The sequence below is a fragment of the Scleropages formosus genome, chromosome 25 (genome assembly GCF_900964775.1).
Source record: "Scleropages formosus chromosome 25, fSclFor1.1, whole genome shotgun sequence".
NCBI classification, from domain to species: domain Eukaryota; kingdom Metazoa; phylum Chordata; class Actinopteri; order Osteoglossiformes; family Osteoglossidae; genus Scleropages; species Scleropages formosus.
In genome coordinates this window covers 4,495,235-4,556,182 of record NC_041830.1, presented here as the reverse complement: position 1 = coordinate 4,556,182, position 60,948 = coordinate 4,495,235, and the positions used below count along the sequence as shown (strand labels likewise).

The 60,948-nt window shown below is 41.7% G+C and overlaps 2 protein-coding genes across 3 annotated transcripts; both read right to left on the bottom strand.

Annotated features, from left to right (window-relative positions):
• Positions 1–325: 325 nt before the first annotated feature.
• LOC108928038 (solute carrier family 25 member 33) lies at positions 326–10,178 on the bottom strand. Its single transcript, XM_018741790.2, has 7 exons — positions 10,050–10,178; positions 8,333–8,506; positions 4,784–4,861; positions 3,907–4,007; positions 3,320–3,386; positions 1,960–2,237; positions 326–1,146 (listed from the first exon to the last, which is right to left on the bottom strand). The coding sequence occupies exons 1-7, from the start codon at positions 10,088–10,090 to the stop codon at positions 947–949; spliced, it is 939 nt and encodes a 312-aa protein (XP_018597306.1). The 5' UTR covers positions 10,091–10,178; the 3' UTR covers positions 326–946.
• A 6,946-nt stretch (positions 10,179–17,124) lies between these two features.
• spsb1 (splA/ryanodine receptor domain and SOCS box containing 1) lies at positions 17,125–39,376 on the bottom strand. Of its 2 annotated transcripts, none has more exons than XM_018741868.1 (3): positions 39,229–39,376; positions 21,034–21,882; positions 17,125–18,510 (listed from the first exon to the last, which is right to left on the bottom strand). In XM_018741868.1, exons 2-3 carry the CDS (start codon positions 21,725–21,727, stop codon positions 18,383–18,385), a joined length of 822 nt encoding a protein of 273 aa, XP_018597384.1. In that variant the 5' UTR covers positions 21,728–21,882; positions 39,229–39,376; the 3' UTR covers positions 17,125–18,382. The 2 variants fall into 2 exon arrangements, with proteins under 2 accessions (XP_018597384.1, XP_018597385.1); XM_018741869.1 differs by having other exon boundaries at positions 17,125–18,507.
• Between the last annotated feature and the right edge of the window lie 21,572 nt (positions 39,377–60,948).

Genomic DNA, 60,948 nt, shown 5'->3' with positions numbered 1-60,948 from the left:
CCCACATACAATTCTGCTGTGTACTCTTGCCACCTATGAAAACCAAATTAAACACTTTGTAGAACTTTGCCCTTCTGGTCTTTGATGGTCGCTCTTTGGCGACGTTTGGTTGCGATCCATGAAGTATTTCGGCAAAGATAGTGGAGTAGTTTGCCATTGCTTTCTCACCCCTCCCCATTTATTCAGGCTTGGAACCATCGTGTCGCTGTTGCCAAATACACGGCTGGGTTGCGTGTGTTAATATGTGCATTAAATTCCTGTTAAAGTTTCCCCAGCTTATGTACAAGTACAGAAACTAATTTGGCCAAAATAAAAATCAAGAAAGTTCACAAGAATAAAGTTTATTAATGCATTGCATTACTTAAATATGTGGTATATGTAAAATACACATTTCTATCACTAACAAGAAAAGCACCAACAAAAATCATTTACCAATAAAAATGTGATGTGCACAAAAACAAATACCAGTAGACCTCCAAAATCCTGAGGTGAATGAACTGAAATTAACCTGTAAGCACTCTAGGCTATCAGAGAAATTCACACCAGTGCACGTTACCTGGTTCTAAAGCAGCCATCTCACAAGTTACACGTTCTTGCTACTTTTTTTTTTTTTTTTTTTTTTTTAAGAACTCCAAAGTGCTATATACAATCATCTTTGGACATGAAACCAATTCAGGAGAAATAAATTCTATATAACCTTAAATTACTGCTTGGCAGTTTACTTCTACTGCACAGTCCTTTTCCCAATTCTTTACAAAAAGTACCATGTTTAGAGACATGTTTGATGCTACACGTTTGTCTATGTCTCCACCCTGAACCCAGTAAAAACCGCTATCTTTGATAGGTATAACTGCAGCCTTCATGTCTCTGGATTAATTTAAAATCTGAGCCCTTTCCCCCCCCCCCCTCTAGGGGGAACAACAGGCAGGGCCAAGCACCTCACTTACTAGGAGGGATCACGAAGCAGGTAGACAATGAGCTCATAAGTAGACAGCACGATGGCTGTGTTGGGGATCTGCCGGATTAACTGTGGGACAAGTCCTCTGTAAAATGCAGTGTAGCCCTCCTCCACAGCTACCAGCCGTGCTGTTTGGAAGAAATACTTGTACTTGCTACCTTCTTCTCGAAGCCTGGTTCGGATCACCTCTGCCAAAAGAGACAGAACGACTGGGTTAAATGACATTCAAAACAGATTTTCACCTCTTCAGATTCCTCCTTATCTCAGGGAGCTTACAGTGCTCCAGGCATTAAACCTGTAAGGTACAACAGCAAGGAGTAATTAAAACTGAGTTTAAACAAAGTGTGTTGATAAAAATACTGAAAAAGCTTTATCTCACATTGACAAAGTTTGTTGCAACGGAAGCATGACTATTGTTCTTAGATGCATTATACATCATACTTTATATATTACTGTAAACTGAGAAACCACCATTCAATAAATTCACAGTGAATAATCTGAAGTTAAATAGAAAAGTGAATTGTGCACAAACAGCTAAGCCTAATTAAGGATGTGTGTCTGTCACCGTTTAATTTCTTGTGAAATATGATGTTGCAAGTGAAGAATAAACCATTCATTTCCTAACAAGTCCCTTGAACCAATGAGTAAGGGTGAGTTTTGGCAAACTAAAATTACCTGTATCAGTCTCAGAAAACAAATGCAGGGACATAACATATGTGACAAAGTATTAATATGTTACTGGGAATGTGTTCACTGCCAGTAACACCTATGTGAAGGGTTGTGTTTGTAATAGGTGGTTTAGTTGTCCAAGTTCAGTATTTTCTGAATTAGAAAGGTTGCGTTTGCACATACTGTATGCTTTCAGTAATGTCTAACCTTATGAATGCCTTTCCTTTTACAGCTGGATTTTATTAGGACAGAGTTTTAAGGTAGATTTAGGAATCATTTACTGCACTAATGTGAGTTATAGTGGCATCTGGACAGAAACTTATGTGGCTCACCGTGTGGGTAGGCTATGCAAGAGGCACAACCCTTGGCAAAAGCTGCTGCCGCCATAAGTTCTAGGAAGCCAGAAGCACCCCTGTTACTGCCGTTGTTGGGAGATGTGAAGTGACTGCTTGGCAGGTGTTTCTTCAATGTCTCATAGATGAGGAAGCAGATCATAGTCTCAGAGATGCCCGCATACGATGCTGTCAGGCCCCGGTAGAAGCCACGGATGCCCTCTGTCCTGTACACGTACCGTGTACACTGCAGTGCATTCATCTTCTCCTCTCGTGCTCTGAGTGGGGTGAGGGGCAGACAGACCTTACATTTTTTGTCAATTGCCATGTGACCACCAAAAGCTTTCTTCAGCTCTTGTACGTACTATGCCAAGCATACCTCAGGCCACAAATGAAGTCTGCAGTGAGGAACAAACTTAGTAGGAGGGAAGAAACTCATAAGGATCGTTACTGACCTACTTCTCTGGTAACCTATGGGGACAAATCGCCTGTAGTCTTAAGTCTAAATATAGTCAGGTCCTTCTCCTCCAATGTGCACAGTTACGTCAAGACATATTTATAAATCAGCTCTGGTCACACGCTAATGGTCAGGCAAGCCGTGTAACAAGAACAGGTGTCACTGTCTGGGATGTACCTTCTGGCAGCAGGTAGAGTTACACAGATATGAAGAGAACTGCACGTAGTCCCATTTCATGAGCTCAACATTACATAAGTAGTATGTGCCAAACTGTTAACTAGTGTACAAACTTCACTTCAGATCACTTTCATTTCTAATGAAATAGTTGGTCCCTCACAACAGCTGGTTCTGCATTATACACATTAATCTCTTTAAGACTTCATTTACCTTATGCAATTAATTTGATTCAACTTGTTTTAAATGAAAAGCAGGAAAATAAAGTTGCACAGAAGTTCAAGAACCCTAAGTCAAATTGCTTTTTCAATGCATCCTCATAAAAAAATTGACAACCGTAGCACAATACAAAGTTAATTCAAGCATTTTATGCACGTTTTAAACAAACAAAAGAAAACCTAGATTCCTGGGTTCTCCAGACCTTGCCTTAACAGTTCACTCTTCCTTCCATTTCCTAGTAATATTTCAGCATTAAAATTACAAGCTAGAAGAGCTGACATTTTTCCTAGCATTCTCCTGCTTTATGAGTTGTCTAAATACTCAGTGAATGAATGGTTTTTAACCTTAATCACAAGACATTCAGATTTGTATTATTCTCAAACTATCAGCAAATTAGTCTGTACCAACTTAGAGATTTACAGAAACATACAACTTGACTAAATAAACTGCATAATTATATGTACGTAGAAGTCTTCAGATATTTAAATTTAAAAAAAAAAGTCAGCGTACTTGTTTTCCAGCTGCATCCGGGTCTTGACCATCCAAATGGGGTTCATCAGGGAATTAGTAACAAAGGCTAGACAAAGAAAATTTGTTAAATAATGATAATGCCATTAATCATACTTTCATTAACTGCTTGTCCAGGTCAGGGTTGCCAGCAGTCCACATCCTATCCCAGAATGATTGGGTGCAAGGCTCAGGGTATACCCTGGATGGGACCCCAGTTCATTGCAGATATTGCCAATATCTTACTATAAAAGACCAACTACGAACAAATTACATTGGTTTTCCTACTACCAATATAGACATGATTATAGTTCTCTCACCACTACATACAGTGTGACACCGACTGCTGCAATACTGCAGACAGCTGCACGTTAGGTTTCCATTGCAGCTGTTCTTACAATAAGGATATACTCTTGCTATGACAAGAGCAAAACTGCAAAATTTCAAGATACAAAACCAAGCACTATTTCCCAGTTTAGCTGTCTTTTGATAGATGGCTACACAGACAAAATTTAGGGCTTTCCAGATAGCCACTGTGCTGCTCTGGTCTTTAAGAAGCCTGCATTTGATTACCTGCCCAGTCACCTCACCTGCAAAGCCAGCTGATGACATGTGCACTATCCAGCTGTTGGGCATGAAGATGCTATTAAACTGCTCCCTGGACTTAGAGTAGGCAGCAAAATATATGGCTCTGTACAAAGAAAAGAAAATCATTAAAACAAGTTTATATATAATCTGCAGTTGTCACTTTGATATCACCTATAATCCTTTCCCATAGTTGGAGGTTAATCACAGTGTGGTCCCCTGAGACTGGTTTGTTCCAGATGGGTCTTTCCTTTGACACATGTCTGGAATAGCTTGTATCGGCCCGAATGAAAGTGCTGAATAAGCAGCAGAGTTAGGATAACTGCTTTCCTGAATGAAGACTTTAAAACAGAACATCAATGCTTTAGGCAACACTTTTGGATGCTGGGTACATATGACTTTGATATCCACCAGGCCTGCTTGTCCATCTGAAAATCCCTCAGAGAGCCTACCAAAAGATCCCTGGCAGCTCAACACACTCCAAATCCACCTTAATGATAACAGCAATTAAATGACAAGAGGGCCTCGAACCTCCATATTCACTAGAGATTACCAAACCTATCCTCTGGCATTGCAGCCATTCAGTATACCTTTTCGGTTTCATCACAAGAACACACAAGTCAGCTAATCCAGTATGTCCCATCACTTCATTATTGAGCTAGTAATGAAATATACAATTCACCCAACACTTTAACCATATCAAACATTTTAAAATTCAAGATGTATATCAACACCATATTCCATTATGATCATCTTAATGGAAAGAAAAATACAACCTTTGAAAGACAGTGTATGCCTTTTTTTTTTTTAAAAAAAAAAAAACATCTCAGCAAAACAAAAAAAAAAATAAAAAAATAAAAAAAATATGCATAGAGATGTTACCTTGACGGCGCTACACCAACCAGGTTTGGCCCCAATCCTCGGAAAAGTGTCCTTGGTCCTTCTTTCTCAAGAATTGATCTAATGTTTTTGAGAAAGAAACAAGGCAGTCAGAATGATTCATACTTGACAGGCTCCAGTCTGGCCATACCTGTGCAACAACATTGGCAGCTACACCTGGAAGCAGCTTGTCATCTAATAAAGGACTATGAGATGCTTCAGTTGCTGAGACCAAAGTGGTTTTGATGATTACGGTACTAGCGTAGACTGGTATGGTCTAAGTTAGTGTAGACTTTGTTGAATTCTTAGTTTTATTTGGTTTATAAAATTGGATTTGTTGTGAACCAATTGGAAGGAAGGACAAAATCCCATTAATGCACCCACTTGTTCCCTGTCTGGTCACTTTCCTCCATGCCACAACATTAATTCCATTTCATTTGACACTATTTCAGATAGATGGTGATTCAGCTTCCAGTATTCCTTCTGATAATCTGTAAAGCAAGAGGACTCATTGTATGTACACCCATCCCTCACACAATGGGGTCCTGCATATGAAAAGTTGCAATAGCAGCTTGTGATAAACGCTTCTTATGATGTTACTTCACGACAATGGCATTTATATTGTCATGTGGTCATTTAACATTTATTTAGCAGATGCTTTTCTCCAAAGCTACTTCCAGTGAACTCCATGTAGTGTTATCAGTCCACAAACCTTATTCACCAAGGTGACTTACACTGCTAGATACACTACTTACAATGTATGGATGAGTGACACATTAGTGGAACACAATCCAATTATCAAATTAGTTAAATATTTGCCAACTCTCTAGAATTTTGTTCTAGTTAGATTTTCACTTGGATAAGTAAACATGGGATAAATTCACTTCACACTCACACACAAACTAAATGAAACTGGCATTACTGATGCAGACTATTAATTGTTAATGGTAAAATTAATAGATGAGTTTTTAAATCTTTTTTTCTTTTCAAACATTTCACTTAGGGTTGATGTTAGCAGTGTTAGTGCAAATACATTTATTCCATACACAAAGTAATAAATATGAGAAATTCACCAAACACATTTAACAATTATGAATTAAATTCTCACAATACAGAAAAAAGCATAATCCTAATCAAGCATATTTAAACAACCATATACATGAACTAGGTTATCAGTTGAGGTGGGATGAAATTCAACTCCAGTCTAATTGCTCAACAATAAACTGATTGTTCCAACCACTGGTAAACTTGAATGGTGAAATCAAGAAAAATCAGCTGACAGTATCAGACTTTTCCTTTTTCCTATTGTTTCATCTCAAGTGTCTGTGACTGACATCTGACAATAGCTAGCAAAATCTGCAGAACTTTGTAATTTGCAATGATACTGACCGATTGGTTTTAAGGAGAGAAGGTTAAATATTAAATGTGGAAAAAATAAAACTATTAAAGGGGGATGACAGATGGGATGGAATTAAAGTATTTCCTGAACATACGTACACAAAAAGTATCAAAGTGAAATACTACTAAGAAAAGCAAACTTTTGATGAAAGCATACTCAAGTACAAGTATCTGTAAGTCATTAACATAACCTTCCCCAGAAGTACTTGTAAAGACCCCATGGCTGTTCACCCTTCCTGGGCATTCAACTCAGTTTACAGCTACTTATAACATTGTAGCTAAGTGTTAATAATTTGATGTCCCGGATCACATAGGCACGTCTTGTCTACTATGACGTGCAGTAATTGACTTCCGTCAGCATGGAGTGTTGGTATTACAATCAGCCTCCTCAGGTCTCACTATGGGGGGGCATGGTGGCACAGCAGGTTTGACCTGTGCCCGCTCTCTGGTGGGTCTGGGGTTCGAGTCCAGCTTGGGGTGCCTTGCGACAGACTGGTGTCCCATCCTGTGTGTATCCCCTCCCCCGCCAGCCTTGCGCCCTGTGTTGCTGGGTTAGGCTCTGGCTTGCCGCAACCACACTCAGGACAAGCAGTTTCTGTCTGTGTGAATTTGATAATTGCATGTGCCTTGTAAACTACAGAATGTGAAGGTCAGCAGATGCAATGCACTAATATTTTTCACAGGCCAATTTTATTTAATTTAGGATAGTGTTACCAGAAATAATTCAGTTGTGATAATGTTAAAACAAGTATTTGAATGCTAATTTAACATTTATTGTAAGGTAGTTTTTAATGTTTTCAATAGCATGAACACACTTTCCTTATTTTGCAGTGAAGTTGGACTGTATTTCACCAAAAAATTATATAGACTACACATTTGCCAACACATCAGAGGTTATTTTTGTATACCCAACTGATGTCAACGTCAGTATATATGAACTTCACACTCTTTCAGTACCTCATTTTTATGAAAAATGAGCAATATAAATTCATTTTGGGTAGCAAGTAGTATAGTAGAGCTGTCACCTTGCAATCAAAGGACATGAGTTTGAATCCCTGCTCCTGTTGTAATACACTGGATTGAGGCATTTACCTAGAGTTGCTACATTAAATACCTTATGTATAAATAGGTAAATCAGTAGTTTAGTATACAAACTTAAAATTGTATATTACCTTGGACAAAAAGGAGACCTGAGGAGGCTGATCGTGATATCAACACTCCATGTTGACGGAAGCTGATTACTGCACGCCATAGTGGACGAGACGTGTCTATGATTTGGGATCAAATTATTAACGCTTAGCCACAATGTTATAAGTAGCTGTAAACTGAGTTGTCTTCTTTAACGTAGAATGCCCAGGAAGGGTGAGCAACCACTAGAACTTGGAGCCCATAAATTTATTTTTCTCCTTTGCCCATTGGTTGGAGGGGAGAGAAAAAAAAAAAAAGTGGCCAGTAGACTTTCTTACAGCTTTAATAGTCACACAATTATTGTAGTAATTTAATGTATAGCCAACAATTTGTATTATGCCCTAATCCTTTGTTCAGTGTAACTATGAGAAGAGTGCTCTGTAAAAATATTGAATTGAATATGGTTCATATAAAAAAAAGAGGATTTGAGACCTACAAAGTTAACTTGTGACAAGGTCATCAGAATGAAACGCTGTCGTTAGTTTATAATTACCTGTACTGCGTTTGGCTACTCTACCCACCTCCGACCCCTCCCCTCACAAAATGATAGAACTGTCATACTCCTTTAAAAAAGTTGTTATAGACAACATATATTTAAGCAATGTCATATCACCTATACCTAGACTGGGCTCACTTTGAATAATGTTAGACATTTTGCTCTGGATTTACATTATGCATAGCATGGTGGACAGTGCCAGTAGCCCAACAGGTATCACTACTGCCTCAGAGTGCTGGAGCTGCTCACTTAAGACTAGGCTTGAACCCAGCTTCCAAGTCTGCATATTCTCTTCATGTTCACAATTAAGACATGGACAGAAGAAAGCAACCACATGAATCAGATTCAACTCAATGATGCTCATCACTGCCATAAGATTAGATCAGAAGCCTGAAGGCTGTGTTAAGTAGCTGAAGTCAACTGTTTCAGAAGAAACTATTTCACATCAGATAAAATGGGAATGACCTTACCGCAACACCTGGAGCAGACCTGGTGTTACCTGTCCAGGTCGAAGGACTCCAGCACCAGTCGTTGTGCTCAAATGGACCTGAAACACCGGCCGAAGAGTAAGCCCAGATGACTGCAGTCTGGTCTTGAGCACCTCCAAGGGGCAGGTTATGATGGCTCCAACTGTACCTCCACATCTGCACCCAGAATAACAAATAGTTTACACTTTGTGTATAAAGATACATCAAAAAAAACAAACAAAAAAAAAAACTTGAAATATTTTGAAATTTAAGATGGTAGCGCAAAAAAAAAAAAGTCTTAGCATTTTGAACTATTGATAGATGGACATTTAAACAGGCATGCACAGAGTGTGTTCTGAGCTTTAGAACATCCAGCAGTCTTGCAACAAGGAAGCAGATGCTCTAATCCTAAACACAAGGCCTTACCAGAAGGCACAGTGCCTAAAAACCCAGCTGTATAAATGGGTAAATAATTATAGGTAGAGTAACGTTGTAAGTCGCTTTGGAGAAAGGCATCAGCTAAATGAATAAAATGTAAAAAGAAGTCCTCTTTGGCCCTCCCAGTTCATATTAGCCCTACCATGACAGTGTTCATGTGTGTTTTTCCACTGCAGACATCCACAGAATACCCCAGCAGGAAGTGTTGTTACATAATCCACACATGCCTAACAAGGACTTGAACAGTGCATAACTCCAAAGATATCCTGCTGCAGAGAGGCTGCTACAATTTAATCATTAAAAAAAAGAAACAAGACCACTAACATAACATACTTTGACACAATGCAAGAGAACATATGTATTGTGTAGTATACAATTAGCATCCAATAGGCTACAGAGACTGTACTCAGACTAAGGCAATAAATGAATTAACGAAAAAAAAAAAAAAGGAGACTTGACATATTACCCCTGGCTTCCAGCAATTCTACATTTTTGAAAACATTAGTATTTAATAATATTATTGTTTTTAAAAAAAAAAAACGTGATAATATCATGAAACTGATGAAAAATGCAAGCCTTACAGGCTTACTTAAAAGGTGAAACTTTTCCAAGATCAATATAGAGCATTAGCCAGTAGGCTTCATGTGTGTTCGGTTAACGTTTAGGCTAGTAGAAGTAAAATAATTTTGTATCAATTTTTATTGTGCTAGCACTAACACATAATTAGGATTTATGTGAATTATGATAATTCAGATGAACGTTCCAACCGGCAGTTTTAACTGAAAGTTTTATTACACAACTATAATATAATAATTAATAACTCAAGAGAGTGACCTGTAAGTGCATTAAGACAATATCTCTTAGTTACATTTAAATTAGTAACCGTGACATATTCTCCCACTACTTGTCAGTCAGTGTCATGTGTTACGTAACGATAGTTCATCAGAGTGTCTTCTCTCACAAATTAATAATTTAATTTTCGGTTCACGTTTTTTTCTTCCTGACAAGATGGCCGATAACGGAGCATACTAAAAACATTTCCAATGAAGGAAAAACAGGTTCCCCACCTGCAAGGTTGCTCATAAACACCTTTTACTCAGCTATATAGCCAATGGACCCAAGAAGTCACTTCTCACTTCGCAACGATCCGGTCTCCGGTTCGTAACCTCCCCGTCTATCCTTAAATAACCCCAACGTTTTAAACTCTGGAATTTCATATTAAGCCATCATTTCATCAACCGTACTCAGACACAGACAAACGCGTTTTGAGAGAAAAACTCACCCCCCAGCGATGAGGTGTAAGAGCGTATCTCTCTCTGTCATCTTCAGCAATTCGCTATACTACCGCAGGAAAACTGCTCACCAGCTGACCGCCTGACGACTGGCGCTTAAGAGCCGGTTTATTCGGGAACTCGCGTGACCTTCAGTCTGAGTGACGTCACGGGGGCCGGTTGGGGGTGTTGTCTGTGACGCAGCCACAAGTCACGGAAGCGGATGCTTGTGTTTAAAGAGACAGGCTTCTAATTTGTTGAGGTACTCTGCATGCTGGTATTAAAAAAACATTGACGAAGGAGAATCCAGAAGAAGAATATTTATTGAATTTGAGCATATATTTTGACTGCTTCTTTGTATTCAAAGTTTCACCAATTTAATGTAGCTATAAAAATACTGTTAGGTCCTGTGCAATTCAGGCATAATTAAACTAGTACTACACATTATCATCGGTTATGTAGGTAGTAGTCTGTGAAGATTTGGAACATTTTCATTAAAAAATGAATTGATGGAATGTGAACTATAAATTGGACTGTCAAATTTAATCTATTACATAACACACAAAAAGCACTGTTACTTATTTAGCAGGGCGTGTGGTGGCGTGACAGGTATGACAGGTGCTCGCTGTGTGGCCGGTCTAGGGTTTGACTGAGCCCTGCTTGGGTTGCCTTGTGACAGACTGGTATCCCGCCCTCGGTGTGTCTCCTCAGCCCTGCGTTGCCAGGTAGGGCCCAGGACAAGCAGTTCTTGATGATGGGTGGATTTTTACTTGTTTATGACTGCTAGCTCACAAAGGTCATAAAAGCATCATTGAAGAAGTTAGTTTTGAGGTTATGACTGACCTATTCATGGCAAACAAAACTGAAGTTCAACCATTTGTGCCAACAGGGCAGAGACTGTAATCTGCAATATCAGTCACAGTTTTGTTTTAAAGTTAATCTGCATCCTGAACAATGTGTGGCAGCACATACATATTCATATTTGTACAATTGATGGCAGTGCAAATTATTACCCACAATCCTCTGTACTTCATGCATTGGTTATGGTCATTGATGTGTGAAAGTTTTGCCCAAATTTTTCATCCAGTGACCTCAGCTGCATGTTAATTCACACACTTGCTGAAGCTGCTTGTCCCAAGTGAGGTAGTAGCAAGCTGGAGCCAAACCCAGCAACACAGGGTGTAGGGCTGGAGGGGGAGAGGACACACCCAGGACAGGACACCATCGCAAGGCACCCCACTGGGACTTGAACCCCAGACCTGCCAGAGAGAAGGACCTAGCCAAGCCTGCTGCACCACCACACGCCCCCATGTTAACTCATCAGGTAAGAAATATAACACTAAAAAGTTTCTTGTGAATTTTAGAAATATTAAAGAGAAATAGAATAAAAACTGTCAAAGCAGACAGATTCACATATAAATTCTAAGACAAAAAGTAGATGAATACATAATTGTAAAAAGTTAGTTAACTGTACTGTAGGTAAAAATGCCCAAGACTGCTCTTTAATGTCAGACTCATTTGGACAATTCAATTTATACATCAGGGAGGGGTGCGATGGTGCTGCGGGTTTGGCTGGGTCATTCTTTCTGGTGGGTCTGAGGTTCGAGTCCCACTTGGGGTGCCTTGCGACAGACTGGCGTCCCGTCCTGGGTGTGTCCTCTCCCCCTCCAGCCTTGCCCCCTGTGCTGCCGGGTTGGGCTCCAGCTCACCGCAACCCCGCTTGGGACAAGCAGTTTCAGTCAGTGTGTGTGTGTGTGTGTGTGTGTGAGTGTGTGAATTTATACGTCATGATTTCACTTGGAGTATTGACAACACAAACGCAGAGCTGAGTTAATATTAGCGCTACCTGCCAAGGTGGATAGGTAAAGAGGCACAGCAGGAATTGAGAGCATCTGCCACGGAGGAGAACACAATCCTGGTGGGGGTTGCTGGTGTGGGCTCAAATCGTGATCCAGGTCGTAATCCAAATTGCAAGGCTCCAGTTCCGAAGATCCAGTCAAAGTCCAGTAATCATGATCTGTAAGGGCATACTCATGGTTCGGGAAGTGAGGGTCGAGATCCACAAGGTCTTTGTCCGAAACAAGAAGGGCTTGATTCAGAAGGTTGTGGTCCGAGGAACCAAGTTCAAAATCTGAAGGGTATTTATTGAAGCAGCAAGAAGCTTGATGTGAATGTCATGGTCGGAAAAGCAAGGGCCTTAATCCAAAAAGCAATGAGCAACAAGCGAACTGCAAGGAAGGACATGTGGTCTCAAAGAGATTCCGCAAGTGGTTGTGTCGGAGCCCCTGTTTTTATATTGTTCTTTTTGAGGTGTAATGAGCTTACGTGTGGTCAGTGCTACGTACACAGACCTAGCTTACTGATTGCTTATTATAACTGGACACATTGTCACATGATCCATCCATCCATCATCAACAACCGCTTGTCCCGAGCGGGGTTGGGCAATCCAGAGCCTACCTGGCAACACAGGGTGCAAGGACAATGGGAGAGGGGACACACCAAGGACGGGATGCCAGGCCGTCACGAGGCACACCAAACAGCTCTCAAACCCCAGACTCACCACAGAGCAGGCCCCTTTTTAAATGTGGACAGAGATTCGGCAGTTCTAAGTGAGAGGGGGAGGTCATTCCACCACAGCGGAGCCAGAACTGAGACCCTCCGTGCTTTACCTTTTGTTTGTGGGACCACCAAGCGGGCAAATGTGGAAGAGTGAAGCAGTCTGGTTGGGGTGTAGCAACACAAATTGGCCAGCACCGTTCTGCATCAGCTGTAGAGGTCTGATGGTAGTAGCAGGAACACCAGACAGGAGAGAATTTCCGTAGTCCAGATGGTATGTTACCATGGCCTGGACAAATAGTTGGGCACAGTCAGTTGTGAGCTAAGGATGGATCCTGCAGATGTTATGCAGGATGTATCTGCAGGTCCAGGTTGTGGCTTCAGTGTGTTGACAGAAAAATAGACTTGAGTCAGTCATCAGTCCCAGACTCTTAGCCAAGAGTTAAACATTTTTGGATAAAGATAGACTTTATGAAATTTCTGAGTGAAAGGCAGAGATCTTAACAGTCTTAAGTAATATGATGTAGACACTATACCAGCCTACAGAGTTCCCAATCTAGCCTGGAAACAGTTATGTAATTTCTGCAGCCCAATAGTAAAATTTCATATCTGGTACAGAAGCTCAACCCTTGTCTTTCGGTTGACTACGATTGGATAACCTCATCCTGGGTCTTTTATTGCTCCAGCTAAATCATGTCTTTCTTTAAAAAATTTCTTTGACAAATAACAGTAGATTTTGGAATAACCAATAACCAAGGTAAAACAATCTGGGCAACATTAATTCTATCACACACATTATCCAAACCACTTGTCCCAGATGGGGTCGCGGGGAACCAGAGACTACCCGGCAACACAGGGCATAAGGCTGGAGGGGGAGGGGACACACCCAGGACAGGACGCCAGTCCGTCGCAAGGCACCCCAAGTGGGACTCGAGCCCTAGACCCACTGGAGAGCAGGACCCGGTCCAACCCACTGTGCCACCGCATCCCCTACTAATTCTATCAAATATTGAAATAGATAAAAAGGTCCACAAAGCCAGGTTGTTTTTTTTCTTCTTAATTAAAGGAAATTAACTGATATCTAGAAAGGTATTAATACTGAGAGTAACAAAAATACCTAGAAATGTAAAACCAGGGTTTGCCAGTTTAAACGGGAAACACCAAGTGAAATTTAGAGTCGTATTCAGCTGCATGGCCACAGATTAATTAATACAGATCTTTTTTTTTGCTCCATACATTGAAAACTGGGTGTAAAAGCCCAAGACCTGTTACACCGATTAGCCACAACAGTAAAAGCGCTGACAGGTGAAGTGAGTAACATTGATTATCTTATTACCGTGACACCTGTCACGGGGTAGAATATATTAGGCAGCAAGTGAAGAATCAGTTCCTGAATTTGATGTTAGAAGCAGAAAAAATAGGTGAGCGTGAGGATCTGAGCAACTTTGACAAGGGCCCAATTGAGATACCTAGACAACTAGGTCAGAGCATCTCCAAAATGGCAGCTTTTGTGGGGTGTTCCCAGTATGCAGTGTTTAGTACTTACCAAACATGGTCCAAGGAAGGACAACTGGTGAACTGGCAACAGGGTCATGGGCGCCCAAGGCTCATTGATGTGCGTGGGGAGCGAAGGCTAGCCTGTCTGGTCCGATCCCCCAGAACAGCTATTGTAGCGCAAATTGCTGAAAATGCTGGCCATGATCAAAAGGTGTCAGAACACAGTACATCGCAACTTGCTGTGTAGCTGCAGACTGGTCAGAGTGCCCATGCTGACCCCGTCCACTGCCGAAAGCAGCTACAATGGGCACGTGAGTGTCAGAACTGGACCACTGAGCAATGGAAGAAGGTGGCCTAGTCTATTGACTCACGTTTTCTTTTAGATCATGTGGAGGGCTGGGTGTGTGTTTGTTCTCTACCTGGGGAAAAGATACCGTGTATTATTATTATTATTATTATTATTATTATTATTATTATTATCATATTTTTTTTAAAAAAGTCAGTTCTGAGGTTTGCGCACCTACTTGTGCGACGAACATCAGTGCATAAAATGGAAAGAAACAAACTAGGTTTACTTAAGAATCACGTCTGCAACTGTCTCCCTTTTTCCTAATGTAAGGCACTGAGATGTATGTCACTTTAGAGAAAAGCATCTGCTAAATGAATAAGTGTAATGTAAGATGGTAGCAGGAAGCACTATCGGAAGACCGTAAGCCGGTGGAGGCAGTGCAATGTTCTGCTAGGAAATCGTGGGTCCAGGTATTTATGTGGATGTTATTTTGACACATACCACCTACCTAAAGATCGTTGCAGATCACGTATACCCCTTCATGGTGACGGTATTCCCTGATGGCAGTGACCTCTTTCAGCAGGATGATGTGCCCTGCCACACTGCTAAAATTCTTTAGGAATGTTCTGAGGAACATGACAGCCCATGATATTCTTGGTTCTGGCTCTGTTGTGGTGGAAAGATCTGCTCCTCTCACTCAGAACTGCTGATTCTCTGCCCACATTTAAAAGGGTTTTAAAACTCACCTTTTCCAGATTCGCTTCACCCGTGATATCTTAAGTTCAAATAAGGTGTAAATGTTCCCACATGATAACTTTAAGATCATGCCCGAATAAACATTTATGCAGCTACTCCTATAATGTAATGTAAATGTTTATATGTATTTCCAAATAAAGTACCAGGAAAATAATCAGGAATTGTGGATATTCTGAAAGTTTTATGCACCTATTCCTGTGATGAATATTGGTTCATATGGTGGAAAGAAACATGCTGCACTTAAGAATCATGCATCTGCAACCATGTCTCTCTTCCTCCTGATGTAATAATGCAGACATTACATCTGTGAGATGTCTATATGAGATATCTAGACATCTAGGAGATGTATGTCACTTGGGAGAAAAGCAACTGCTAAATGAATAAATAGAAATTAAATGACAAAGAGTTTAAGGTGTTGACTTGGCCTCCAAATTCCCCAGATCTCAATCTGATCGCGCATCTGTGGAATGTGCTGGAAAAACAGGTCTGATCCACGGAGGCCGCACCTTGGAACTTGCAGGACTTAAAGGATCTGCTGTTAATGTCTTGGTGCCAGATACCACAGGACACCTTCAGAGGTTTTGTGGACTCCATGCCTCTACAGGTTAGCTCTTTTGGCAGCACGAGGTCTTGTGGGAACCTACACAATATCAGACAGGTGGTTTTAATATTGTGGCTGATTTGTGTATAACAATTTTGCATAAAGAGTTCATATATCAAGGGATGCCTGTACAGGTTTTATTAAAAATGGTTCCAGCATTATTTTTGTAATTACTAAGGAAATGTCAAGTTCTTAATACGCTTCCTCAACCGTGGACAGAAATTCAAATGGGTAAGGCCAATATCCAAATAGATTAATAGATTGCTGTATGAAGTTATCAAGCATTTTAGCACTGAGGCTAAACATATGTATTTTAATTATGTACCTATGCACTCAAAATACAGCTGTGGGGCAACTTTGTTACTACAAAAATTTTTCAATAATATGAATGTAATTTGCAAGCAATTGAGCAAGTGTCAGGAGCCTGATGACTCACCACTCCCCAACCAGACTGCCACAGTATGTTCCTCCACCTCTGCCTGCTGGCTGGTCCCTCAATGTGGTGAAACACTTCCCTCTCTCACTCAGAACTTCTGAATCTCTCTACCTTTAAGAATGGTTTCAAAAATTACCTGTTTTGGGCTCACTTCTCTGATCTCTTATGTGCATGATAAACTTGTACATGTTGCAATTTTTTCTATAATAAATCACTGAATGGCTAAACTTTCATACAGCTGCTTGTAACATACACTGCATGATATGTGGAATGTGACAAACTGACAACTTAAGAATCACATGTCTGCATCCAAGTCTCTTATTCTGTTGATGTAATTAATGCACTCATTTTTCTCTGAGATGTAGGTTGCTTTGGAGAAAAGCATCTGCTAAATGAATAAATGTAAATGTTATATAATACAAGGGAAAGGAATGTCCCTACTCTTTATGACATGATCTGTTGGCCCTCAATTCTTCACACTGCTCAATATCCTTTTTGGTGGTTGTAAAGTCCTGATGGAGTTAGTCTGAGGAAAGAAAATACCTGCATCCTATACCTGGTGCTACTGGGTGCAGCAACACCCTTAAGGTTGAAATAGGAAGCGCTGCTATTTCTGTTATCGGTACATAAGCTCCACCACAGTGTCAATAGACTGGTCAACTGTATGAGGGCTGAAACATGCAAAGCAGAAGTGCTTTATCAACAGTGTATTTTGCTTTCCAACTAAAACTTCTGAAACTCACAGGATGTTTGCCTACACTATCAGCTCAATTCTACAGAGAATGACAGTTTATAATAAGGGCTGCAGAGATCTCATTGTATATGAAAAGGGGAAGAAGGTACATGACAAAAATAGTAATACAAAATAAAGTTTTTTTTTTTTTTTTTTTTTTGGTAGTTACCGACATTACTGAGTACAAAACATAAGGAATAACCTTAAAAGGAGGACAGAGAAAACACCCACAACCAGGTGAAGTCAACTAATGTAAGACAAAATTGGCTCGTAGGTTTTGCAATGACCTCATACTTATAAAAAGTTCACTTAAAAGGCAACCTAAAGCAGCAATATCACAAACTATTTACACACTCTGCCCAAGGCCTTCCTGGCTCTTCAAACCATCTGAGCAAACCCTTAGATCCTTACAGGCATAAAAAAGGACCAAATATTTAAAGACTGACATGTGATCCATTAAATGTTCAGTACTTTTTAAGAAAGAGTTCTTGATACTGGAGGGCTACAGAATCATAGTGATTTTATTGTTTTATCAGTTTAACCCCCCCAATAATCAATACTACTCATTTATAATTTTTCAGTATGACACAAACAGGCACTTCAGCCTTTTCTGCACTATAACGTTAGTGTTTTGTAGTGTGACAGTGTCTGTTGAGAGAATTATTCCTCAAATCTGCCAGAAAATTTTCTCATCTGCTATTGCTGTGTTTCCAGGATGTAATGTTTAAAAAGGAGGAAAATTTACACCTTGAGAATTTTATTTGTAAATTTAAGAAACACTTCATGACTGAACTGAAAAGCATAATAATAAAACCCAGAATAATGAACAGATTTGAGCACATACTTGCCAACAGATGGATCACTGAAAGGCAGCATCTGTTTTGCAAGTGCTGCCTACAAACAGAATCCTAATTGCCAATATCAATGTGAAAAGTGCAAAAATAGAAAATGAATCAAGCTAAAGTCTATGCTTAAATCAGAACCCATACGAGTGCTTGGGAACAAAATTGTTACCAGCAACAATGACACTGTTTGACCAGAAGGAGATAAGTGGTGACCACACGGTAACTATCTAATTTGCGACCCTTGAGTATACAAAGCAAACCACCAGTGCCCTTTGCTTGGTGCAGATGGCCAGCTATGTTTTACCTCTAAGAGTACTTCCAGCCCTATTAGGATGAGGAAAAAAGTTAAAAGGTGATGATAACCAGATAGTAAACAGGATGGGCATTTCAAAATATGCAACAAGTACTGTCTAAACCATTTGCTAAAACAGCCAAATGTAAAAGGAGGAGTTAGATGCACACTGGATAGCAGATCAAAGGTCTTTGTGACGATCATCTGGGTCATCTCTGAGGAAAATGGCAACTCCACCTCCTCTGCAAGTGAGAGGTCTAAGGGTGTCCCTCCTTCGTCAAGCAAGAAGTCCTTGAAAGGGGGATTCTTCTCAAGAAGTCCTTGAAAGGGGGATTCTTCTCACTGGTAGAGCAAGTAGTCTTTAAGGGAGGCAGGCACAGGCAAGCAAGGGATCTCACCAAGTCGTTCCTTTCCCAGTGCTAGACGCACTGATCGTCGACACAGATCCATAAGGGGTAAAGGCTCTGCTGCCAGGGGGAGAGACAAAACAGTAGTGAGAAACACCTGCTACAACTAACCTCTAAAGGGCTCTCTCTAGAAACATTCAATCTGTGTTTTATAACTGAATTTATTGACATTCACACCAATTAATGCACTAAACTTAGAACATTATCAGTACACAATAGACAAGCCAGTATTCCATTCATCCTGCACTTATGGAATTCAAAGCTCCTGTGGTCTTGCTGCAAAACTAGTGTAGCCATAGACAAATGTGAGGAAACAAAAAAGTGACACCTGGTCAGCCATTTAGGAACAAAAAAACATAACACAAAATGTCTCAATTTTTAATTCTTTATGGAGAAGTCAGATCTTAAGTAGAAACTTGATAAATAAAAATGTTTATAACTCCACTATGAACAGTACTCTGCATCTCTTGCCAAAAAACCAAGAAAAACACAAGTTTTCAGACGGGTGTTTTTAGCTTTGATCTTAAATTTTCCTTTGTCCCTAGCAATGAGAAGCCTGACACTTTGGACAACCAGTAGATCCTGCGTAGGCGTGAAGACATAGTGGTCAATTAGCACATGGACAAAGCCCAAATAGCACTATACTTGAATTTAAGTCTGGCTTAAAGCTCCTAGTAAAATGTGCAACTAGGAAGAAGGGGGGGGGACTTTCAATCTGGAGTCTGCTGTCCTACATAGAAGTTGTATAGTATGCAACTCAGGGCAGATGCATCTCTAACATCATCCTCATACCACTGTTCCAAATCCTGCACAGATGCTTCCACAGTCTTAACAAGATGTTGTGTGTCCAGAAATGTTGTATTGCATTTATACTTACATGAGTTTTCTTCAAAGTGGTTAATTTCAACTTTCAATTATTCACCCATTTTTACAGCTGAGCAATTTACACATTCTGAAGCTGAGAGATGGATAAATTTAGAGACCGCTGGAGAGCTTGAACTTGCTGTTGAGTATGGTTAAGCCCCCCCAGTATACAAAAAGAGGTGAGGCTGTGGAGGTGGGGAGGTTTGCCAAAAATGATATGCAAGACTGACTGTAAATGAGATTACCATATATGCATTGTGCAAGACTGACAGCTGGGCACAGCTGAGGATTCCATCTAATATTTCTCTCCTAAAATTTTGTTTTAAACTCCAAATTATCACACACACTGCATTTTATCCCTTCCACATTATCTGTGCAAAACTATAAAACATTCAAGAGCTCTGCTATCTAAGAAACCTGCAGAATGTTTGTAGAGCAGAACGGTACAGGTCTCATATGCACTAATATCTGGTTCTCTACAGCATAGAATTCTTTAAACCCACATTTAAGCCACATGAGGTCACACTAAATAATGCAGTAAACTCATAGCTCCAACTTAAAGCATGTGCAAATACCATAGCAAAAGCCAGGCCTCAACATTATTATTTTTTTTTTTTTTTTTTTGTTTGCAATCACTACAGGTAAATTTCACATTTTCCTCAAAATCAATTTTTTTTTTTTACCAATCCAATTTTAAAACGTATTGGAAAGACAAAAATAAGTACATGTCCAGGTTTAAAACATCCTTTAATTGGTAGGAGCTCAACACAAAATGTACTATCCACAACTTCACTGATTGCATTTTCAGTTCAATATGAGGTAAAGCCTGCTAATTCCAAAAAAAAAAAAAAAAAACACTCCATCAGCCAAGTCAAGTGCACTTCTGCTTAGAGATAAAGTGCTTATACATTTTGCCATTGTATTCTATAATTTTTTTCATTTTATGTTCAAAAACTGATTATATATTCTTCCCTTGCTTAGCCATTATTTTTGATTTTGTGGTACTAATAGTGCAATAATGGTGCTTCCTTGGAAGAAATTGCTCAAAACGGCAAGATTTAATGGCTATTTCGCAAATTTGAGTGCTCTCTAGTGAGGAAAAGATTTTTAAACAAAAATGCAGAAAGTGCAATTAGTAATGTCACATGGCTGCTTTATTATGGTGGCATTCATCACTTCACGTCGTATTTCACCTGAATTTATTGTACATCTGTCTATCAGATATATCAGAATGATTCTACTAGTTCAACTACAAAAATGTAAGCAAATTTCCTGTCCCTAACAATCAGACAACCATTAATGTTGAGCCCTAAAAGCTATTCCCTTGCTATGGGTTTCTGATGGCTGACCAGCAGTACATGGGTAGAGATAGGATCACATTCTTCGTGCAGGTAGGGAGGGTACACGGTGATATGCAATACTGGTTGCTAAGTGATCAGAAACTTCCCATCCTTGGAAAGAGGGAAAGTTTGTGTTCTTAATGTAATCGCTGAAACACTATGAGCTGCAAATATACTTTCAGTTGCTGGCATTTCAAGTCTTGTTTGTACTACAAAGATCACAAGACATAGGCATAGTATTAATGATAGAAAGAGATCCCTTTCTTTGTGAAATACTATCACCAAATTCAGCCCTGTTGAATTTCACAGAACACTGTCAATCAGGGGAGAGGGGGGGAAAAAAAAAAAAAGAGATAAATGGGATAAAAACCATACTTACGGTCAAGTCCGTTTATGTACCGGATCCGAATTTCACAGTGTCCCCACACCGCACTCACTACAGGATACAATTTCTTCCCCTTGAGTCCTCTGAAAGCAACACCTAGATACTGTCCATCCACCATGAAGCTTAGTGTCCCCTCATCCATATCTAAAATCACCAGAAATGAGTCAGGTACAATAAATGTTTCATCTGGCTCCAAAAAGGCAGGGTAGGTCTTATTGGGCTGGTTCTTGCAGTCATGATACAGTTTGTTCCGGCCCAGGTCCCAGCCCCAGGACTCATGATTGTTGCCTATCAGCGCTGTATACCCTACCGAATGTAGGGGAGCCTCGCCTGTGGCCACACCCACCACCGCATGCGTGCCCCGCTGGCGCATGGCCCAGCTAATCTCCCACACATGCAGCCCTCGTGTGTAACCCACCCGGCCTCGGATGCCATCCGTGCTCTGGGCCACAGGATGCCGATGGAAGACTAGCTTGTTGTCCTCTTTGACAAAGATGTTGAGTGAGCGGTCATCATTGTTCCAGGAGTGCTGCACCTGCACGTCCGGACCAGCAGAGGGCATGTCGAGCAGCATGTCTAGCCGTGCTGGCTTCATATAGTCCAGGTTCTGCAATTCTAACTTGAAGGGCCGGTATGCAGGGTCCCGCATATCCACAGTCCTGATGCCTCCAGGAACCTTCTGCCCCATGCTCTGGGTGGCCTTATCAGTACACACCACCCCTCGAAGGGAAAATAACAAAAATGTGGAATTGTGACTCCTCCTTCTCTTTACTGGACCACTTTGGGACACCTTACCAAGTGCAATTTGGTGGAGGAAAACTGCCAGAACAAAAGATCAGTCACCTGTAAAGAAAAGGGAGGAAATTTTTTACAAGTACAAACAGAGAAGTCTTTCATATCCAGAATGAGTTTTCTAGCTAATCTTACAGTACCTTTCATTTTCATGTCTAATATTACATGATGTGTCACTTTCCCACACTGCTTTGTGACATCATACAAACTAGAGAAATTCCATACAGACTTGAAAACATCTTGCACCATGATCGTGGAAGCAATGTCAAAAACCAAAGAGGTTTCATATTCCACCTCTTGCAACTTAAATTTAACCATAATTTCATGTACTCACTTGCTACGCCCCAACCACTACACTCCTCCTTCCCTGGCCATTTGGTGGTCCACGAGTGCCCAATCATTCTTGTGAATTTCTGAATCCCTCTCAACATTCAAGAAGAAACTGAAAACACATCTCTTTCTGACCTCTTTCAGTCCTGATATCCTACCTGCATCATTAATTCCCACTACATTTTACATTAAAAAAATTCTAAATACAACAGTTTATGTAATATATGCTGGGTAAATTGGCAGTATTCTATTCATTGACTGTACTCTGAATTATATATATCTGCATCTCATCTTTTGGTGCAATGTACCTTTTCACTCTGAATTGTACGTGGCTTTGGAGAATAGTGTCTGCCAAATCAATAATTTGAAATGTGACTTTAAATTTACATTTATTCATTTAGCAGAAGCTTTTCTCCGGAAGCGACGTACATCTCATAGAAAATACAATTTTAACATTAAATATTTAACTAACTCCATCAAGGATACAGTGAAGCTCAACAATTACTTCGACATTAAAGCACAGTAAGCATCAAAGTCAAATACGAGACAGGGCAAAATACTGTTCAAACAAAGAGTGGTACAATAGAAAACAGATCTTGTTTATTGGAGTTCAACAGAGAAGCCTGTTCAACAAACAAAATGTACTTCTACTTCAAATCTCCACCTACCCAAATTGGTTTTATGTAAATTGTTAAAGATTCTGTTTAAAAATAATCCAAGATTCAACATGCTGATACTGACAGGACCTGATCATTAAATCCAAGAGCTCTGCCCTCTGTCACATTTGGTTGCTTGATGGTCCCACTCAAGAAGCCCCAAAAACTCTTTTCCTCAAGAGTTTATACTTGGATTTTAGCTCTGATGTGCTGGACTGAGTGCCTTTTCTTTCAGAACTGTTGAACCCCTTCCACAATCCAAGAAAAGTTCACAACACATCTTTTGGACCCACCTCTACTGATCTGCTAACAGCTACCTAAATTAGCAAATACATCATTTGTCACAATCTTATTTGTGTACCCTTCCTATTCTAAATTCTAGGCATTTGCTCAAGTAATATGCATCAGCAAAATAAAGTGGCATCAGACAAATAAACTACTTCAAATATTTGTGTTTCTAAAGCTCTTTGTCCATTATGAAATGCATTTTTTTGGTTACCCTTCTGTATGTTGTACAGTACAATGAAGAAAAGTGTGCTAATAGCACCAACATAAAATCCAAGTACCACCAAGAGTAATCCATGAGTTTCTCAAGACTCTTGGCCAGTTGTTCATTCTTTTTCACACCTCAAATATATCTCATGGGGGGGGGGGGGGGGGAGGAAAAACATGACATGTTGAGCCCTTTCCTTTTACAGCTCGAAGTCAGAAAACAGCAGGAAAGTCAATACTGTAAATGCATGGTTTTAAAAATATATATCTATACAGCTGTGTCTTTTAAAAATAAAACTGGATAAAGTAGACTGACCTTGAGGATGGCAGACAGGAAGGGCTTGTGCTATATTACATTGTCAGAAATCTTGTTCACGTTTCAACAGTCATCTGAAAGCAGCCATATTCAGATAACTATCCACATTTCAGTACCAGAGAAGCCAAGTAACCTTGAAACAGAGACACTAGCAGAAGGCAATGTCTTTTCTTAACCTATTTGCTATTTATATACCATTTGTATCAATGTCAATATTTTAATTTACACTGGTGACATGTTTGAATGCCAAATCCCTATTTGGCTCTCCCATGCAATTCTTAAGATCAAACGTGCAGAAATAAGCTTTAAAATGGAATGGGGTAAACGAATATGCAAGGTGAGAAACAAAGGGCTTTTGGGCTATAATTACCTTGAAATATGAAACGTGCTGACAGAATGAGTTTGCATCAAAGCTCTCTCTCTGTACACAAAGCAGTGGGAACAGACTAGGAATAATGGGCCAGCTCACAAGCCCTTTTAATTGAATTGTAGACAAGAGGTCATTGAGAAGGGTTTTGGCCCCATCTCTATTGCCAGTAAACATCCATTTAAATGGGTCATGTCATTCCACTGAAGACCAAATAGTGGGAGAGGTAAAGCATGCAGAGGGTGGCAAGCCTGTGAATGTAAACAGTGTCTTTATCAATGGCTGTCCGGCTTTTAGAGGAAACGAGACATGTTAATCTGAACACTTTCAATGTCATTTAAACTGGGCCCTCCTCTGCAGCATTCCCACAGCCAGAGAACTATTTACATTAAAGCTCACTGCTAACAGCTTGAGTTTAACACTAACATGTTTAAAAAGTAAGTAAGAATGGAGAGCAGAATCTATAAACTGTGAAATCAGGCCAGTCTGTTGCTTTAAAAAAAAACTATCCAGTAGGATAAGCTGGACTGAGTTCATAAGTTATGAGCTCAAGCCACCGCAACACATGCACTTTTCTGGCAATCCTACCAATCCAACCAGACAGACACACTGGTGACAGTCAGAAATTCAACATGGCATACTTCCAAAGCAGTTTTCTTGTGCGTATCACGGATTATGGTGTACATACTTTACTTCTACTAAGTCTGCCATTTACAGACACAAAACATCATGGAAAACTGCCTCCAAAGCTTATCTCTGGACTGAGAAGCTTTTGTTTTTGGCAGCATGGGGCTACAAGGTTGCAGTTTGAGACACTAGTTGATCCCCTGCACTGGGCTCTGGTACTGATTGAAATGCGAGTGGGACTCTGGACTCAAGCAACACTGAGGTCTCTTGTCCTAACCATCAAGTCTCCTCTTAATCCTCATGCAAATTGGGGCCCTCCATACACTTTGTACTCTTGCCTGTTCTGCAAATCTGTAAACTGAAGCCTCGCTCCGTTCTGTCATCTTACCCTTTCTCTGTGCTCATCAGCTCCTAGTCAACATCTGCATGACTAAAGTGACAGAGTAATCAAATACAAAGTATTCCAGACTCAAGCATCAAATCCCACTTAAGGCAGAAAACAAATGAACCCTGAGAACATATTAATTGTAATTCTGTTGGGTGCTGTGGAGACCAAAGAAAGCAATAGTACTCACAGTAGTTATACAAAATACTGGAGGAGGTTAGTCTTGTTTGAATATTGGGGGGACATATCAATCCAGTTACAGGTTTTATACTCAGTGCTTACTGTGACGATGACAATCACATAAGCAGGGCATGGCAGAGATGCATGACTTAGGGAACTGACCTAACAAAGAGACAGGTTCAAAGCTAGTTGGAGACTTTTGTCACACTCCCAAGCAAGGCATTTACTCTGAATTGACTGACATTAAGCCACCCAAACATAAGTAGTGCAACAGCTGATGTCCTATTATAGTAAACTGCAATTCAAAGAGATAACCCCAAAGAAATAAATCCCATAGTGGCCCTGAATAAACTTAAGCTTTCTGTCTCAGTTAGAGACAGATATTGCCAATACCACGATAACAACCACACCATTATTTTGGGTAGACTATCCTCATACTGTACGTAGCTTAGTTGCACAGGAAGAAAGACAGGTTTAAAATAAACATGCATCGGCCATCATGAGCTTCATTCATTGGTTTTCTGCAGCTATCAAAATCAAATTCGAATTTCTTCATCCCTCAAACATCTAAAACCAAACACCTGAAACCCGATACTTTCAGGGCCTAATTGCTCCCTATGCCTCCAAGAGGCCACTGTGCTCTGCCACCTCTATCTGCTCAGTGGTCCCACATTTGAGAGATCCACCATTAAAAATCTGTAGATTCTATTTTGCCTCCAATCCAAGTTCCCTTTATCCCTCAGCAGAGCACTGCCGACAACCTTTCAGCACTGAAGAAAGGTCTCAATATTCCATATCTCCACATTGCCTAACTTCTTAGAGAAAACCTCATGTCACAATCAACTGTGTGTTTCCTATGGATTCTAGAGGCAGTCACTTGTATAATGTGCACTTTCAAAAACAATGGTATTGAACAAATTGAGTGCTTTCCCAGAAATGCACCTACAACATTTGCCTGTTGTGACATATATTTGTTTATGTACATAATATTGAAGAAAAGCATATGCTAATGAGAAATGTAAACATTACACAGCCTCTCACCTTTTCAATACAGAGGGGTTCTGAGAACCAATATGCTCCAACAAGAAGACACATGAGATCCAGTTGAACCAGAAAAACCAAGCATTTGGCCTGTAGTAAAACAGTCACTGCTATTAAAAAAGTCAACACTTTCAGACTCCATTTTTCATTCTGGGGCATACAGACTTTAGCTAGGAGGGAGGCCTGTGAGCAGCTATACAGCCACTGCACAAAAATTGCACTACATGATGAAAACCACACTTGCGATTGGGGAGAGGGGATATAAGCTTGCATTCAATGAATATTCCTGGAATAAAATAACTGTGCTTACCCTATCCTAATGAAGAGTACCGGCTCTCCCAGAACTTAGTACAATAATATTCATGTGACATTCTAGAACAGTATTGACAGACTGTATAGAGTTTCTATACTTTTAGACCATGTATGCCCATATCTCATATAATGTGCTCAATTCTTTATGAAATTGTGCCCTTAACATCTAATGACGACAAATCTATCTGCTGTACGACATTAGCTAACATTATTTTATACAATGTTATTTTTAATGTGTCTATCAACAATTGTTTCATTTACAAAAACTATTTACATTTGTGATTCCTAAAAGCTAAAGAAAACATTAAGAAATGAAGGTGAAAACAATGCAGCATGACTATAATTTTACTGTTACAATATACATTTATTTAAATGCTTTTCTCCAAAGCAACTTCTAATGGATACTATGTTGTGTCATCAGCCCACACACCTTATTCACCATGGTGACTTACACTGCTGGAGACACTACTCACAATGGGTCACTCATCCATACCTCAGTGGAACACACACACACACACACACACACACACACACACACACACACACACTATGAGGGGACCTGAACATCATGTCTTTGGATTGTGGGAGGAAACCACAACACCTGCAGGAAACTAATGCAGACACGGGGAGAACATGCAAACTCCACACAGACTGAGTGGGGATCAAACCCATGTCTTCTCGCAGCACCCAGAAGCTATGAGACAGCAGTGGTACTTGCTCTGCCACTGTGCCGCCATACAAAGTACCATGGGAAAAATTCTAAGGTCTTCAGGATTTTTCCAGAAAAAAAAGAAAAACAAATCACAACAACTGACATAAATAGGAAAGCATCACCACTGTGCTAATGCCCGGGGGGGGGGGCCATGTTGACAGGGTGGGTGGGAGAGAAAGAAGCACCAGATTTCATAGAAGTTCTCAACAGGAGGGCTAATACAGACATGTACATGCAACACCATTAGATGAAGGGAGCTAAAGTACATCTAAATTCCTTTTCATGTATATATGGCTCTGGTGCACAAGGAAGTGCTACAGTTGTGAAGTAGGCAAACCCAGTGTCTTCCAGCTGCCAATCTGTCGAACCTGCCACTTTCAAATGTTTCAGTCAAGAAAGGAGCTTAAGTTGGTGTTTGAGGTAGAAAAGCAATGACTGGATGTAGTTGGTCTCACCTCTACCATAACATGGACTTTGGAATCAAACTTCTTGATCAGAGGTAATCCCCCTCTTACTGTTGTGCTTGTTCTCATGAAAAGCCCAAGGCAGTGTGGAGATACTCACAGACCTCTGGCTGAGGTCTGTACATCTGAACTTCTTCTTGACGGACAAGAGGGTTGCCTCAATGTAGCTATGAGTTGAAGAGAGGACAACTGTTTGTGCTCATGCACCAAACAGCTGTTCAGAGTATTTAGCCATTTTAGAGAAAGCTGGTGATGCGCTCGAGAGGTTGCTGCCTACAGACTCTGCAGCCCTGCTGGGTGATTTCAATGCTCACGTTAGATAGAAAAATGCACTGTGAGGAACAGATGGCCACATCTGAACTGAAGCTGTGAACTGCTACCATACTATTGTGCCATTCAAGGACTGTCCATAACAAACAAGTGTTTCAACACAAGCATAAGTGTCCCTGGTATCAGAGCATCTTAGCTCAAAAGGAAATGACTGACTTTGTAGTTATGTCACCTGACTTGACATCATCTATTCCAGATTAATATACAGGAGCAGAAAAGGGGAAAGCGGTCAAGTCACCACTTGGTGGCAAGTTGGATCTGATGTACAGAGAGCCACCAGGATAGACTTGGAAAACAAACATTTCATGAGGGTTTTCTGTACACAGTTAATAGATAGCTCAATGCAAGATCAATTCATTTTCCACCTCTGAGATAACTGCCACCTTGTCCTGAGAGATGGAAACATTGAGTAAGAATGGACAGGTTGAAGCCTCAATCTTCAATATGCCTGCTATGGTTGGAAAAAAGCTAGTACATGTCATTGTAACAACCCTAGAAGCTGCTGGTGGATGGCAATGATCAGGAGATCTCTGTTTTGGATGATAGGTACTGGCAAACGAGTTTCAAATGGAAAAAGGAACAGCGGGGGAAAAAAATGCCATTAATTAGTAAATAAACAGGAAAATGTCCACAACCCATCCTACATACGGACTGGGCAGAACAACTGTCCACTTTTCAAGCAACAATTTTCCAATCTGTAAACTCTGCAAAATTCTACAGAACTTAACCCAAAGTAAATTGAGGGTCATCAGCTTTAAGAGGTTGCAAAACTGATTTTGGAGTTACAAACAAAAGAACAGTCTTAGTTATGTCCCTAAATCAAAGATACTTCGCGTAGCTATTTCTGCATGCACTGGGCTGCATAAATTGGAACAGCTGCCGAATTACTTCACACACTAATACAGCTGGTATAATTAACAAGAACATAACCATGGCCTGCTTACTGAAACAAGCACACACACACACACATTTCCTGAACCGCTTGTCCCATATGGGGTCACGGAGCCTACCCGGTAACACAGGGCGTAAGGTCGGAGGGGGAGGGGACACACCCAGGACGGGACGCCAGTCCGTCGCAAGGCACCCCAAGCGGGACTCGAACCCCAGACCCACCAGAGAGGAGGACTGTGGCCCAACCCACTGCGCCACCGCACCCCCCTTGAAACAAGCACATGTATCCAATAAATTGCTTTAAATGTGACAGTGTAGAGACCAAGGCCAAAATAAAATCTACATTTTAGTACCAGGAGGTCTCAAGACCAGAACAGGAAGACTTCAGCTCTACCTAAAATCTAGCAGGGATAATTTTAGAATTACAATACACATAATGCTATACACTAAAAGCTACACTAAAACTCCATCGTAACTGTTGTATTTGTTAATCTTTAAGTTCATTACTTATGAAAACGTTGTTAGGGTTGTTGTTGTTCAAGCGGCTCAAAACTGCCTGCTGCACTAGTCAGTATATTTTTTGGGAGAAATCATGTATTAATTTGATAATACTGACTATAAATTAATGAATCTCAAAGTATGGTTGTCAAGCAAATCACTGCAAGTGGGACATAAATAAAAATTCCCATACAGTACATTATTCTCATATAATAGTACAGTGTGTCAGTGCTTTGTTTTGTCATGACTGTAAATATATTTGTTTTGCACCACTAAGCTTGAACTTTTATGGTGGACTGGGAAGTACTGTAAACAAAACAACCACCACATTTGTGTTGTAAGGGGGGAAAAAAAAACCTCACTCCAAAGACAACATACAGTATTAACACTTCACCCCTTTTTGCAATTCAATTGGTGTTGTTCTACTATTGACCCAAATGTCAGATTCTTAACAGTCAACAGGAGCACCAGCATCCGAGTCACAACAATGTCATTCCTCATTAGATTCTAGCCCATTTTTTAAACTATGACAGTTCAAAAATGAGAAAAATACAGGGTAAATTATCTTTTTCCAACAGACAACATAACTTCCAGAACTGTAATATATTTTCTGGTTCCCCGGGAACTCTAGCTGCATTACAAACACTGACAACTCATCCATCTCCACAGTTAGCCCATTTCAGTGGCACAAACTTTTTTTGAGAAGTATTCAAACTGGCATACCAATTCAAATCACATGCCAAAGCCTCACTTGACATGTCAGCACATATTCATAGTGAATAGTAGCTGATGGTTTGTTTTTTTTTTTTTTTTTAAAGAGTGAAGTTCTCTTTGGGCTTTCTTCCTTACACCATGCCATAAATACGCATGCTAGTGGATTCAGAACGCTCAAGCATTTGCATTGTATTTACATTTATTAATTTAGCAGACACTTTTTCCCAGACCAACACACAACTAGAAGTAAACAAGTAAATTTCACCAACAGAGAGATACTGATGTAGACACATTATTCTCAAAGTACAGTCAGTCAACACTATTTTTGAGAGTACTCATTACACTAGCACCTGCATGGTGAATTAATGACACGCCCCTACCCCCTCTGTGTCACAATCAACTAATGAACTTTGAGTACCAATTAACTTTTGATCCCAGTTATAGTTTGTAAATCAGGAACCAACTGTGTTCAAAACAACCACAATTCTGCCAATGAAGTACAATCACATCTTATATGAAAGGGTCCTTAACAACAAAAACTGACTACAATGGCTTATAGAAACAAAATAAAATCACATCTGTCCATTAAGGCAGATGTAACTCACAACAAAACAACTGTACTACTGTTGTAGTTACTATTGTAGGACCATACTTAAAACTGTGGCACTGCTATATGGGGAACTATGATGTGTAACATATTCCATCTCTGTACTACAAAAAAAGGGTGATACAGTGTGACAGAGCAGTAAAGGTTACTCTGTGAGATCCAAGGGTAATTGTAATTTTTGACCATTTCAATCCCACTGCCTAGCATCACTTGTAGATGGTAGAGGGTACTGTGACAACAGAAAGAGCAGGCTTAGGTCTGCTCTCAAAGACCCAGTTGTGCAAGGCCGGTGGCCAAGATAGGCACCATTTTATTAATATAACAACAACAACAACAACAACAACAACAACAACACAAAGTGTGTGCGTAACACCCATTATTATTACCATATTATTCAGAAGGGAGTATGGGCAGGCATGAAGAAAGTAAGAGCCAGCAGAATGGTGGGGCTCAAGCAGCAAGTAGCATAGACAAAGTGGAAGAGTACATTACAACGGAAAGTTACCTGGTCGAACATCTGGCAGGCTGACTCCCACCGAGTCAGGTTTCTGGTCCAAGCTGTATATGACACCTTACCAAGTGCAGTTAACCTTTGTGTCTGAACGAAGAGTGAATCGCCCTCTTGCCCTCTCTGCACAGGGAGAGGATCCCTGGAACACCTTCTGTGCAGTTGCCGAAAGCTCTTGGCGAAGGTTGCTACCGTTGGCATCACAAGCAGGTGATGAAGACAGCTGCAGAACATGTTGCCACAGCCATCAGCGCCACCAAAAATCACCACCCTACATAGAATACTATCTCCTTTGTCAAGGCTGCCTATAAGGTCCACCCACAGCCTAGAGGGAAGACAGGCCTCCAAATCACAGCTACCGACTGGCAGCCAAGAGTGGACTCAGAAAAGCAGCTCTTTTCTGAGACTACCAAGGAAATGGTCATGTTGGAGCTCATAGTGCCCTGGGAAGAAGCCAATAAGCGGAAACGTTTAAATTACCAGGGGGTTGTAGAATAATATCGGAGGCAAGGCTGGCAGACACACTCCGCGCCCATAGACGTGGGTCATCAGAAATTTGCAGGGCACTCACTGTGCAAAGCCCTAATGCTGCTGGGCATCACAGGGGAGACAAAGAGGAAGGCCAACAGATCAGCTACTGAAGCCACAGAGAGAGCCACTATGTGGCTCTGGATTGAAAGATCAGAGCCGTGGTCAGTTGCTGCTGGGATGCAAGTCAGGGCTTGATCAACCGCGGATGGGTCGCCTGGGCAAGGGTGTCTGATGTTGAAAGACCAGAAACACCTAATGACCCTAGGTCACGTCACAGACGATGTGTTCCAGCAGATTTGCAGGATGTGTCTTATAATTGGCAGGACATTTTTACTGGAGGAATTCAGGGTAAGGTCCTTGTCTTTGCATAATACAGCCTGAGGTGGGATGCAAATCTGGGTTCCATGAGGGACAGCTGGTAGTGTAACAGTTAGAGCTACTGCCTTTGGATCCAAAGATTGCAGGTTCAATCCCCCACCTCTGGCTGCAGTACCCTTGAACAAGGTGGTACCTACCCTAATTGCTTCAGTAAAATTACCCAGCTGTATAAATGGATAAATAATTGTAACCTTAACACTGTAAGTTGCTTTGGAGAAAAGCATCAGTTAAATAGGGCAACATGGTGGCACAGCGAGTAGCGCTGCTGTCTCAGAGTGCCTGGGTGGTGCAAGAGAACATGGGTCTGATCCCCGCTCAGTCTGTGTGGAGTTTGCACGTTCTCCCCGTGTTTGCGTGGGTCTACTCTGGGTGCTCTGATTTCCTCCCAAAGACATGCTGTTCAGGTTCCCCCATAGTGTGTGAGTGACACAGAGAGAGTGTGTTTTACTGATGTATGGATGAGTGACCCATTTTAAGTAGTGTCTCTAGCAGTATAAGTCACCTTGGTGAATAAGGTGTGTGGGCTAGTAACACTACATAGTATCCATTGTAAGCTGCTTTGCAGAAAAGTGTCTGCTAAGTGAATAAATGTAAACATCAACAGCTTTAACCACCACACCACTTGCTACACTAGACACACCACCTGTTGTGTTATATTTGTTAGTAACACTGCCTTGTACCACTCAGCATAGTGAGGACGTGCTTTGCCAAATTAATATACTGTAGGTGGTGGCTTTGTCAACTTAATTTCTTTAATTATAACCATCTGTGAGTTCTCAAAATGTGTCCCTCCAAGGTGTACCCACACCAAGAGTGACGGGGATACACTCAAGGCCACTGAATCCCTGCATTAAGACCAGTGGTTAACAATGTCACACCATAAAAACCTTGCCAGCTACAAAAATGCCAACAATGAGACTTCATGACATCTCAGCTCTTAGGGATTCCCGGAGAACCCTTGTTGGTGGCCTATGCCCCAGGAGGGGTAGAAGGCATAAAAAGAAGAAGATAATAAATTGTTGTGGCATTGATTAAGAAAACCTTGCATTAAATTCTTTCAAACTTTCTCGAGTCATTTTGCAACATTTTTCAGTGAAATATACAAAAATATAGAAATTTTCCCAAAAATCCAGTTGAAAAATCAATAAACAATGAACACAAGCCATAAGGAACTGACTTTCAAAAATACAGTAACTTTCAAGTTTTCACAGCCTTTCTTCCATGATTTCCTTCAGCAGGAAAACATGACATATACAATATTAAATGGACATAAACCTTTCACTTAAGTATAAAACAGGTTCCATCTCCATGAAGCTGAAAGAATCAGAACTCTCCCATAATTATATGTAGAGTACACATTACTATTGCAGCAAACCCGACACTTTGTTTTACATTCACTTTCAAAGAATTGGCTTAAAATCATGAGACTCTTACTTGGTTGAAAACCACCAGTAGAAACAATAAGATATTCAGGAGTGTCACCCAGCATACTGATTCACTCACACCAACATAAACAACAGGTTGCAGAGGACAATCCTTCCTTTGACTGAGGGGAATCAAACAAAAACATGGAAGCAGCTGCTTGACGGAAAACAGAATCACCTTCTAACCAGCACAAATTTACTACTGTCTTAACTAAGACAAGCCTTTGTTTCACCAAGGTGGTTCTAGTCAAATTATTTCCACCAGCAATCGAACTACAACCAAAAAAAAAGCAGATGAAAGAAAAGTTATCCCTGGCTCAATCGGTAAATGCTACTGAAACCTCTATCACAACTGTCACTCCAACACCGCAACCACAAGCACCTGGTCATAATCAACAGGGTATAAAGATCACCAAACCACTGCTTCTCAGTCGCAGAATCCCATTGAGAAAGCCATCCCCCCTGCACTCCAGAAACTTTCACTTGCCTTACCTTATCCCTGGGTCTCCCTTCCATGCTCCCCATTCCGTCTCCTCATTCCCCAATCCTGTTTCCCACGACCTTTACCTTGTCCCTTCGACCACATCTCCAGATCATCCCTGATACAACATTCACCCCTCGAGTTTGGACCTTCGCCTGTTCCCGACTACGAGATTTGCTTTACCCAGTCAAATCCTAAATCATGATCCCGCACTTGGGTCCATCTCACGGTGATGATGTCCCTCTCACTGACTCAGTGTGACAACATGCCATGATTCCATGGTACAGCACAAATAATGTGGTGCACTAAACTCCACAAGAATGCATGGATTTCTTTGTTCAGCAACAGTCTCTTCATAGGAACAAAAGCAGTGCTGTGGAAGATCTGGAGCAGGCACCCTTATCAGCAAGAGATAATCTGGAAATACATCATCCAAGCAGCCCAAAAAATGGGCTAGCATAAACACAGGGAAATTCACAGAAGACACATACCTGAATGAGTACTGCAGTCAGAATGAAAACATTAACATTTGCCTGTTTTAAAATGTGCTTTCTTTGCTCAAATAATACACAGTATAGGTTTCACTGAAAGCCATTCAGCTTCCTTTGAGAAACAAAAAAGTCCATAATGGGGGGGCTTCTAGGCACATTTGTAACAGGGATATGTGACAGGTATGGAATTGCAAATTTAGGTTGATGCTATTATATTTGAAGCTTATTCAGTAAAATTCAGTTTTTTATAGCGTGCTCTTCTCAGACAGAGACATAGAACACTGAACAAAGACATAAGAAACATATCAAAATCCTTAGGCTTCCAGGATTGGTTCACATAAGAAACAGTTGGGTATATATTAAATTACTACAAATACCCATGCAGTTCTTAAAGATGTAACTAGGCCTACTGGCCATGGAGGAAAGGAATAAAACTCACAACCGAAAGGCAAGGGAGAAGGGGGGGGGGGACACACCTCTGGGGACCCAAGTGCCACTGGATGCCCACCCCTCCTGGGCATTATAGATTAAAAAAAAGACTTAAGTCAATTTACAACAAACAACACATCAAAATAGTAAGAACCTACTGAAGTTCAGTACCTGCCCAGATCTTTTTTCAATGCATTCATTATTGCAATGTTCAAAGTTTGTTGAAGTTCAGTATCTTATTGAATACTGCAATAATGTATTACATGATGCACTGAAAAAAAAGATTTGGGCAATGGCTCAGGTGGTAAAACTCACCAATCCTTGGACTATAGCAGTGAGTTTTTGTAATGACGACACATTATAGCTATAGTTATGCTACAGAGTGAGAATCATACTGGCCAGGACACTACTGCTGACACATTAAAATACCAGGAACCTATCGAAGTTTAGCATCTTCCCAAATCTTCTGACGTACAACTACGTCTTTCTCCTCACTAGGTAGGGGAGTAACTTGGGAATTGACCGTCACGTAAAAGTGCAACCCCATCATGTAAAAATGCAACCCGCTGTCGCTGCTACTGCTCGCAAATGAAAAGACACAGAGAGATACTGAATATACCGCTGGATAGAGGAAGGAACACCGCATCAAACGAGATATGAATGGCCACTGCCGGTTGAGCCTGAGCGAGCTGGAAAGGTTGCGAAAATGTCCCACATTTGGCTCATTATCGAGCTGCCGCGCGTTGCATTAGATGTGACTATGTTTGAACCACGTCATAGCATTGACGTCAGCACCTCAGTTCATAACTAGAGAGCCGTGCTATCGGATGCATATCGCGCCGGCAGGAAAACCTAAATTTAGACCGAGGTAGGGGGCCCGAAGGCGGATCATCGAATTAAAAATTTCAAAGATGCCCAAGAAACATGACTCAAAGTACTATCGTGACTGACGAGCTGCACTTAGGGAGCAAGCCGAGGCCTCTGGGATTCGAAAGACACCAGCCGAGACAGCAGTTCAACGAAAGCGTGAGCAGCGTGCCCGGGAGAAGGCGGAGCGGGAGGCTGCAAAATTGACTCAACCATCGTCTTCTCGCGCACCCGACATCACCGTACAGCAGAAGCCCATGGATGTGGATGCAGCAGCGACCGACCTGATATCTGGGCCCACCACCCACATGTAGTTCTACGTACAGATATGCAGCATAACAAAGCTATGCACCTGAAAATTTTTTCAATGCATTTTGTAATAGATTATTGCACTATTCAAAGTTCGTTGAAGTTCAGTATCTTATTGAATACTGCAATAATGTATTACAAAATGCGCTGAAAAAAGATTCAGGCAGTGATTCAGGTGGTAAAACTCGTTAGTCCTGGACTATAGAAGTGAGTTTTGTAATGATTATACATTATATAGTTATGCTATGGCATGAGAATCAAGCTGGCCAGGGCGCTACTGCTGACCAGTGTGCAAATGGCAAAGACAGACCTTTCAAATGCCTACTTTTTGCTGCTAGCCAGCAGTGATATATATTACGTACAGTAGCTCTTTTCCACAGTAGTGGAAAATTGTTTTTCATAAAAAGTAAAAACTGTAAAAAAAAAATTAACATAGCAATATCAAAAACAACATCTTTCACAATGTCTTGGGGAGCTAGAAATGATTTATTTTTTTAAAAGTTATGACGCACAAAAAAAAAAAAAAACCTGGCTGGGTCATTTTTCATACAGTTGCACATACTTACAGAAGCATGGAACCCTGTCACTATTTTTCAGTATTTGTTTGTGAGATTTATGTACCACACCATTCCATAATAGGTCTGTGACCTGTGGTGTTTCACACTGTACTCAAAAGTATGTACTGTACATCATCATTATACACAATAATGTAGTTTCATTCCCCTTATTACTGCATTCACTATAATTCTATTTCATTTTTGAAATAGTTGTATTTGTACATTTAGATATATGTGCATAAATATGTACGAAGATAAACTAATTCTAATCATCATTTCAAAAAATTACTGTTTATTACTTAGATTTGTTTATTGACATTTGTGTACATATATGTCGTGTGGCATACTTGTAGATATTATGTCTGTGCGCGTATGTGCCAAACACATATGTATGTAATATTCTGCAACTGACTGACACCCTTCCAGGGTCTACCCTGCCTCAGCCTTGCATCCAGCGCTTCCGGGACATGCTCCGGATCACCACAACCTTTCTCGGGACAAGCAGTTAAAGAAATTAGACATATAAATAAAATGAAAGCTTACATAACATACTTATACACTGGCGAAGGGATTCTGCCAAAACATCTTTATGTGATGAAAATTGAAAAGCTGTTTTGGTAAACTCTGTGTGCTCCCCCACTTTCTTTTTTTTTGTTTATTAGACACAGAGTAGATTACACGGCAAGTGGATATTTTAACCCCTTAGCCACACACGAAGGACTGCCTGCAAATCAGTACAATTCATTTTTATAGAGCGCTCCTCTCATACAGTGAGAGAGCGCTGAACAGCAGCATTGATAAGACAAATAAATAAGATAGTTGACCATATACTAGGGTAACACATTATCCATGTAGCTATTAAAGCTATATGTATTTCTACTAGCCACAGAGGAGAGGAAAAAAAACCTCTGGGGTTCCAAGTGCCAGTTGTTGGCCACCCTTCCTGGGCATTCTATTTTATTTTTTATTTTTTTTTTTAAAAAAAAAAAAGACTTTCAAGTCAGTTAACAACTAAGTGTTCTATAAAGACATAGCCCAGCCTATAAAGAGGTATAGGGTGAAGATTTCAAAACCCCAGCAACACGTGGTAAGCAAAGAGATACAAAAGGGGAAGAGAAAGATGTCAAATCTACCCACTTCTAAGTATTCAAAAAACAAAAAAAAACTGTTGTGGTAAATACAATTTATATGCAATGAACACATCCAAGACATTTATCAAAATTGAATCTAGTGAATAAGCTGACTTTTATACTGCGGCTTTTTCCAATAACTGTGTTGTTGACACTATTTTTAAACCTACATTTGAATAACATTTAATACCTATATTTCTAAATACTTACAGATGTTTCATAAATTGAATCATTGTCCGGTGAATCAAAAAAAGTCATTCAAATTATTTTGATCCATCCAGTTATGCAATTAGGGTAGTCAAAATGTTTTGCACCATAGGGTCACAATTACTAACATTCATTTCACCCCAGCTGATGCCATTAAAAGTAACCCAGGCAAGACACGTCCATCAGTATTAGTTTCTTGACGGCAAAAACATCTGAAAACATTTTAAGATTTTTGATAGTTAAGTGCTAACAGTAGTGTTTATCATTTGAAACCTTTTTTTCACAAGTGGAAGCCAAAATGAAAACAACACATTACAGTAAAGTAAACTAAGTTACACTTGCTGAGCGCATAGCAACCGACTCGCAGAAGAATAATTCCCAGAATGTCGAATTTCTTGAGTCCTCATTATTAAAAAGTCATGTGCTTAGAGCTCCTGAAAAGTCCAGTCAGGAGCAGGACAGCATGACGAGTTCATAATGCGATTCACTCGCACCAAGTTCTAGACTGTTCGTTGTGCGACTGAGTGTTTACATACAGTAACTTACTAGCTGTCATGATTAACAGCACAATAGCTCTGTAGTTAGGAAAGGAATTTATATAATAGAAGAGGGAACAATATGTCTACAGGTATTTACATGACATTAAAAGGGTGAAACTTAAGGTTTCTTTACTCGGCCCAACCGTTGTTTCAAAGCGAAAAACAAACAAAGGGCTGTAAAGAACTGCAGAACTGACGGGTTACGCGACTACGCGCGTAAAATGAAACTAGAACACCGTCCCATAGGGCACGCTTTTATTGACGTGCATCACGTAACCGTGTCCAATCGACCTTCACCTGACTCACGGAAATTATTCAAAACGTACAGTTTTTTCTAAAATAGAAGTCGATTCAGTTTTCCAACTTTGTCTGGCGCCCACTGTTAGTGTAAAATGGTTCGGTGCGAAAAAAAAAAAAAAACAGAAGACCTGGTGGTTTAAATACATCACTCACACCCCGCTGAGCCGGCTGAAAACAGCGACGAACTGTGTGTGAAGAGACGGGGCACTACTACTACTACCTTCTCCCTCGCTGTCCGACTATTCAGATGTGTTTCGTTGCACACTATCGTTTGCACAATTTTTTTAAGTTGCGTTATTTTTTAACATTATGAGTTCGCCTTACCTGCCAAATTTCAAAAATGGAAAAAATATAAAAAGTAACCAGCCCTGGAGAAACCGCCCACTCCCGTCTTGGGTTATTCCAGTGTCAGTCCATAGCCGATTTTTCTTTGATGTTTTATCGCTCGGGCGATACACACTGCAAAAGACGATAACTAGTCTAGAGCTCTGGAGAAACGTCCCCACCCCTCAACTCCCCCGCCCCCCGTCACGTGTTACAAATAGCTTTTGGCTCTCGCGCAGGACTTTCCCTTTAAGCAGCTCGTGGTTCTGCGAAATACTTTTCTCGCTAGTGAACGCAACGCTCGCTTGGACTCGTCCTTGTGGCGGCACTATCGTAATCGTGAATGAGTAACAATTTGCACATCTACACATCTAATGGACATATAATGAATAACAATTGCACATCTCATTAATAACAGTTTACATTTATATTTATTCATTTAGCAGACGCTTTTCTCCAAAGCGATGTATATCTCAGCAAAAATACAATTTGTGTATTACATTAAGAGAAAGAGACATGGCTGCAGACCTTGCTTGTTACTATCCACTTGATGCACCGATGTTCATCGCTTTAGTAGATACATAAAACGCAGGATAGATTAATCCTGATGACCTCCTACCAACTGTTTTTTTCTTTTTTAAGAATAAGGTACACAGACAAACAATCGCATACAATGCATGCCGGAGTAGCGGCTGTGTAAAGGCCTATCTGGGGAAGATCATGAAGTTACGGTGCATGAACTTTTACACCACAATTTGCACATGGGCATAAACAATTTTGTATTCACAAATGTTACTGATGTTAACGGCTGTTGAACTCCTTTTCAGAAAAGGCTTTGAAGGGAAACTTTTATTTCGGCCTGCTCTCTACATTAATAAATGATCCTCACACTGTTCCTCAGTTAACTGCAGCAAAATACAACACAAAACTGCAATTGTTCACATATACCGTACATATAAATTGTTGCTTAAAAACAGACTCTTGGTATAATGTAACTCATAAGTTGATCCTGATACTTTCTAGATTTTGGAAAACTGCATTACCTAATAATAAAATAGGCTTAATTGCGGCTATAATTGGAATGTGAGGTGTTTTATAATTTAATGGTATTGATTGTGTTCAGGGGATGCGGTGGCGCAGTGGGTTGGGCCGCAGTCCTGCTCTCCGGTGGGTCTAGGGTTCGAGTCCCGCTTGGGGTGCCTTGCGACGGACTGGCGTCCCGTCCTGGGTGTGTCCCCTTCCCCCTCCGGCCTTACGCCCTGTGTTGCCAGGTAGGCTCCGTGACCCCGTATGGGACAAGCGGTTCTGAAAATGTGTGTGTGTGTGTGTGTGATTGTGTTCAATAATGGAGTATTTCACAAACTAAACATTAAGTAACTTTTTACTTACTCCATATTTAGATCATAATTGCATATGTTGCTATATTTCTATACAGACTAACATTGTTGTGTTGTGCATTATTTTTTTTTTCTTTTTTTTGATTTTATGTACAGCAAAAGGTCAGAACAGCATATAGATAGACAGTACACTGTGAAAAAGCAAATTTGTCCAAATTTGTCCATTTGGCTCAGGGTCAAACGATTACAGTTTTTACCCGGTTTGATCATGTAGCACTTTCTAGTAACTTCTAGACAGATGTCCAGGTATTCCAAAATTCATTAGAATTGTCATGCAAATTAAATGTAATTTTTTTAAGTGGGATAAATTTAAACACTTCAGTCACCTCTGTTTACAGAGGCAACTTCAGGTGTAGCATTAAAATATATTTCTTTCCCAAATACGTCCAAGTGGACGGTGTGTGTGCCGTAGCCTAACACAAAAGTGCAGTATTATTGTATCTTACATGACAGTGCTGAATTTGTATCACTTTCTGGGTGTCTGCAAACTGATCCAAATCGCAGACAGGACTCTCCAAAGTTAATCTTATATTTCTTCAAGGTTCTTTCTTAGGGCATCCTCTTTATGAGAGAGGTGCAGAAAGCAAACCAATATATTCCCTGGGTGAGCGTTTGGACCAGGCGCACCAGCCTCTGCGACTTTCCTTCAAACTTGCTTATACGATCAGTTAAAAGTTTCCTTCCATGATAGAGACAGTGTTTGGATCTTCCCGAGTTCAGTTCTCTCTGTAGCTCATTCCTAATATCATTACAAATGGTATATTATATTTACAGTATATTTCCAGCTTTACTTTCAAACCACTCAGGTTCCTGGGCTGAGCTTCCATAACGCTCAGTTTTACAAGCTAAGTTCCCATACTACTCACTTAGAGAATCCATCACTAGGTGTAGCAACACACAGGGAGCTAATTTAGGAAAACAAAATCTCACCAGCTGAAGACAAACACATAACTTATTGTCTTGAATCTGTTTGTAGTGATATACAAAATTCCGTTCTCTTTATATTTAAACCTCTTATAATCGTGTGATGGAGACTGGCAAAGTAGTGTCAAAAACTGGGCTGAGAAGCTGTAATGAAGTCTGGGGAAATTACTAATGACTGTAAACAGATAGGGTGTTATCTCCAGAGTTTAAAAAAAGTTATTTTTCAGCTGAAAATATGAGTAACAAAACATTAGGGTGTGAATATTGGCTTATGGGGGGGGGTGGTGGCACAGTGGGCTTTGCTGGGTCCTGCTTTCTGGCGGCTCTGGGGTTCAAGCCCCGCTTGGAGTGTCTTGAGACGAACTGGCTTCCCATCCTGGATGTGTCCCCTCCCCCTCCAGCCCTCCGCCCTGTGCTGCCAGGTTAGGCTCTGGCTCACCGCAACCCAGCTCGGGACAAGCAGCTTCAGCCACTGTATGTGTGATCTTGGCATATACACATTTATTTATTTAGCAGATTCTTTTCTCCAAAGCAATGTACATCTCAGAGAAAAATATGTGCCCCTTATTACATATTTATTTAATAAATATGAATGTATTTTTTATAGAACACTTTTCATGTTTCATGTGAGGTATGTGTCAGAATGCAAGCGTGGAGGTCATCTGAGCAGCTGGGTTGATGGGTGAAGAGTACTGAGACGGGGCTTTGGAGATTTGCCCTGGAGAATGAGACTCAGGAGGCAGGATATCACGGACAGGAACACAGGACTGCTCCTCTGGGCAGTACCACTCTCACCCCTCCTTTTAGAGTGCAGGAGAGCCCTGAATGTAGGCCAGGGTGTCTCTGATGGCCAGGGATGGAGAGCGATTGATGGGAGGTTGAACCTTCAGAGTTGAGGTGATATAGGGTTTGAGCATGGCAACATGAACGATGCAGCAAACTCTATAATGGAGAGATAACTGCAAGCAGTACATGACTGGATTGATGAGTTTCGCAATTTTGAAAGGTCCTATGAATCTCAGACAGTTTCTTGGACAAGACAGCGCTTAAGGTTTTGTGTAGAGAGCCATACCCTCTTCCCGACTTGGTACAGCACCCTTCGCCATATTCTATCTGCTTGGAGCTTTAGTGTCTGGGTGGCGTGCCAGAGTTGAGTATGGGTGGTCTCCCACAATGCCTCACTCTATTTGTACCACTCATCTGCTGGGATATCACTGGAATCGGCAGTCCAGGGGAAGGGAGGTGGCTGGTACCCTAGAACACGCTGGAAAGGAATCAGGTTAGTAGAAGAGTAGGTTAGGGAATTCTGACCATATTCCTCCCAGGGGTGGTATTGGCACTAATCGGTCTGGTTTTAGGCACAGTAGCATTGAAGAAACTGGCCTAACTCCTGATTCAATCTTTCCATCTGTCCATTCAGTTGAGGTGATACCCTAGGTCAGGACAACTGTGAACAGAACATCTTCCATATCTGTGATGTGAACTGGGGACCTCTGTCTGACACTATGTCTTCAGGGATGTCATAGAGACAGAAGACCTGCTGGAACAAGGTCTCCACCATCACCGAAGGCAGCTTTTTCATAGGCACCAGACGACTCGCTTTGGAAAACTGAACCAACCAGAATAACCGTGTTCTCTTCCAACACAGAGTAGATCTGTGAAGCAGTCAACAGCAATATGAGACCAGGGTAGGAAGAGGGTCGAGAAGCCCTGCAAGCAGCGCAGAGATTGTCTGAGCAGTTAGGTTGATCGACACCGAGAAGTGAAGCTGTTAGCAAGAGTACTGAGATGGGGCTTAGGAGAATTGAACCAGGGAATGACACTCAGGAGGCAGGTGTGTATTCAAGCTCTGAGTGGTTTGGTTGAGTTCGTGGTCTGGAGAGCAAGGGTCGTGATCCAAGAAGTTATGGTTCAAATGTCAAAATCGTTGTTCAAAGTGACATGGTCATGATCCGAAAAGCAATGAGTAAGGAGCAAAGCTAAGCATAATGTAAGGCAAGATTCTGTAAGTACAGCAAGTAAGTCTGCTTCTTTTAAAGACTGTTTTAATGAGGTGCCCCTCTTTGGCATTCTACTGTGGTGACAGAGAACCTATGTAGATATGTCTAATATAAAAAAAAATAAAAAAAAAAAAACAGCAACACAACTATCAAGACTATGCTATAACTAAAGAACTGAGAATTTAGAATGGAAATGATTTCTTTATTGATTACAGCATTCCCACCAACCATATTTCTTTCTATCAGCGATCAAAATAAACAATTACTGTTGATAAACAAAAAAACAGTTACTCATCCACTGTTGTAATTTAATGAAAAAAATTAAGACAAAATAGGTAAGGGATCATTGGGTTTGACAGAAACATAGACCTGAATATTGTCAGTGTAAGAATGAAAGCTAATATTTTTTCCAATAATATTCCCCAGTGGATGGGGGTGTGGTGGCGCAGTGGGTTGGACCACAGTCCTGCTCTCTGGTGGGTCTGGGGTTCGAGTCCCGCTTGGGGTGCCTTGCGGCGGACTGGCGTCCCGTCCTGGGTGTGTCCCCTCCCCTTCCGGCCTTACGCCCTGTGTTGCCGGGTAGGCTCCGGTTCCCCCGTGACCCTGTATGGGACAAGCGGTTCTGAAAATGTGTGTGTGTGTGTATTCCCCAGTGACAGCATATAGAGTGAGACATTCAAGATAAACAGGAAATGATGTTACACCCCATGTGTATATTACAACGGCTGCAGACAAGGACCCAGTCCAGCCAACCTCACCATGAAGCCACAGAGAAAGACATCCAGCATTGCCAACGTATATCTCCATGCCTCAAGACCAAGCAGCTTAACTTCCTTACCTAACCACAGGGTATCAACATGGATATTTCATTTCTGAGTCGACATGCCCTATTCACCATGTGACTAAAAAAGGTCCTTGCCACTTTGCGAGCAACTTGGACTACAAAGTTGGTAGTAATATGAACACCTTATTGCCCGGGGTGAAGTGGCGCAAACAGGTCTTCTTGTTGTAAATGTGTAACTGCCTCTCCTAGGCCTGCTGTAGTTGTTCCCGCGACAAACTGTCAAGAGCATGCAATCGAGCCCTCAGGTCCAAGACATGTTGCACCTCATTTTTATTTTGGCTAGGCCCTACCTCCCAAGCTTCCTGAATGATGAGCAAGACTAAGCGCGGGAGTCGGCCATACAGCAGTCCAAAAGAGGAAAATCCCATGGAGGCATGGGGCACTTCCCTTAAGGCAAACAAAAAGGGGTCCAACAACAGATACCAGTGACAGGGGTCTCTCTACAAATTTGGGTATATATTTTTCAGCGTTTTATCGAACTATTCCACCAAGACATCCATTTGGGGGTGAAAAATACTGGTACGAACGGGCTGAACCCCCAGGAGCTTATAGGTTGGGTAACGTGCTTGATATAAATATTGTGCCCTGATTCGTGAGGATTTCTTTTGGGACACCCACTCTTGTGAACACTTTAAACAGTGCTTCCGCCACCTCGGGACCGCCTTCGGGTACCGAGTTGCATAATCAACAATTACCAGTACAAACCGGAAACCCCGCTCGCTTTGCTCCAAGAGCCCAACGAGGTCCATTCCCACCCAGTCGAATGGGACCTCCATTAAGATGAGTGGACGTAGTAACACATGCGGATTCACACGCTGGCATTCTGGACAAGCTGAGCACCACTGGCAGACGTTCCCACAAACACCCAGCCAAAAAAACCGTGCCTGTAAATGCCACAGTGTCTTGTCCTGCCTGAGGTGTCCTGCCATGGAGTTAGAATGGGACGCATGGAATAGCAACTTGCGGTAGCCCAGGGGCTCTAACAATTGGACTCTCTTATTCCATGCTAGTGTCTTGGTGCACCCTATAATAACAGTCGTTAATAATTCAAAAGTACGGGTAGGCGATCCGCTGCCCAGGGTGCACGGGCACCCCGTCAATCTTGACTACTTGCTCATGCACATGTTGGAGATTGTTGTCTTGAGACTGCTCAAGTGGAGAGTCACTCACCTCCTCAAACCGCGGTGTCCCAGCCAGTGAGTCCAAAGAAGTGACCCTTGGTGCCCCCATTCCAGCAGTTGCTGGGAGACAACGGATATCACCTCCTTTCCTCTTTAGCTTGCATTTGTTGGATCATCGTTTGTTGACACGCCGAGTCCAACAAAGCCCAGCAGATACCCCCTTGGAACTTTACCAGAACTAGGTATTGTGGTGCTGGACCGAGAGCGGCCATGTCAGCAGTGTTGTCAGCGAGCCCCACAACTCCTACATCCATAACAGGGCACTCCTGGCAGATGTGGCTTTGTTCTACACACCGCCAACAGTCCGGTTCTTGCCCTCCAGCCGCCCGGGGAGCCCTCTCAGGGAAGAAAACATTGGCGCTAAGGGGAGGGAGGGAGAGAGGGGATTCCTGGGGCAAAGGGGCAGGGGAAGTGGAAGGCTGGCCAGGGTGGGTCGAGGACCAGGGACCAAATGGGTTCAGGGTCTGGGGAGGGGGCACCACAGCTGAAAGCAATGGGCCATCTGGTGTTGCAGCTAAATACTTTTCAGCGAGCAACATGATCTTGGCAAGGGTCTCCGGTCTGTGGCACTGGAGCAAGTTGGTGGTGGTAGCAGACATCACCGCCAGAAACTGCTCCAGGGCCACCTACTCCATGATCCTTTCGGGGTCTTGTCAGTCCAGCTGTAACCACCTTCGGGTGGAGTCTAGGACCCTCTGAATGAAAAAGAAAGGCCAGACTATGTCCTCCCAACGCAGGCTGTGCAGGAGTTACTGGTGCTCCTTCAGAGTAAGCCCCAGCTTTTCTATTATCGCCTCCCGGAGGGCCCTGTAGTCGCCCATTGTCGCCACCGTCAGGATCTCACCCATAGGGAGAGGGGTGAGATGCAAAGCCTGCTTCTCAGGGGCTCAAAGACCCCCAGGAACATCTCACGGTTGTCCTCCGGGGCCATCTTCAGCAGATGAACGGGGCGGTCACCAGCTGAGCGGGGGAGTCCACGATCATCACCAGGGCTTCCACCAGCACCCACCGCTCCTCCAACTGGGCCATCAACAGAGTGTCCATGGACTCCTGCTGTTGGAGGTGGATCCTCTGCCGGATACGCTCTAGCTGGTCACCATCCATTGGAGAAACTTTCCGGATTTTAGCACCGCTTCTGACACAAGGTGCAGGAGACCGCTGCTACGTGCTCAAGCTTCTTTTATTTACAGGTGTCACATACAGTGGATTGGATCACAGGGGAGGGAGTGGAGGAAACAGGGGGGAAGTGGTACAGAGAGGGGGGGTCTTGTTCGGCATGCTGGTCTGGGCAAGGTCATCTGTACTTTGTGCTTCCAATGTGGTCATCGTGCATCCATCTCCTTTGTTCACTGTCGGGTACAGGGGTTGAAATGGAGGTCGTTATTAGCTCCAGGTGTGGCGAGTCCCTCCCTCTCTTCTCCCCCCTCTCCATAAGCCCAGGCATGCCACATGGTATAATGGGGATGTAACATTTAAGTCTCAGGGCTTTTTTATTTAATATGTCTTATTAGAATGTTCAGGTTTTAAGTTCTATTGTTCTGGCGCAGTGGATTGGACCAGGTCCTGCTCTCTGGTGGGTCTGGGGTTCAAGTCCCGCTTGGGGTGCCTTGCGACAGACTGGCGTCCCATCCTGGGTGTGTCCCCTCCCCTTCTGGCCATACGCCCTGTGTTACCGGGTAGGCTCTGGTTCCCCGTGGCCCCGTATGGGATGAGCGGTTCTGAAAATGTGTGTGTTTTAAATTTTTTGTATTGGTACTTTGCCTTTAATAGGAATAGGAGACAAGGTGGTTATACTGTGGACGTGGGAACAATCTCCGCCATGGAAGTATGACGATAATGTGGCTGTAGGATTATAGTGTACGACATTTAATGTTTTTAAATACTTTTCTGAAACTTAATAAATATGGAAAAAATACAAAACACAGCTCATAAGCTAAAATGTGAGACTTAAAGCAGAATTATAACAATTTAATGACAAAGTGTTATTTAGATGTGGGGGCATGGTGGCATGGTGGCACAGTGGGTTGGACCGGGTCCTGCTCTCTGGTGGGTCTGGGGTTCGAGTCCTTCTTGGGGTCCCTTGCGGTGGACTGGTGTCCCGTCCTGGGTGTGTCCCCTCCCCCTCCGGCCTTACGCCCTGAGTTGCCGGGTAGGCTCCAGTTCCCTGCGACCCCGTATGGGACAAGCGGTTCAGAAAGCGTGTGTGTGTGTGTGTGTGTGTGTGTGTGTGTGTGTGTGTGTGTGTGTGTGTGTGTGTGTGTGTGTTATTTAGAAGAAAATTAGAGGTTTGTTCGGTAAAGTGCTGTGACTGACAATTTAAAGTGAGGCTCTAGGAAACCAGGAGAAACTTTTTACTGCCATCTACTGGTGTAAACAGTTAGATTTGCTCTAATGAAGGAATCACAGTCTTGCAGGCATTTTACTTCATTAATTATTTACTTTGCTGAAAATTTCACATGTTCTCTATTCTGTGCCTGAAACTGCTTGCCCCAAGCAGGGTCGCAGCAAGCCGGAGCCTAACCTGGCAACACAGGGTGCAAGGCTGGAGGGGACACACCCAGGACAGGACAGGACACCAGTCCATCCCAAGGCACCCCAAGTGGGACTAGAACCCCACACCCCCTGGAGAGCAAGCCCCAGTCAAGCCCGCTGTGCCACCACACCCCCATGCCTGAAACACACACACACATTTTCAGCACCGCTTGTCCCATACGGGGTCACGGGGAACCGGAGCCTAACCTGGTAACACAGGGCGTAAGGCCGGAGGGGGAGGGGACACACCCAGGACGGGACACCAATCCGTCGCAAGGCACCCCAAGTGGGACTCAAACCCCAGACCCACCGGAGAGCAGGACTGTGGTCCAACTCACTGCGCCACCGCACCATGCCTGAAACAATTTCAGAGAATTTTATTACTCCTCCACCTCTCTTTTGGACCCACTTATTTCCTGACAGTTGGATAAGTTATCATCACGCCATCTGTCATGATTTTCTCTGCTTTGCCTATGAACTGCTAGTGTAATGTGCACCAAGAAAAGGGGTGATATTGGACAAGCTAACTACAGACAATTTCATGTTTGCATTTAAAGCTCTTCATCTGCTATGAAATGCATTTTAAATACCCTGAGATGCATGTTACTTTCAAGAAAGTGTCTGCTATATAAATAAATGTAACTATAATATTAACGTATATTGCGAGTTTATTATACGCAGATGCCTCACAGCTCCTGGGTCACAAACACTGGAGCAGAGAATGTGAACTCAAGTATGGAGTTTATTTACAGTATATTGAGTGTAAATGTAAACAAATGCAACTGTTAGTTCCCTGAAAAAGATCTTGCAGCAATTGCTGACCTTTTGTAGCCCACGTTGACCGCTGAAATGAAACCAGCGTATGATGATGTAATCAGTCTCCAGTCAAGGCAGGGATCTATTATTGTCATACCATTGTCCACATTTCCCACCATTTGTGACACCTAAACTTTAGTTTTAGGTCTGGGCTCACATAGCACTGTCTGTGTTTAATTTCCTCCCAACATCCAAAAAGGTGTGTTAGAAGGCAATGGTAAATCACTTATTTTCCCACACCTACCACAAAAGCCATGACTCCATATTGACCCCATGGTACTTCATGGTTGACTCTCAATATTATTTTTCAAGGTTTAATGTCAGGAAGTGAAGTAGACAGGGTCTACACTGTTCATTTCAGAAAAATAAAATGCCACATTAATAAATAGAATATTCTTTTAGCTGGTCCTATTAAATAATTCAGCATCAGAAAGGTTTTAATGAGTGCCTTCAACAGTGAACTGAAAGAGCTAATATTTTCGTTTCATTTTAATATTTAGTCACTTTTTGTTGCTGTATATACTGCTGTTTTGCCAAAGAACAGACATTACAACATTTCCATTATATTTACATTTTTTTATTTCGCAGATGCTTTTCTCCAAAGTGACTTCCAAAAAACTCTAGTGTTATCAGCCCACACACCTTATTCACCAAGGTGACTTATAACTCTATGTGCTCTACTCACAATGGGTCACTCATCCATACATCAGTGGAACACACTCTCTCTATCACTCACAGACTATGGGTAAACCTGAACTGTTTATGGCAGGACCTCACTTTTTTCTGTCCCTGTATTTCTTTTATAATGGTATGTTTATAATTTTTAAATTTAGCCCTGTGTTTCACACACACACACACACACACATTTTCTGAACCTCTTGTCCCAGACGGGGTCGCGGGGAACCGGAGCCTACCCAGCAACACAGGACGTAAGGCCGGAGGGGGAGGGGACACACCCAGGACGGGACGCCAGTCCGTCGCAAGGCACCCCAAGCGGAACTCAAACCCCATGCCCACTGGAGAGCAGGACCCGGTCCAACCCACCCCCGTGTTTAAGAAGGTTATAAATCTAATCCAAGGTCAAGAGGCTCTGGAGCTTAATGCAACGTATGTCACACATCTAACAGTGTGTGAGTAGCCTTAAATTATCTGAATTCAGCTGTCTGCTGGAGAAATTCCATTCCTGTTCTGCAGCTGCAGTACAATGCATTGCCAGAGGTGGGTGTCACATGCAAAGGAATTACAGACATGTTAATTTAATCACATCCATACACAGAAACAGAGTTTAACAATCTTGATCATCTACATCTATCTGCCCCATTTCTGAGTGAGGCTTCAGGAACCTCCATCAATCCAAGGGCATGACCATGCGCTACACCATTCAGCACAAAGCTGTACCACAGATGATGTGACTTCCAGGCAAAAATTTTATGTTGACATGTCCAGTGGGTTACTTTTACTGTGCAGTTGATCCGGAGTAGCTTGCTGCATGTTTGCATTACTTCAGTGTTGTGATATAGAACTGGTTTTCTGCATTATCTTATTTAGTGCACTGGTGCATAAGGCTCTGGTTTAGAGAGCTGCATTACAGTGAAAGTAGCTTCTCTGGTCATTTGATCAGCTTGCCATTCTCAGCACAATCAAAGAGCCCACAAAGCAGATCATGGCAGTGATGAGTGGTGCTGACATGCACTTGTGATTCAACTCTTTGTAGACTTATGTCTCCATCATCCTGTGCAAATTGTCTACTGTCCACAACTTTGAAAACTGTGACTAGAACAACTGCAAAAATGTAGTAATAAATGCAGGAAGGACAACAACTAAACTGGCTTAGGATGTGCAATTGCAAGTGGCCCTGAACAGAAAAGTGCAACACACAGTATGGTTCCTCAAAGTGTAGCACTGCTGCTTTACAGATCCTGTTCTCCTCAAGTTGTTGTAGAGTGTGGTGTGAAAAACTGCTTGTTCAAGTGTGGTGTCAAAATATGACCAAGTAGTTAATATGTTCAAGTGATTAATATGTTCTAGTTAATATGTTTAGAAAATGTATGTTGTGCTATGGCTTTGTGCTCTGTTTAATGCAATGAAAAATGTTGGTAGGGAAACGAGATGCAAAGAAATTTTGTTTACCTTTAAGATGCATTCCAACACACTTCTTAAATAGGAACGAATTGTTCGGAGTAGATTAGTTTTGCATTAGACGCAAGGGAAGTTTTGAAAGTGTTGCCATGCCTTATGATGACCTGTGTATGAGATTGCAAATGAAAGGAGGCAACCCAAACCGACTCCATACAGTTGGAGTTTATCCCAGTGGACGAGACTTAAGGTCACAGAGAGAAAAACTTTGACTGTTGTGTGTGCTTATGCACCAAACAGCAGTTTGTAGTATTCGACCTTCTTGGAGAGGCTGGGTGGGGTTCTGGACAGGGCCCAATCTACAGACTCCATAGTCCTTCTGGGGGACTTCAATGCTCACGTTGGCAATGGCTGGGAAATCTGGAGGAAGGTGATTGGGAAGAACGGCTTGCCCGATCTACACCCGAATGATGATATGTTATTGGACTTCTGTGCTAGTCATGGTGTGTCCATAACAAACACCATGTTCGAATACAAGGATGCTCATAAGTGTACTTGGTACCAAAGCTCTTTGGGGCAAAGGTCAATGATTGACTTTGTAGTCGTTTCATCTGACTTGAGGCCACATGTTTTGGTCACTCAGATGAAGAGAGGTACCGAGCTGTCAATCCATCACCATCTGGTGGTGAGTTGGATCAGATGGCGCGGAAAACTGATGAACAGACCTTGTAGACCCAAGTGCATAGAGAGAGGGTGTGCTGGGAACGACTGTCGAAGGACCCTGTCCGGAATGATTTTAACTCACACCTCTAGGAGAGCTTCTCCCATTTCCTGAAGGAGGTAAGGGACATGGAGTCTCAGTAGACCCTGTTCAAAATCTCCATTGTGGAAGCAGCCAAGCACAGCTGTGGCCAAAAGGTTGTTGGTGCCAGTCATGGCAGCAATCCAAGAAACCACTGGTGGACACCGGTGGTGAGATTGGCCGCAGACTGTAGTGGTGAAGGGGGAGCTGAGCTATAAGGCAAAGCCCTCTTACCGGTTGATCTATGTCCCTACCCTCACCTATGGTCGTGAACTCTGGGTAATGACTGAAAGAATAAAATCGTGGATACAAGCGGCCGAAATGAGTTTTCTCCGCAGGGTGTTGGGATTCACTCTCTGAGACAGGGTGAGGAGTTCGGACATCCGGGAGGAACTCAGAGTAGAGCCGCTACTCCTCCACATTGAGAGGAGCCAGTTGAGGTGGTTCGGACATTTGATAAGGATGCCGCCGGGCGCCTCCCTTTGGAGGTATACCAGGCACAGCCAACTGGGAAGTGATCCTGAGGTTGGCCCAGGACCCGCTGGAGGGATTATATGTCACAGTTGGCCTGGGAATGGTTGGGCTGAGGTGAAGGAAGTTGCGGGGGACAGGGGCGGCTGGGCCTCTCTGCTCTCACTGTTGCCACCGCGACCCTAGAAGGACAAGCAGGCAAGAAAATAGATGGATGGATGGCATGAGCCAATCGGGCACAGTCTTTTTACCATTGGCGTGGAAGTCATAAGCCAGTCAGGTGCAGAATTTTCTCAAATGATGTAGAAGTTATGCACTAATGAGGCGCAGATTTTTCAACACTATATTATAGCCACCTCTTCATTTTGCATTGTTTTTCAAGTTGTTTTATTACAGTTTTGAGAAATTTTTTCCTTTTATTGTTTGAATGTTAGGGGGGGCGCGGTGGGTTGGACTGGATTCTGCTCTCCGGTGGGTCTGGGGTTCGAGTCCCGCTTGGGGTGCCTTGCGATGGACTGGCGTCCCATCCTGGGTGTGTCCCCTCCCCCTCTAGCCTTACGCCCTGAGTTGCCGGGTCAGGCTCCGGTTCCCCGCGACCCCATATGGGACAAGCGGTTCAGAAAGTGTGTGTTTGTGTGTTGAATGTTATTTTTATTCACGTCCCCTTTACATTTCAGAGGGGTCTCAAAACTCACCTCTTTCAAACTCACTTCTCCCCTGATCTTGTAAGTATTCGATCAGCATGTACTTGGTTGTTATGCTTAGAAATTTTTAATAGCAATCTGTTTAATAATGGAAAACCCTATGTACAGTATCTCATGTAAATTTATACTGGTTCATATGGTGGTATGTCACAAACTGACTGTACTCAAAAATCATTTTACTGCATCCAAATGTAAACATAAATGCACTGTATGTGTCATTCGTATGTTTGTGTGAAATGTACTGTACAGTAGTTTAGTAAAAAAAATTAAATTGTGCTCTAATTTTGTCTTTATTAATTTCCTTTTTAATTATTTCAATTTCTTATCATCATGATGTCTTGATTACTATTTCACGAGACAGTTTTTCAATGTTTGGAGTTTATACTCTCGGTATACAAACATGTTTTCAGAAACAAAGTAGATCCATATAACAGGAAATACCTGTAGCTGGGACCCTCTCAAGTCCATCACCAGCATTTTCTAGGATGTCTGAATACTTTGAACAACTGTTTTTGTCTGTGCAACTAATAGACAAAGCAACTGCCTCCTCCACAGGGAACTCCAGTTGCACTGCACAGATAGGTAAACTTTAATATTTACTTAATTTTCTAAAACTCTTTCTACACATGCCTCAGTAGACCATTGTCTGTCCATATGCTTGTGTATGCATGAGCTTGCAAGCATGGGGGTCATTTGTGACAGTGATTTTTCCTTTACCTCTATGTTATTCACTCCAAACATTTGGGACAGGCCCTCCCACAATGATGGATTGGCCATTCCATACCATGCAGCAGTCTTAAAGGGTTCTTTTTTGACTGCCCTTATTACTGAGATCCAGGTTGCCAGAATGGGAATTGTGGGTGAGTGTGGGAGTTGCACGCTAAACACTAAGACTGCATTCCCCTTTAAAAGCTCCGGTGCTGCTGCTGCTGCTGCTGCGGCAAGGGGGGTGCTCTGCTGAGCTTTGCAGTTTATGCTGCCAGAGAGCAACTGGGAGGAGGGGGAGCCATCGGCAAGTGCCTGCTTAGGCAGCCAGTGCTGCAGTTCCCCTCGTGCTGCTGTGCCACACACACTGCCACAGCCCAACTTATGGCCAGTGTCCCATAAGGTGAGTTTTTATCCTGCAGGCAAAACTTTCATCATCCTTCTAAGGAACTGCATACTGGCTGTTTTAGGATAGATGTCTATGTTTCTGCCTTGTTCTGTGCTACGTTCTGTGCTAATGGACATTCAGAGTTTCATCAGCAATGAAGACGGAAGTCTGGAAAAACACTGCTTTGATGGCTAAGCATCCGTTCTATAGGACTCTTTATTGGAGTCATAGTTTTGACAGCAGTGGGACTGGGCACAACTCAGAGAAGGTCCTGAGCATCAGATCAAGCAAGATTCAATGTTTAATGAAGAGCTGTCACATCGACAGAACTATTTCTGACGAATATATAAATGTGTGACATTTACTTTTAATTCAGCAGCAAATTTGTGTCTTGCAGCTGATTGTGTAGCAGTTACAGATGTAAATTTTTCTTCAATGGAAATTCAGACAGCATGTCGTGGTAGTACTTTCTGTTATGTATTGCTCAGTCTAGCTCCAGTACAGTGGCTCAGTCTGACCTGCATGCTGTCATAATCTGTGTATGCTAGCCCAGAAAGGGTTGAATTTGTGGCATGCAGAGAGTTTCAGTTTCACTTCAAGGCTGACGGATAAAGAAGGGCAATGCCTCTGTGGATACTTGTATGATGGTTGCAATAAGCCCTAGGAAACCAGGTACAAATCAGCTGCAGAGAAAATGAGACACCTCATCACAATGGTTGTAAAGGTAACAGATAAAACAGGAAAAAATGCATGGTTCTCCCATTGCAATATGCCTTGAGTTTTCTGCAACCCTCCGTCTTTGTGAAACAACAGTGTATAATTCATATACAGTATCGCTCCTTAAAGGAAGATCAGTATTATCCAAAATCTGCAATTATTATGTTTATTTTAAGTTGTTTTTTTTCGTCGTTTTATATTTTGTACTCAAATAATCCCGGAAGATACCTAAAGCTACGACTGAAGGTCCATATAACAAAAGTTCCACCTGGAATTGAAAGCTTGTGATGAACAGCTTTCAGTTGTCCCAGGCGAGCTGAAAATTTCAATTTAAAAAGATTTCATTAGATGTTGCCAATCCACCATCCACTCTCTTCTTACCTCTCTTTATCTCTCCGGAGAGAAGAGATGCAGTAATTGTGTGTTTTTTAATCTGTATGCACCATATCCACTGAAATACAATATAGCACTTAATGTGTTTATGTTCATTTTGTATGACCTTTAAAAGAACAAGTGAAGAATCAGCAAAGACTCCAAAGTCTGTTGATTTTGTAACATAATCTGATCAGTATGGATGGATAGATCTATCATGTGTTCTATACTTTTATTACTTGGTCATTTTGTAGTCTGGTTTCCATGTCCCTGACATCACACTGAAAAGTCCCTACACATGTCATGTTACTGGGTTTTTAGGTCTATCTGCAGCATGGTCTGGTTTCATAAAGTTGTAAAAACGGTGCTAGACCAAGCCCTACTACTGCTGTTCAGTTTCAGGGGGTGATAGCTTGAATAAAGGTGAGGTCACCTAATGATGCACTGTCCCATTGTGGCATTATAATAACAACACTGTGGACAGTACAGCAAAGGAGGACTTATGAAACTTTGGTGATATGGATAGTGTCTCATGCCTGTTGCTGGTCAGATATTTCCTAAGATGTTCTTGCCAGGCAACAACAAACCTATATTATTTCTGTCTTATAGTTTGAATCTTTAGCATGAAATACACTATGCCATTTTAGAGTTTAGTACAGTTTAAAACACACTATACCTCCTTGGTTTTCACCTGACTTTTCAAAAAAAATAAGTAATTCCACATTTTCCCTGTAGTTTGAGTTAGCGACGCTCTCTAACATGGATGTGTATAATTGACCTATTTTGCTACGAGTTTTATTTTTTGTCTGATGAATAGGGCTTGAACAGGATTTTATTGACTAGACAGCTGTGAACATGACTCCATTGCCCATAATTTGTATAGGTATCTATTAAGCCGCACTGAACATTAAAACTCACAACAGGGCAAAGAATTCTTTAATGCAGCATAGGTGATCTGCATCGAACTCCACGTTCTGACTCTGGTGGCCTCTGAAGTTCTCAGAACATCTTATTGCTGAGGTATGCCTCAAGCTCTGTCCTTGAGGAACCTCCTTCCAGACTGCAACCTATGAGGACTATGTCCTTCTACTGATAAGGTCATTGCAGCCTCCCCCAACTTATTTTGTAGCTGCAGGATGGTGCAGCATGGTGAGGTACAATGCAGTACTGCAGCCTCAGACTGCAGGCTGAAGCACAGGATGCTGGGAACTGACCAGCACTGGGAAGCTACCCAGCCATAAACTCCTATTTCAGCAAAAATTAACTCTGGCATGGCAGTGGTTGGAATAGTTGCTCAAGCTGTGCTTACAAATCATTGTTAATAACATTTCAAATAAATAAATATTAGAAGTTTATGCTGCAGAAGTGTTAATGGAGGAAATGCCACTTCCTCACGTAATTATTTTAATATTGTTACTTAGATGGCATGACAGTTCAGTTTTTTCAATACAGTAATCTTCTGGGCAGGTGTGTACTGTGTTTGGAAAGAAACTGAGATGTAGACTTTTCTTTGGTCTGACTGCTGTCACCTTTTTTGAGCAGATTTCCCTCACCTTTACTTTAATCCTAGGTAGTTAAGACGGCAGCACAGCTCTGCAGGTCTGCCGTCTTTCTGCATGCAGCCATGTCTGTCCCTCTTTTCTCTACTAGTGCAGAGCTAATGCAGCTGTCTGGTGGATGCAGTCCCACAGCAGCTGATTTCCACACTGGATACCAGATGCGATTCAAGCAATGAACACCGGAAAAAAAAGTTATATTTTGCAAATGATTTACATCTTGTAGTTTCTTATTTACCAGCATATTTTAAGTATAGCAATCCAAGTATTTTTAAGGGCAGTATTATCTTAATCATTATCTGTTAATCATAATCTTTCTTGACCTCTGTACTACCTATTTTTTTTTTAATTATTGCTGTTTACATTTAAATTGATTAATTTAGCTGGTACTTTTCTCTAAAACAATGTCTTTCTCTGTATTTGTGACATACGTGTAGATCCCAGTATATCTGCTATACAGCGCTTACAGTCTGGACCTCTTCAAGGTCAATAGTGAAGTTTCTTAGAATTAAGCTGATGCATCCCGACTACTAAAAAATTGTCATGTATTTAAAAAAATATACAATTACTTGCTTTCTTAAGTAATGAAATAAAAAATTTTATTTCTGAAAACTGTAGTTGTTCTGAAATATAAGTATTAAAATATAATGTTGTTCATTGGCAATATAAACTGTTGAGTTAAATGATATTAATTGCTCAAATAAAATTGAAATAGGAATACATTTACACTTTTCTCCAAAGTGACATACATTTCTGAGAAAAATAAAGGTACAGTTTCCATGGCCTGGAAATGTAGTAGTAGAAGTAGAAGAGAAGTAGTAGTAATAGCAGATAAGTAGCAATACTTTAATAAAAACTGTTTCTCTAAAAATATTTAATTATACATATGTTCTTACTTTCTGTAACATGTTTACTCACTGTCATTAACTGTTTGTCCTTTTTAGTGTCATGGCACTCTGGGACTTATCTTGAAATCACCGAGCATTAGAATGTCAGTCTACGGCACAACTATGTAAGTTTTTTACAAGTTTTCACAATTCTGACAAGAACAGAGGGCAATATACTGATGTTGTTAGAAGTATTGATGTACCAATGCCATTCCTGAACTGTTGATGCTTATGCCATTATACATTTGTCTAACACCCCATAGACTTCCTTATAGCAGCTACTGACTTATTCACACACACACACACACACACACATTTTCAGAACCACTTGTCCCATATGGGGTCGCGGGGAACCAGAGCCAACCTGGCAACACAGGGCATAAAGCCGGAGGGGGAGGGGACACACCCAGGACAGGGCGCCAGTGCGTCGCAAGGCACCCCAAGCAGGACTTGAACCCCAGACCCACCGGAGAGCAGGATGGTGGTCCAACCCACTGCACCACCGCACCCTCTCTGACTTATTCAGTTCAGTTTAATTTATTTTCATAGAGTGCTCTTCTTACACAGTGACACAGAATGCTGAACAAAGGATTACAGGCATAAGAAAAATAAACAGTTGATTACACACTAAATTACTAAAATAACCATGTAATTATTAAAACATTAAGTAAGCCTACTGACCATGTAGGAAGGAACAAAAAACTCCCAACCGAAAGGCAGGGAGAAAAAAAAACCTTACGGGGTCCAAGTGCCAAGAGCCAAGTGCTAATCTTTCTGGGGCATTCTAGATTAAAAAACACTTTAAAGCCAATTTATAGTTTATGACAAGTAAATACTCTATAGAGTGTTTACCTACCTTACCTTACCTTACTTTACCTTAGAGAAATACCTATTCACAGGTAGAGCAGATCTGTATCTGTACACACTCTATAGCGCCTTTTGCCACATGTGAGGCATTCCTCCAGATGTTTATTCCTCAATGAACCCTTTGCAGTATGTGTGCAAATACACTAGAGTGGAAAGAAAAGCAATGGCATACTGCTGTGTGGTTCATTAAAATTTGGACTTCATTTTTTTAAATCAGGAAAGTGCTGGTGTTTTTTATGTTGATTTTTTTCCTAAAGGTTTGCAGTTCATAAGCACTTTAGCAGTGAACTTGATTTTAGCATGCAGTGTGTTAACTACCGTGACATAAGGCAATCCTGTAAATTTAAAAGCTGAATCACCAACAACATATTATTTTTTCATGATGATTAAATCTCAAGATTATGAAACATCCATCCATCCATCCATCCATCCATCCATCCATCTTCCGCCCCGCTTGTCCTAATAGGGCCGCAGTGGCAACAGGGAGAGCAGAGAAGCCCAGCCGCCCCTGTCCCCTCCAACTTCCTCCAGCTCAGCCTAGGGAATCCCCAGCCATTCCCAGGCCAACTGTGACATATAATTCCTCCAGTGGGTCCTGAGCCGACCTCGGGGTCTTGTCCCAAGTGGCCATGCCTGGTATACCTCCAAAGGGAGGCGCCCAGGGGGCATCCTTATCAGATGCCCGAACAACCTCAACTGGCTCCTCTCAATATGGAGGAGTAGCAGCTCCACTCTGAGTTCCTCCCGGATGTCTGAACTCCTCACCCTATCACGGAGAGTGAGTCCCAACACCCTGCGGAGAAAACTCATTTCAGCCACTTGTATCCGCGATCTTATTCTTTCGGTCATTACCCAAAGTTCATGACCATAGGTGAGGGTAGGGACGTAAACCGACCAGTAAATGGAGAGCTTTGCCTAATGGCTCAGCTCCCTCTTCACCACTACAGTCCGGTACAGCGACTGCATTACTGCTGCTGCTGCTCCCAGTCTGCAGCCAATCGTATGTTCCCTTCTCCCCTCACTCGTGAACAAGAACCCTAGATATTTAAACTAATCCACCTGGGGCAAATTTATAATAAAACATGAGGCCAGAAAATCTCTATTATTTTATTTTCGTTTTTTTAATCATGTAAGCCATATTAATATTGAAAGTACAAACATGAAAAAAATTGTAAACCCTTGGAAGTATCTGGATTTCTTTGTGAATGGATCCTGAAATGTTATCTGATCTTCTTCTAAGTCACAATAATAAAGAAAGTCTTATTTAATAAATGTCAAACACAGTACAGGTATGTGCCACTTAACGATGGAGTTACATTCTGTGAAACCAGTTCAACTTCATCGTTGAGTGAACACCATGGAGTGTACAGTACTGTCTTATATTATGGAACTTTTCTATTTAGAAAGAGTACACTCTACAATAACAATAAAAACTACTGTACAGTAAATATATAAACCAGTAACAGAGTTGTTTATTATTATTATCATGTATTATGTACTATACAGAAATCGTATATACTTTCATATCTGGCAGCGCAGTTGGTTTGTTTACAAAACACGCTTAAAACATGTGAGTGATGCATCACGTTACGACCCATACGACAGCTAGGACGTCTCTCTTTGATAGGAATTTTTCAGTGCATTATATTTTTATGGGACTGCTGTTGTATATGTGGCCCGTCGCTGCCCGAAACATCGTAAAGCAGCACATACCTGTATTTTGCAACTCCTTATTTAATTATTTATTTATATCACACATTAGCAGTGATGTAACCTAGGGTTATGGGGTGTCCCAGATCTTTCAGCATCTGATGCGCTCATCAAGGCAACCTGGTCAGGACTGATCTGGCCCCAGCCTGCATCCAGGTAGCACTTTCTTGAATCCATGGCTCACCTGATTCACAGTCATCTATATGCCCTTTCTGTGGCCTCATTAAGGACTTTCATATTTTTCTTCCTCTGGCTCCCTGTGACACCCAACATACTACAGACCCTATACAAAGACTTCCTTGTAAAGCCCCTACTGTCTACTTCAATGGGCACACACCTTTCCTTCCAGTGTTTTGAGTCACATTGCTCCACCAGTTCCTTATTATTTGCTTCTTCCAACCATTCCTCTTAAGGAACTGTAAGCTCCAACAATATGACTTCCCTAAAACTTCTGACAACAACACATTGTCTGGCCTCAAAGATGTCTCTCATAGTTCCTGGAAACTATAACTTCCTACCTAAGTCAACCATCAGTTGCCAGTTTTGTGTCATCACTAAATACCCTGAACTGATACTGAGTGCTGGTTTTGTGCTGTCACCTTCCTTGACAAATGCTATGGTCTGCTTTGCAAGCCAGCAGGTCCTCCTGTGTGCTATCCCCACATTTATATTTACATTTATTCATTTAGCAGACACTTTTCTCCAAAGCGACGTACATCTCAAAATACAATTTGTGCATTACCTTATGAGAAAGAGACATAGCTGCAGATG

Bases quoted from the DNA above. Each gene is read 5' to 3' on its own strand.
- LOC108928038 (XM_018741790.2), bottom strand. From the start codon at position 10,090: ATGACAGAGAGAGATACGCTCTTACACCTCATCGCTGGGGG. The intron at 3,387-3,906 runs GTGAGGTGACTG...TTCTTTGTCTAG, and splicing joins GTCATCAGCTGGCTTTGCAG to CCTTTGTTACTAATTCCCTG. The intron at 2,238-3,319 runs GTACGCTGACTT...CACCCCACTCAG, and splicing joins CGGATGCAGCTGGAAAACAA to AGCACGAGAGGAGAAGATGA.
- spsb1 (XM_018741868.1), bottom strand. From the start codon at position 21,727: ATGGGGCAGAAGGTTCCTGGAGGCATCAGGACTGTGGATATGCGGGAC. The intron at 18,511-21,033 runs GTAAGTATGGTT...TCCCCCTGGCAG, and splicing joins GTACATAAACGGACTTGACC to CAGAGCCTTTACCCCTTATG.